Below are 69,820 nucleotides of genomic sequence, written 5' to 3' on the forward strand. Positions count from 1 at the left end.
CAGTAACATCTCTGTTCATCCCAGTCCTGAGATTTTAGCAGCCTCTACTTCCTCGTCCTTAACAATGATGGGAGGCTCTTTCAGGGTCAGGGAAATGAGACCTGTTATAATTACTGGATTTGGCATATCAAACACGCCACGAGGAGCTTGCCAGGCTCTGCCTGTTCGGGCAGGATACTCTCGGAAGCTTGCCGGGCTCTCCGAGAGGCACCGTCACTAAAAATATATTTCTCTCTAAGATCTGTTGCCCACTGTCTGAACTCCATCAAACATGGTGTGGTAAAAATCATGGAAAGTGGTAGGAAGTGTCTTATGATGTGTCGCGCGGTCCGGAAAGTGGCCTGGAGCGTGGCGTTGGTTGGGCAGCGGAGGTCGGCTGCCAGGGCTGGGTCCCTTGGGGCGGGGAGGGCTCTCACCCGCCCCCCTCTGGGGCGCCCCGAGTGGAGACAGCCTGGCGCGGAGTCCCTTGAGTAGCACTGAGATGAAGACGCAGAGGTGAAGGGCGGAGGATGATTGGACAGGGAGGGAACTAGCCTGGCACACGACCTGCTTGGGTCCCAGCACCAGGTCCATCCCCCGGCACCACAGGACTAAGCTCTGAGCACTTCCACGTGTGGCCTCCAAGCCCCAAACCAAAACTGCTGCTTGAGTCTCGTGTCGGTGAGCTGCCTCGCTCGGCCGACATGCGTCTCACCTGCGCCCAGACCGTGGACACGGGCGAACTGGCCTCCCGCCCTGGGTTCTCGCATCTGGAAAATGCGCCTGAGACTCACGGGGCTCCCTGGCTCAGGGGGTGTGTCTGGCTCTGGCTGACGTCCCTGTGGCTTTGGTGCCCCCGGAGGACCCGACCGAGGGAAGAGGAGCTCCTGGTGCCTTCGCCTCGCGGCTGGAATCTGCATGTCTGAGCCTTGGGCGGGGTGTGCTCTGGGACCCCGAGGAGACCCTCAGCACCTCCCCTGCAGAGCAGGCGCCCTTAGTCAGACACTGCAACAGGCGCTCAGGCCTCCTGTGGGGCTTCAGTGGAGACCCCGCTCCCACCTCAACCTGCCCGGGTGCAGGACTATCGTTCCCAATGTGCCCAGTGTCACTGGTGGCCGTGTTGGCTCCCTGAGCCCAGCTGAGGGCTCGGAGGAGACAGGGAGGCCTCAGACGACCCCTCCACCCCCGGGTTCCAGCAGTTCCACACAAGCATTTGCCCTTCAGACAAGCCGCCTGTTTGACTCCGGGAGGGTTCGGGTTCGTGGAGGTGACATGGAGACAGACTCACGGCCGGGAACAAGCGTGGGGCAGGTGGAACTGGGCTGTCCCTAGTGGGGCCGCCCCTTTCCGGGCATCTGGGCCACCTGGAGCCAGCTCAGGCCCTGCTCACACGCTCACACACACATGTACACACACTCACACTCACACACACATCGACACACACATTCACACTCACATTCACACACACTCACACACACTCACACAGACACACATTCACATTCACAGACACATTTACACACTCACACACTCATACATTCTCTCATACTGACATATACACACTGACACACACATTCACACACATTCACACACTTACACACACTGACACACACTCACATTCACACACTCACACATCATACACTGACACGAACTCACATTTACACACTCACACTCTCACACACATTCTCACATACTGACACATGTATACACACTCACACACTGATACACACTGACACACATTCATTCATACACACATTCACAATCACACACAATCATACACTCACACACATGCACATACACCCAGACATGCACACATTCACACTCATACGCTCACACGTTCATACAAATACACACGCATACACGAAGACACTCACATATTCATACACATTCATACACACACATTCACACACAAATACTCAACACACATTCACACACATAAATGCTCACAGACATGCATTCGTACACACTCAGTCACACACACAAACCCACACAATCACGCACGCATATATGTGTACACACATGTGTGCCCTCACAAGACACACAGTTACCCCCCGCCCCCATTCTTGGTTTTCTTTGTTCTTTGGACCCCACTGGGCTGCGCTCGGGTCATTCCCGATGGACCTGGTCAGCCTCTTGCCGGGGAAGGCCCTGTCCCTCCCCTCTTGTGCCTCTCCATCCTACAGTCAGCCCAGGAGGCGCTGACTGCTGTCCACTGCCGGTGACCCTGGGGGAGCGTCCCCAGAGGCCAGTGGGAAGCTGTGACGGCTTTGGGTCTGGTGGAGTCACAGTTGCTCTCCCGGGGCTGGCGTCAGCGAGAACCTGGCTGGCCTGAGCCCTCAGCGGGAAGGGGCTGGTGTGTGGACACCGCGCGCCCCCCCCCCCCCCCCCCCCCCCGCCAGGCCCGCTGCTCTCTGGGACTTGCTCTGGAACCCTCCTAGGCATGCGCTCTGATTCTCCGAGGAACAGACCCAGCAGAAGGCCGTGGGGCGTGGGTTCAGCCGTGCTGGACATTCAGTTTGGCCCGACCCTTTCACGGGTGTCTCGGCTGGCACTCGGGAGTGGAGGACAAAGTCGGTGCGGCCCACCGTGGGGTCTGCTCAGAGAGCGCCCATGCCTAACCAGCAGGCCCGGTGTCGAGGTGTCCCAAGCAGGCCTGATAAGATGAATGAGATTCATTGCAAGTCGCTCCTGTTAGCCCACATGATTGCGGCAGGTCTGGGAGCCGGAGATGAGTGTGTCACATCTTCAAGTCCGTATTTGCTTGAATAAATAATTTGGAAAATTCAATTTCAGGGTGTCTAGGGAAGAATGCAGAAGAAGTTGCAGAGTCTTGCTGGTGATGCTGCATTCGTGTGAAATCCTTGCTCTTGCCAACTGGGGATGGGGGACTTTGCTCACTCATTGGCTCCTGGTTTGGGGCAGGAGGGAAGGAGGACGGTGTCTGGCCTGGCACTCACGCCTGTCCGAGCGGCCGGGCCAGCTTCTCTCCCGAGCCAGCCCCTCTCCCGAGCCGCCTGCAGTTCCACCAGTGGAGTTTGTTCCTTTCCAATCTTCTTTGCTATGGAAAGGTGGGGAAAGAGATGCAGGTGCCCAAATATTTTCTGACCTTTACGAAATGTTATTGTTGGTGGCACTCGAACATTACGGATTGTTCTTTAAGACTCTGAATTTCTCGCCGAAGATTGATTCTCGTCATCGATTTCCAGTGTCGACAAGAGTTTTTTTTGCACGAGTTGTTCATGGGAAGTCAGGAAAAGGTAAGGTAAAGGTAAAGGCCCTCCCGTTGATCGTCGATTTGCTCGAGCGGGCCCAGTAACGTCTCCATTGGAGACTTTGTTGTTACTGTGTCTGGCATATCGAATACTCTCGGTAGCTTGTCGGGCTCTCGAGAGGGGCGGAGGAATCGAACTCGGGTCGGCCATGTTGGCCGCTTGTAAGGCGAACGCCCTACCCGCTATGCAGTCAGAACAAGGTTTATTTGGATATGCTCAATTTCCCTTCTGAAAAGGTCTTGGTACCCAGCAAAGCTGAAATACAGACGGAGGAATCAAGCGGGAAGTAAGTGGAGAGGACAGTGTTTCAGAACTGGAGAAAAGCAGACAAGGAGAACGTAATTCTGGCCGGGGCTTTGGGTGAGCAGCTGAGTGTGACCTCCTTAAGGTCAGGCCTTGGGGGGGGGGCGTGAGACAGCAGGAATGGGGATCCCGGGTGCTGCCCCTCTGGCTTGGCGACCTCAACGCTTCTTCCTCCACACTGCAGCTCCCGGGGGAGGGTTTCACTGGACTCGTTCACAAACGCAGCTACCTCTGGTGCTCGAGGCAGTGCAGGTGTTGGGGTCTGGGTGGGAGGCAGAGAAAAGGTGACGGTGCCTCTCAGTCCCCCGGGGACCCGAGGCCTCCCTGACACCGGCTCAGAGTGGAAGGAATTTCCTGGTCCCACGTTCCACAGTGGCTGCACACATCTCTTGTTCCAGCCGTTTGATGCGTTTTAGCCTAATAGGGAATAAGTCTTTAAACGTTGAAGATGATTAGTTCTGAATGGTTGTGGGTTTAATGGTCAAGAGCTAAGGTTCTGGAAGGATTCCACTTGTGCTGACTCCCATTCAACACTGTAGCACTCTGGGCATCCTCTGATCCAGGCATGGAGGGGGGTGGGGCCATCACCATCACTGGGTTATTATACCTGCATCGTGCAGATGTGATAATGAAATGATTTCTTCACATATAAAAGCAATTATGGCACGCAAAAATTGCTCCAATAAACCTTAATGGCGATTGTTCTCGTTAATGATCATCTCATCATTAATAGCTATTATTTCCTGTCAGTGGCTCGCTGGGCAATCTCCTTCACATGCGGATTCTGATCAAAATTACCCCCACGGCTACTCTTAGTCGACGAGCGTTTTGGAATTCCAAGTTAAGCAAAATCAAATCCTTACCTTTCCATGTTAATGCGTATGGAAGTGTGGAAGATTCATCTACGCGCGCTTGGTGCACACAGGGAGCAGAGGGGACCGGGGGGGGGGGAGGCGTGAGGCAGCGGGAACCAGGGGGACGCGGGGCAGTGGGGACGCGGGCACCTGCAGGAATGCGGAGCAGCAGGTGTGTGTTTCCTCCGTGGACGCAGGCGGATGGAGCCCACCCCTCGGGGCCCGCCGTCCCCATATCCTGGGCCTCCCCCTGCGCTCACACCCCAGCTCGGACGGGCGAGTGGGCGAGTCTGCTCTGCGCATGTTCCGGAACCCACAGCATCTCCGCACGGGAGACGATGAACAAAGAACAGCCCGGGCACTGCACAGCCTCCCGCTGCAGACACCATAAGTTAATTTACAGGAGTCAGCCACAGGCCACGGCGGCTGCGGGCAGCTGGAACAAAGGGAGCGGCTGGGGTCACCTCCTGTCCTGTCACCGAGGAGGTGGTGTGGGCAGGGCAGCCTCAGTCTTTGTTGTGCATGGAAAGCGCTTCCCCGAGGGACGGCTGGGAGGGACGTTGCCTGGAGTGCCCGCTGCCCAGACAGGAAGCCTGACATCCTGGCTCCCGGGAAGGGTCCTCTCAGCGTTTCCCCGGGGCTCACCTGGGCAGCAAAGCTCCCCAAAGCAGGAGGCTGAGACGCCAGTTTCGGTTTCTTCCCTGATGCAGGAAGCCAGAACCTGAAGGCCACGGCCCCGGTGGAGGGACAGAGAGGCCAGGCAAGGCCAGCTCCTTTGCCCGGTCCAGAGGCTGTGGCAGGACCTGCTGCCGTGATGGCCATCCGGGCACTGTAGGGGCAGCCTGTGTGGGCACCGTGGGTCACTGCAGCGGAGGGGGAGCTGGTTCTGAATGACGTGGGGTCAGCACAGGGAGAGCGACCCCGGGCTAGGCCACGTGGCCGCAGGGGTGCAGCCCGGCACCAGCCTTTCACAAACCCGGAAGCATGTCTTGGGCCTGGGCACCTTCTGCAACGTTCTGCGCAACTGCTGCCCAGGTACCAGCCATCTCGCTCGCTGGCCCCTGCTGCCCAGTGGAGGGGCCATCCCAGAGATGCTTGTGCCATGACGGGTGTGACTGTCACCGCGTGCAGGTGGCAGGGCCCTGAGTGACCTGTGCCCCAGAGGGGTTGGCAACAGGGAACACGCGTTTCCTGAGCTGTACTGTGGCATGTCAGCGAGGTCCCTGCTGCAGGTGCTGCCCCATGCACTGGACAGACACCAGGACACGCAGTCTTGCCCAGAGTCTGAGCTGGCAGGGCAGGGCGCGCAGGACGGAGCTGATGCCACAGAGCCTGTGTCTGCATAGTCAGACTCGGGATGCACACGGTCCCCCTGCTCCTGTCCCTGCTGTCCCCTGCTCCTGTCCCCTGCTCCTGTCCCTCACCGTCCCCTGCTCCTGTCCCACACTGTCCCCTACCCCCTGTCCCCTGTGGTCCCACTGTTCTGTGTCCCCCATGCCGCAGTGCCCAGGGGTCCACTAAGCTGTGTGTGGACCCCCCCACTCCAGTAAGTCTCCTCGAAGTCCAGGCTCCGGATTCAGGCACCTCAGGATTCCACGAGCTGTGGGCACTGGTCACTCCGTGTGGGGACCTGGGGGCCTGAGCTCCTAGGAGCTGCTGGACGTGGGGGCCACATTCCGGGCTCTTGGCACAGGGTGGGCCGGGCTGTGGGCTTTGTCCTGCTGCCATGGGAACGGGGTTTCAGCAGTGCCGTCCTGGAGTCCTGTTCCCTTTGTTGCAATTTCTCCCTAGAAACTTGACCTGAATGTGTCTGTGCAGAGCCACTGGCCGGAGGCCGCTTCTGTTACAACCTCAAAGGCCAGACGGGCACGCCTGAGTGCGCGGCTCCTCCCCGGCCCGCCGCCCGCTGCCCTGGCCACCCTCTGACCCGGCAGGCGGGTCTCAGCCCCATCTGCAGGAGCAGGTGCTTGGCTGGAGCCACGTGCCCAGAGGGAGAGAAGCTTCCGGACAGAAGAGCACTGGGCCAGGAGCAGAGCAGCGACAGCCCCGAGCCTGGTGGGGTGAAGTGTGGCTACCTAGCACGTGGGAGCATCAGTGCGGGCAGGATGGGGCGTGGCTGGCCCTGTCCACTTGAGAGCAGAGGCGAGCCTGCCCAGCTGGGAAGGGACATTCATGAGGCAGGACCGTGTTCCTCTTCGGCTCAGGCCCACCCAGCTGCAAAGGGCCCACGTGGGCATCCCCGGGGGATGGCCGGGCTCTCCTGGGGTGGAGCGCGACACGTCCTGCTCAGGGCCTGGACCCGCGTGCTTCTGGTCTCTCCACTCACGCTGATGCCCAAGGGACCCCCCTCTTCCTGACTCCCGCCCTTCCTCCCCAGGGGGACCCTCTCCTGCTGCCCTCATTGCCGGGGTCACACACAGGCCCCGGCTCGCTCGTCACTGCTCCATCCCGAGCTCTTCGCCCCCAGGTCTCTGGGAGATTGAAGCAGCATCCCGCAAGAGCGGTCAGAGGAGGGGCCCGCTGTCACCTTGCCTCCGTGTCCGTCTGCCCTCTGGGTGGTCTGGATGGGCATCCATGCAGCATCGTCCGGGGCGAAGTTTCCTGGGTCCAGACGTGAGGGGAGAGGTGGACACCACTGACCACAAGCTGGTCCTGCACAAGCTGGTCCTGCTGAGGCTGGTCAGCTCATAGGAGGGGCCGGGTGCTCCTTCTGAGCCCTCCTGGGCAGGGCGTGGGCCCGGCCTGTGCCATGGACAGGGGGCAGGAAGGTGGTGCTGCGGGCAGGGGTCGGCGCCTGCTTGGCTTCTGCAGTGGGACGGCAGCTCACTCAGTAGACAGGCTGGTGGGGGGAGGCGGGCCACGAGATCCGATCGTTCTCCTCCGTCTGCCCAGGCTCAGAGGCGAGAGGGGAGAAGCCAATGGTTTCCGTGGCGATTCGAGCACCTTCCTTCCTCTGATGGATCTCGGGGGCGCTTATTGCACCTCGAGCTCAGAATCCCGCAGCGAAGTTGCTGCATGGAATGTGGCCGCCGGCTCGCATCCGGCTGGTGATGCCTCGTCTGTGGGAATCCAGAATGTGAATCGCTGCAGACCCACTCGCTCGCGGGCTTCATTCTCCTTCTGTTTCACCAGCCCAGTGGGAAGCAGACGGTGACCCCAGGGAGCTGGTCATTGTGTGGGGAGCAGGTCCACTGTCGGCACCGCTCGTGAGCAGTGTCCAGGACCTGTTGTCAGGGGGTCTCAGGAAGGAAGGAAACATACGAGAGCCCAGGGCTCGCTGCATCTCTCTGCGGTCTGCGGGTGCCCATGGGCCGGTGGGAGCAGCCGGGACCCCGGCACTCCTGGGCTGTGCTCAGGGTTCGGTGCCCACCTGGTGCTCCTCCTGGGCAGACTCAGTTCCCCTCCCACTGGTGCCCACATCCTCTGGTGCAGAGACTGAACAGGAGGCGTTAGAAACCAGTTCGGGCCTGGGTGGGCCTTAGCAATGGCCTGGGGCGGGATTGATTGTGAAGGGGCTGCCTTGTGCAGAGATGGGGTTGGACACGTGCTGATACTGGGGGCCCTCCTGCAGGCTGGGGTTGTGGGGCAGACAGGCGGGGTCAGCGTCTTCCTCAGAAGGCAGGTGTCCGGGACAGGTGGGACAGGTGGGGTCAGGGGCCTCCCGTGAAGGCAGGTGTGTTGGATGGTCTGGGCCGCCCTGATGCCCTTTCATTCTGTGACTGGCCAGGAGGGAGCTCAGAGGTGTGTGAGGAGGAAACTTGGCTTGTGGCCGTGGCATCTGCGGCCTGTCCGGGCCCGTGTAGAGTCTCCCACTAACTGTCTCTCATGCTTCCCTCAGGCCCTCACACGGCCGCTCATACCAGAGTCCTGAGGCGCTGGCCAGTCTCTGAGCCCCGGCCCCAAGGAGCCATGGGGACCCCGTGGCAGGACCGAGGATGCGCCTGGTATCTCGGCGCCTTCCTGCTGAGCGTCTGCACGGCCATCGAGATCCCACTTTCAGGTAAGATGACGGGTCCCTTCCCTGGGGTGTGGGGTGCATTGCATCCACCCGCGGAGGGCGCACAGAGAGCCCACGCGCTCCCAGTCCTGGGCCCTGCCAGGGGGATGCATCCTCGGAGACCCCTGGGCGGGAGTCACAGCCCCTGCTCCTGCACCGTGGGGACAGTGGACGTGGGCAGGACCAGTCCCCTGGGTCCAGGTCAGAGGCTGCAGCGGCAGCTCAATTTCTCTCTTTTTTCTCTTTTCTCTTTTCTTTGTTTAAAATGGAATCACTGAGAATTTCAAGCTACAAAGATATTCATGGCTGAGTTTCAGCCGCACCCTGTTCCAGCACCCGTCCCTTCCCCAGTGCCCACTACCCTCACCAATGTCCCCAGTTTCCATTCCGCCACTCCCCAGCCTGCCTCTGTGGCCGGCACTGCCCCTCCCCCATCCTAGTGGTCCAACCCCTGCCCCAGTGCTGAGTTCTCCTGCTCTTCTTTTCTGTGGCCACTGGGCCTTTGCCATCCCCCCACGAGGTTTTATCCCCCACACAGGAGGCATGACTGAGTCTGTGCCTCTCCTTCTGGCTGATTTCACTCAGCACGATACTCTCCAGACCCATCCACGTTGCAGCAAATTGCATGACTTTATCTTGTCTGAAGGCTGTATAGTATTCCACTTTGTACATGTGCTGTAGTTCTTTTATCCAATATTTGTTCCTGGACACTCAGCTTGTTTCCACATGTTGGCAGTTGCATGTAGCGCTGCAGTGAGCATAGGAGTGCAATGTCGTTTCTGCTTCGTGCTTTTGGGAGTGTGGGGTATATTCCCGGAGTAGAATTGCTCAGTCATATGGGAGCACAGTTCCAACTTTTTTTGAGCAATGACCATGTGTCTTCCGAAAAGGCTGGGCCAGCCCGCATCTCCGAAAGCAGGAATGAGGGTCCCTTTCCCCACAATCTCGCCAGCATTGGTTGCCGCCGTTCTTTTTGACGAGTGTCAGTCTCTGTGGTGTGCAGGGCTGTCACACTCTTGTTTTGATTTGCATCTCCCTGAGCGTTAGTGAAATGGAGCATTTTAATATGCTTTTCGGCCATTTGTATTTCTTCTTTGGGGGAACTCCTGTTCATCTCTTCTTCCTATATTTTCATAGGGTTGGATATTTTTTTTTTTTGGTCTTGTGGATTTCTACTCGTGCTTTACACATCTTGAATATCAGATGAGTGGTGAGCAGATAATGTTTTCCGTCCTGTGGGCTGTCTTTTTATTCTGTTCATCGTTTCCTTTGAGGTGCAAAAGATTCTTAATTTAACGCAGTCCCATATGCTTATCTCTGCTTCCATCTGCTTGGTCAGTGGCATTTCGTCCTTAAGATGCCTCTGGCTTCATTGATACGGAGACTTCTTCCTACATTTTCCTCTATATGCCTCATGGATTACGGTCTGGTATCTGGGTTTTTAATACATTTTGATTTGGTTTTCACGTGGCATTCGAAAATGGTCTGAGTTCAGTTTCTTTTGCATGTGTCTGGCCAATTTCCCATCCCATTTGTTGAAGAGGCTTTCCTTGCTTCACTTCATATTTTTTCTCCTTTATCAAAGATTAACTAACCTTATACCTGAAGGTCTACCGCTAAGTTTCCTGTTCTATTCCATTGACCCAAGGCTCTGTCCTGGTTCTTCCTATTACCACACTGCTTTAATTACCACTTTATAGCACAGTTTGAAGTTGGGGAAGGCAACACCTCCTGTCTTCATTTTCCTAAGGATTGACTTAGCTATTCATGGGGGTTCATTGTTCCATATGAATTTTATGAGTTTTTGATCTATTTCTTTGAATGCTTTGGGAAGTATTGACATTTTGACAATGTTAATCCTCCCAATCCATGAGCGGGGATGTTTTTCTACTTTCTTGTGTTATCTTTTATTTCTTGAAGTAGTGTTTTGTAGTTTTCTTTGTACAGGTCTTTCACCTCGTTAGTTAAGCCAGTTCCTATGTTTTTGATTTTCTGAGGCACAACTGTGAATGGGATTGTTTTTTGGTATATTTGTCTTCTATTTTATTATTTGCATATAGAAAAACCATGGACTTTTGTGTATTAATTTTGTAGCTTGCCACTTTATAGTACAAATCAATTATTTCTAGGAAATTTTTAGGGTTTCTAAGTCTTTAGGATTTCTAAATATAGTATCATGTCATCTGCAAATAATGAGAGCTTGACCTCTTCCTTTCCTGTCTGGATGCCCTGCTATCTTTTTTTTTTTGCCTGATTGCTTTTGGCAAGTACTTCTAGTACTGTATTGAATAGAAGTAGTGAGATTGGGCAACCTTGTCTTGTGCCTGATCTTAAGGGGAAGGATTTTATTCCCCCCCCCCCCCCCCATTGACTGTAATGTTTGCTGTAGGCTTATGGTAAATAGCTTTGACAATATTGAGGAAACTTCCTTCAGTTCCCATTTTGTTGAGAGTTTTTATCATGAATAGATTCTGAATCTTGTCAAATGCTTTCTCTGCATCTATTGATATTATCATATGATTTTTATTTTTCCTTATATTGTTATGGTGAATTACATTGGTTGACGTGCATATGTTAAACCATCCTTGCATAGCTGGGATAAGTCCCAGTTGATCATGGTGTGTGTTTTGAAGGAAAAGAGCAGGCACATGTGTGGGACTCAAGCATTCGTGACCGAGAGCTGTTCCTTTGGCCGGCCCATGGCGACAGGTGGACGAAGGGTGGGAGGAATGGAGAAAGCAGGGCCTGGCTGGCCGGTAGCAAGTTTATTTCTCTCTCCTCCCCAGCATATTCCAATCTCTCCCTTATAGCACAATCATAGTCGTAGGTTGGTCGTAGCCCCAGTCATCACTGCTCCCTCGTCCTCATCATCGTAGTCTTCTTCGTTCTCGTCTAGTCCTTCTGTTTCTCGTAGTCCTTATCTAGTCCTCTCCTTTCCCTTACATCACAGTTATATAGAAACCGTGAAGGGTGGAGGACACATAGGTGGGGTTGAACACTGCCATCACAACAAACAGAGGTAAAGCCCCTCCTTCAGGGAAGTTCTAGGAGATTAACTCAAGGACAAGATCTCATCTAAGGGTTCAGCACTCCAGAATTCTAGGAGATCCACTCAACGGCAGGATTCCATTCAGGGTGTGTTGCTTTCTCCTTTCCTCTCCTAGTAATCCATTTTAGCACTGTCCTCCCATTGTTCATCGATTTGCTTGAGTGGGCCCAGTAATGTCTCCATTTTGAGACTTGTTATTACTTTGTTCGGCATATTGAACACGTCACAGGTAGCTTGCCAGGCTTTGCCGTGTGGGCAAGATACTCTCAGTAGCTTGCCAGGCTCTCCGAGAGGGGCGGAGGAATTGAACCTGGCTTGGCCAGGCTGGCTGCGTGCAAGGCAAATGCCCTACCACTGTGCTGTCGCTGCAGCCCAGTCCATTTTAACAATCATAGTAAATTTACTTCTTATAATATTTTTAGTCATTTTGTATGAACACAGAAAGAGATATACTAAACTTAAAGGATGAGTCTTCCTGGGGGCATCTCCCTAGATAACCAAGACCACAGTCCTAGTGGTCCACAGGCCAGGTCAGTCTTTCCTAACCCCAGCAGGACCCTTATCCAGTTACTTCTTTTTGGGCCATGACAGAGTTTGTTCCATGACCATGCTCTTAGCTTATTATACTTATGGGGCTTAAGGCTGAACCAAGATGATCTAGAATACCCTAATGGTGCCAGGGTAGCTTATGGCTTGCCCTGGGTCCATCCCGTCCCTTCATCGGGACCCTCCTTTTGGGGGTGTTAGGAAGTAAGGGCCACTGAGGCTTAAGTCAGGTAAATATGATGGATGCCCAAGAGTAAATATTATTTGGAATCAATTAACTTTATTTATTTATTTGGTGCCTCTGTCTGCTTCTGGTATCAGGGTAATGTTTGCTTCTTAGAAACTGTTTGGTAGTGTTTCTTCAATTTCCTGGAAGAGGCTAAATAGGATTGACTTCTTCAAAGGTTTAGAATTCACTAGTGAATCCACCGGGGTTTGGGCTTTTGCTTTTGGGAAGATTTGATTACCATTTCAATTTCCTCGATATTGTTAGGGTATTCTAGATCATCTTGGTTCAGCCTTGGAGGTTACAGAAATCCAAGAATGTCTCCATTTCTTCTGGGTTCTCTCGCTTAGTGGCATACAGATTTTTAAAGTAATCTCTGATGACACGTTGAATTTCTGTGGTATCTGTTGTGATGTTTCCTTTTTCCTTTCTGATTCAGTTAATTTGTGTTTTCTCTGTTTCTTTCCGAGTCTTGCTAATGGTTTATCAATCTTGTGTATTTTTTCAAAGGATCAGCTTTTGTGTCACTCATCTTTTAGATTGTTTTTTGGATTCCAATTCTTTTATTTATGCCCTAAGTTTTATTATTTCCTTCCTCTCGCTGCTGTGGCTCCTTTTGTCAGCCATTCTCCAGTTTCTCAGGCTTTGCTGGTAGGTTACCGATGTGCCCGTTCTTCCTTCCTGATGAATGCTCGCACAGCTATGACTTTCCTCTTCACACCACCTTTGCCGTGTCCCACAAAGTTCTGGTAGTTCGTGTCCTCATCCTCATTTGTTTCTAGGACTCTTTCGATTTCCTCTCTGACCCACTGGTTTTTCAATAGTGACCTGTTTAATTTCCAGCTGTTTGAGTTGTTTCTCCATTTCTGTTTCTGGTTAACTTCTATTTTCAGAGCATTATGGTCTGAGAAAATAGTTGATGTGCTTTCTATGCTCTCGACTTTATGGAGATATGTTTTATGGCCAAGCATGTTGCCTATCATGAAGAATATTCTGTGGACATGGGAGAAGAATGTGTGTTTTTCCTTTTTGGGGAGCTTAAAAGACATATATATGTATATGTCTTTTAAGGGCTAGAGCGATAGCACAGCGGTAGGGCGTTTGCCTTGCACGCAGCCAACATGGCTGACCCGAGTTCGATTCCTCCACCCCTCTCGGAGAGCCCGGCAAGCTACCGAGAGTATCTCGCCCGCACAGCAGAGCCTGGCAAGCTCCCCGTGACGTATTCGATATGCCAGACACAGTAACAACAAAGTCTCCAATGGAGAAGTTACTGGGCCCGCTCGAGCAAATCTATGATCAACGGGAGGGCCTTTACTTACTTTATATATATATATGTATATATATATATATATATATATGTATGTATATATATATATACTAAGTCCCTCTCTTCCATTTCTTCTTTAAAGTACAGTACTGCCTTACTGAATTTTAATCTCTTATTTTGATTTCTATTTATCTCTACAGAGTAGTGTTGAAATCTCAAACTATTGGATTGCTATCAGTGTCTTCCATCAAGTCTAAAAGGAGTTATTTTACATACTTTGCTGGTCCCTTGAATTATTTTGATGTACACCTCCCTTCTTCCTTAAGAAATGACTCTCTCTGTCTGTCTTAAAGTTTTCTAATCCTGAGGTTGATGTTGTCTGATACCAGTATGGCTACACCAGCCTTTTTGGTCTTTGTGTTGTTTGCTTGAAATATTGTCTTGTATTGAAATATTGTGGGGGTTGTTTGCTTGAAATATTGTCTTGTATTGAAATATTGTGGGGGTTGTTTGCTTGAAATATTGTCTTCTAAGTTTTGACTTTTATTCTGTTTGCCCTTACTGTTCAGATGTGTTTCTTGTAAGCAACAGACAGTTGGATTGAATTTTCTAATCCATCTTGCCACTCTGTGTCTCTTAATTAATGCATTTGGGCCACTGACATTGAGTGAGAGTATTATCAGGGAGTTTTTGTGCGTCTTTCTGTAGAAATTTGGTCTGCTTGTCAAATTTGTCTTGTCTTAGAGTAGCCCTTGTATTTCTTAATGTAGAAATGATTTTGAGGCTGTGAAGTTCCTGAAGTTGTTGTTTGTCTGTTAGGTTGTGTATCGTTCCTTCAAATCTGAATGAGTCTGGCTGGGTAAGTGATTCTTGGTAAGGCAGACATTTCAGTGAATTTTTTAACTATGGCCCCCACTGACTTCAGGCCCAGAGCATCTCTATGATAAATCTGCTTTAAATCTTATTGGTGTCCCTTTGTATGTAATTTTTTTTTTATCTTGCTGCTGTAAGTGCCCTATCTCTATCTCTGGCATTCATCATTCTGCTCAGGATGTGTCCTGGAGTACTTTTATCTGGATCTCTGCTAGCTGTAACCCACTGGGATCTTGGCTCTGGGTGTCTGCGCCTCCAGCACTGGAAACTTCTCAGCAGTGACGTTTCTGTTGTGTCTTCACGAGGGTTGCCTTTTTGTCCTCTGGGATGCCTGTGATTCTTATGCTGTTCCTCCTGAGTCCATCCCAGGTTTCTCTTATCCGTTATTCACTTATCTTATCTTCTTTCCATCGGCTGCTGTTCTTTGGAGGTTTTCTTGATTTCATCGTGGAGTTCACTGATTTGGCTCTCTGCCATTTTGTTGCTCTGCTTCTCAGGCCTTCCAGTGAGTTTTTGTTGTTGTTCCAGCTTCCAAATTCTTTAATTTGGTCATTTCTGCTTCTATTTTTCTAATTTCTGCTCTTATCTTCTTTTGTACATTGCTGGCTGTCTGTTTCATTGTTTCTGTGAGCTCCTTAAACATCCCCTTCACTTTCCCTCTAAAGTCCTTATCAGAGGCCATAGAGCTGGTTATTATTCGTCACTAAAAGATCCCTAGTGAAGCTTCAGCCATACCTTGACTAAGCGGCTAAGAAGGTTGGGGCTCTGTGCTGCTCTCCCTCGGGTTCTCCTGCACCCAGCCATGATCCCCTGTGAGTACCTGGGCTCTACAGTGCCAGACCTAGGGCCTGAGACGTTCCTCTCAGCTTCCCTGGGCGCAGGTGCTGCACCAAGTCCCAGCCCAGCTCAGGGGCTGCTCATGGAAGGGGACCCACACTTCCTCCCTTCCTGGGCGGCGGGCACCCGGGTTCCAGGTCAGACTCAGACACGCCCCTCCTGGTCAGCCCTCAGGGCAGTGCTGTGCCCCACTGAGGCTCGTGTCTGTGCCGCCCTCAGAGAGAGGCTGGCGGGATGCTGATGGCGAGTCCCAGAGCTTGGGACTCCGAGGGCTTCACCAACTCTGTAGGACTCCAGAGCAAAGGTGGAAAGTCAGGATGCCTGTGGATGCCAGGAGAAGTGGCGTCTCCCTGACTGGCCTTTGCTGAGGAATGGATTCAGGGAGTGGAACACATATTTCTATAGACACCCGGAGGACATTAGCTTCCACCCCTGAATAATCAGTCACTGCAGGGACTATATAGCCTTAGCAAACTTAGGAAGGAGTACTGTCATCAAGAACAGATGCCCACGAATCATTAGCTGGTGTCTTGGAGACTGGCACTTCCCTTTCCCTTGGCACTTGCCTCATGAGAATAGTTAACTAGTCAGACCTTGTAGGAAGCCCAAGAGCTGCCTACTGGACCAGGGGTGTGTTCTGTGACCCAGCACATGCCTGCGTGTGCACCGCCTTGGGTGCTACTCTCAGCACTACACAGTACCCCCAAGTGCTGCCAGGCCTGGCCTGGTGCCTCCCAGCACTGCCAAGTGCGACCCCTCTAAAAAAGTTCTGCCCTATATAGAACTAGAAGCCAGTGCATGTCGGGAAAGATATGAATGATTTTGCATGTTCTTTACATGCCTGTGAATTCCAGGAATAAGGACTGAATCATGCCAATGGCCCCAAGCTAGCAGGACTCCATCACCCGATGCATCAGACACACGGGCACACAGCTGACCGGCAGCATCGGAGATGGCACTGGCGTCCATGCCCGGCTGGTCTCGGCGTCTGGCTGTGGTTGAGGGACCCCGGGTCACTGGGCTGCATGCCAGAGGGGGCTTGGCGGTCACAGGCCTCACAGGGGTTGAGCCTCCTGCTCCCTTGTCCTTGGTCTGTGCTTCGGAGGCGGCTTCTATGGGTTGTCCTGGGAGCAGAGGCCTTTGTTCGGAGCCGAGCATGACTCGGGTCCCGACTCTCCATTCTTCAGTGGGTGGACAGGGGGCTCTACCCACTTGGTTTCATTTCTTCCTGCCACGGCCCCATTTCACTGTAGAGTTCCACTGCCTCGCTGGCAGAGTTTGGTGGGAAGCCGGGACCAAGCGAGCCCGTTCTTTCACAACTGGCAGGACAGGTTGTCAGATAAAATGTTAGTAACTGTGTGAAAATGTGAACTCACCAGAACGCACCAAGGCAGCTACTGAAACTCTTACTGGCATGTGCAATTAAGCCACAGCAGGGAACTTTTTACATTCCATGAGATCAAAATGCTTTGTCCATGGATTCTTATTCATCAATAATTCTCTTTTAACATCATCAATAATCACGGGGGAAAAACTGTTGGTTCACAGAGCCAGAAAGATTTTCCAGATATGGACCAGTTTTGTTGCATAATACAAAAATTCACACTTGTTGGGCTGGAGAGAAAGCACAGCGGGTAGGGCGTTTGCCTTGCATGCGGCCGACCCGGGTTCGATTCCCAGCATCCCATATGGTCCCCTGAGCACCGCCAGGAGTAACTCCTGAGTGCAGAGCCAGGAGTAACCCCTGTGCATCGCTGGGTGTGACCCAAAAAGCAAAAAAAAAAAAAAAAACCAAAAACCAAAAAATTCACACCTGTTAAACACCATCACGCATCTAACCAGAAGAGTCTTAAATGCTGAGCAGCTGTCAAGCCATGGTGCAGGAAAAGGCTTCACACCCAAGCTCCACTGGGTGTGCCCAGATGTGAGAAGGATCATAACACATCTCTTCTGTTAGAAGTTCCTGTCTGTGGAGGCTGGATTTTCTCTCTGTTCTTAAGATGACTTACTGTGGCTTTTTGAATGAAGGTGGCATGAAATTCCAGCAGGTCCTTCCAAGATCTGAGAGAGATTTTCCACTAGTGCAAAACAGTTCTACTGTTGTCATGGTGTTTGATAATAGGTGCTACTTATTTTTTTGCATGTGATAGGGTTATTTAGATGAATTTATAAAAAATATTTGAAACGTTTCTCCATCTTAGTGTTGATGCAGTAGCCGAGCCATTTTAAAGTCATTAAGGCACAAGAACAACAGCTCATTGGGCTCTCCTGTAATTTTATCTTATTTATTTTTATGTGGGCTGGAGCAATAGCACAGCAGTAGGGTGTTTGCCTTGCACACAGCTGACCCGACCAACCCAGGTTCGATTCCTCCACCCCTCTCGGAGAGCCCGGCAAGCTACCGAGAGTATCTCACCCGCACAGCAAAACCCAGCAAGCTCCCCGTGACGTATTCGATATGCCAAACAGAGTAACAACAAGTCTCACAATGGAGACATTACTGGGCCCGCTCGAGCAAATCGATGAACAATGGGAGGACAGGACAGTGACAGTGACAGTATTTTTATGTAAGCGTCTTGCTTTACAGGGTTGTTCATTCAATTGTTTCAGGCACTCACTGCTCTGACACCAATCCCACCACCAGTGTAACCTTCCTTACACCAATGTCCCTGATTTCCTACCCACCCCTAAACCTGCCCCCACAGCTGGTGCAAAAAAAAAAAAATCTAATTCATTTTGTTTGTTATGGAAAAAAAGGCAAATAAAATTATCAAAAAATGTATCAGTGAAAGAATTTGGGAACGTTGGTATCTCACCATGGTGTTGCTAAAGGCGTCTTTGGGACTTCCCGAGGGGGTTGGTGCTAGCTGAGCCTCTTGTGTTGTTGTTTTCACTAACTGTGTTGGGTCGGCTGGAGCGATAGCACAGCGGTAGGGCGTTCGCCTTACACGCGGCCAACATGGCCGACCCCAGTTCGATTCCTCCGTCCCTCTCGGAGAGCCCGGCAAGCTACCGAGAGTATTGGATATGCCAGACACAGTAACAACAAAGTCTCCAATGGAGACGTTACTGGGCCCGCTCGAGCAAATCGACGATCAACGGGAGGGCCTTTAGTTTTTTAGTTAACTGTGTTGGGTGGGCTTCTAAGCCACTTTCTCGTCAAATCAGTGGGCTCCCACTGTGGAACTCGGAGGTGTCGCTCAGCTGTGTACGCAGCCACATGCTCCAGAGCTGTGGAGCTCAATGGTTTGGTGACTTGGTGACTTGAGGCTCCCTGTGGAATGTGCCGCTGAGCTGTTCTATTCTGAGAACATCGGGCCTGGGTGCTGCTGGGCCTTCCTGCAAAGGGAGTCAGTCCTCCCATGCCGAGAAGTCCCCGGAGATCTCAGCCCAGAGACACGTCTCTCTGAATGCTGCCGCATTTGTTTTCTTCCCGAGATTAGCGGTGAAGCCTGGTCACTTCCATGCAGGGGGGTTCTGGGTGTGGGTGGGGGTCTCCTGTCCTCTTAGTGGTTGTGAAGGGATATTGAGATCCATGAGAACGTGTCCCCCCAAATCCCTGTGGGCACCCCATTATCTGGGAAGAGAAAATGACAATGAATCTTATGACCAACAAGATAGTAACGTAAAGGCCCTCCCGTTGATCATCGATTTGCTTGAGCGGGCCCAGTAACGTCTCCATTGGAGACTTTGTTGTTACTGTGTTTGGCATATCGAATACGTCACGGGGAGCTTGCCAGGCTCTGCCATGCGGGCGAGATACTCTCGGTAGCTTGCCGGGCTCTCCGAGAGGGGCGGAGGAATCGAACTCGGGTCGGCCATGTTGGCTGCGTGCAAGGCAAGTGCCCTACCACTGTGCTATCACTCCAGACCAACAAGATAACTACTAGAGAAATTATTATATTGCATTAGCAAGAAATGTTGTCAAAGCAATTGATTATACTGTTTTAAAAACTATGAGGAAAAGTACAAACTGTCCCATGAAGAACTAAGTAAAAATACGCATACATCAATGCAGATTGGATGCCAATAATTTAAAAAGGCATTTAAAATAGCCCTTGCAGGCATTTTTCTCTAAGACTCTTAGGGAATTTTGGTTGTGACATGGATGTACATGTGTGTGATGGGTCCTGCTTAGGCGTCTGGGGTGAGTGCAGCCAAGCTCGGCTGTAACCTGCCCTCTCTGTGTATCTTTAACTTTCAGGATGGAAATCGGGACTTTTACTTCTGTTACGGCTCAGTCCATGGACCATGATTCTAAATACTTGTTTTAATTTTCAGTTCAACAGGTTCCGACCATCACGAAACAGCCCAAAGAGCAAGTGGCTTTCCCCTTTGATGAATATTTTCAAATTGAATGTGAAGCTAAAGGAAACCCAGAACCGACGTGAGTGTCCCCTGCCCCAGCGTTTGCCAAGTGCATGCAGAGTCTAAGCTTGCGTCCCTCTAGTCAGTGAGTTCCTTGGGTGGAAGATTCCCTGGCGATCAAAGGGTTTCCAATCCACAGAGCGAGTCTGTGAAAAGGGCTGGTGTGACATGGGCTCTGCAGAGGGCGCTATCTCCACTGGGAAACCAGCATAGCGGGGCTGCCCCGTCTAGCTTCGGGGTCTGGAGACAGCCCACCAGGGAGAGCCGGAGCCCAGCTGTGCTGGAAGGACGTGGTCGACACCCTGCACACCCAGGAGCCTGCGACGTGCTCTGGGCTCTCGGAAACGCCTCCTTGTACTGTCTGGTCAATTGCTACCCTGCTGGCCAGAATCACACTAGTGACGGGAAACGCCAGCCTAGGTGCCGACACGCTCCCAAAGCACTGTCTGGTTCTCAGAAGGAATGTGGGGAGGGTGGCGGGTGGGGGTGGAAAAACTGTGTGGAGAATCCCAGATTTCAAAGCTCATTCCAAAATAGAGCACAGAGCCGCACCTGCTTACTGATCTCCTCGCTTATTTTATATTCATTAAGGAGATCATGTCTACTGGAAATGTCTATTTTTAATCGTATGGTGAATAACACTGAGGCCCAGTGAGTCGGTAATTTTTTAACAAGAATCCCTGCTGGGGTCAGAGATAGGGCTTGAGTGGCAGAGTGTCTGTCTACCACGAGAGGGGCCCTGGAAACGGTCCCTGCTCACGCCAGACCCCTGAACACCACCAGGGTTTCCCCAGCAGCGGGGAAGCGTGTAACCAGAACACTGTTGTTGAGTCATTATTACTGACTCAAGCATGATATCACTTCTATATTTATTCCAGTAGGACGCATTAATTGGCATATTTAAATATGACGGGTTTGATGGGATGGTTGAGATCTAGTCCATCCTTGTGAATATGGGAATAATTAGAATCAAGCTGATTGTGTTGGTGCAGAGGTCCTTATAGACAGACTCATAGCGATTATGGATGACAACATACCAGACATGTATGTAACATATCAGGCATGTATGTAATAGACACCACACACATGAGTATACAGAAGTCAGGTATTCAGCACCTACGTGATCTGCTACATAGATGTGTGTCCCCACACATATGTGAAGTGTGTGACAGTGACAACAGCAGCACCAAGTCCTGAAGGGCAGCAGCACCTCCCGGGGGTCTGTGCGCCCCCAGGATCACGATGTTTTCCGGGAAAACAGGGGCTGGCTGCCAGGGCAGACGCCACCCAGCAACCCTGTGACATTCAGAATAAAAGGCTCTGTGTGTGCCTCTGGGAACGAAAGTCCCCCAGGGCATGGAGCCTGGGGGGTGGAGGGGTCCCCCAGCACCCAGAGGACAGAGGGGGGCTGGGTGGGGGTCCCAGCACCCAGAGCATGTGGGGACCCGAGGGGGGGGTCCTGATGCTGTGTCCTTCACGAGGCCCCGTCCCTGGTGAAGGAAGGACGCAGGTATCTGAGGGTGAGAGCAGGGCCCAGTGCAGGCCCGGGGCCCACAGCTGTGTGTGCACGGGTGGGCGGGGTCTCACTGGGCAGGTCCCCGTCCATCTGGCACAGCTGATCGGGCTGCGGCTCCCACCTTCACCCATGCAGACTGTGTCTCTCCAACTGCTTTGACAGGAGACGGGAGGGTGGGCGGACACAGTGCCCCCAGCCGGCCCAGCCTCGCCATAGCTGCAGCCTGACCATCCCACCACCAGGGCTGTGGACGGGAGCCCAGGCCCCCCTAGACCCCGTCCAGGGGGCAGGGAGCACTGTGGGCTCTGGAAGGCCCCTGGCTTCATCCTCGTGTCCCCCAGCCCAGAAGGGCGAGGGCGTGCGGGGGTCCCCAGGGGGGACGCATCCCACCCTGTTCTGTCCGGTGGCCCAGCCCCTCCCGGCCTCCCAGGCTGGGGGCTGGGGCAGGCAGCGAGGAGCTTGCAGGGATTCTCCTGACTTCACGGGCTGTGTTTTATTCCCACTCAGTCGCCCGACTCGTATCTGTCTCTGTGCGTTTGTTCGTTTCCGACGAGAAGCACGGCCTGTCCGGTCAGCAGCTCACTGTCCCTCAGGTTCACGTGGACGCGGGACGGCCAGCCGTTTGACCTCTCGGACCCGCGGATAATTCTCTCCAACGGCTCCGGGACCTTCAGGATTCCCAACGAGGGCCACGTGGCGCAGTTCCAGGGGAGGTACCGCTGCTTCGCCTCCAACGCGCTGGGGGTCGCCATGTCCGAGGAGATAGAGTTCATCGTTCCAAGTAAGTGTCGCCCAGAGGCCCTTTACCCTCTCAAAGTGCACGGTCAAGGCAAAAAGAAAAAAAAAGCGAATTTAATCTGTCTATTCACGCCTCATCGCTTATTGCAGGGAAGATGCTTTTCCAGGTCTCGGTAAGAAGTGGATCGCCAAAGAGCCACCGAGTTTGGCTCTGCTGGTGTCAGCCACTAATAATCAGGACAGAAGGCAGCTGGGCCGTGTCCCTGGGTGAGGCCCGGTGGGAGGCCTCAGAGAGAGTTTCGGTCAGGCTGACTGCAGCAAGGAGTGACCCCCCAGCCCCCAGCCAGCTCCCGACCTCGTGCTTTCCTGGGGCCCACTGCTGGAGCTGTAGCATGACCGTCCCCGTGTCCAGAGACGGGCCCAGCATGTGGACAGGAGTGGCAGCCTGTTAGAAGTCAGTGAGTGATGGAGCACTGGCAGCCGAGGCCCAGGCCCGGGGCGCAGGGAGCGACACTCCGCGTCTTCTCTGCTGCCCTGTGGCCTCTGGGCTGTCCGTGCAGGTGTGAGGGAGAGGAAGGAGAGGAAGGATAGGAAGGTGAGGCTGGAAGAAAGCGCAGGGGCAGGCCTGGGCGCGTCACGCCTTCCTGAAGGCCAGGCCTCGGCGAGGAGCGCGAGTGGCCCATCCACAACAGAGCGTCAGGCCCGGAGGGCACCGGGCGGGACACCAGCAGGAACGGAACCCTGGGCCCAGCGCCCCAGAGGGCCCGTCTGCCTGTTATTAACACCAGTCAAAACAGATTTTATTTTTAAAAGGCTTCCCTGAGATTAACTCAGGAAGCATACGTAATATTAAAATGCACGAAGCAGAAGGAGCACCACTGGGGTAAAAGAGAAATCTATCAAAATAATGAGCGATATTAACATATCGCTTTCATTTGGGGGAGCTCCAGCAGAGGAGAGCATCAGTGAGTGTGGAAGGCTGGATGCGGCCAGTTACCCGCCCGCTAATGGGCATGTCTAGTGCGTGGAGGACTAGCCCGGAAAGCGCGTGTTCAATATTTGATGACAGGTACGCTATGGAGGAATCAGGATCAAAGGGCAATTGAGCTCAAAATCAATCACAGAAGGATAATCGGAAAGTGGCAGGTACCTTTCAAAAGTGATGATCTGCATGTTTGTTAAGTGATCTTAGAAAGAACAGGACGCACTTTTGGGAGGATAATCACAGAGGTTCTGCATTTGAGGCAGCTGTGGAGATGGCTCTCGTGCGGGAGAAAAAGGGCCCATCTGGCAGTGGCTCCAGGAAGCAAGTCGGGGTCTCGGCTGTCCAGGGCGGAGCTGGGAAGAGCCGGGCAGGGCCACTGGTTACTCAGGAGAGGAGTGGTGGGTGGGTTTCTACGTCACAGTCCTTATGAGACTCGCCACCGCTGGGTGGACACAGGTCAGGAAAGACGGGAGTCCGGAGCTGGGGGCAGCGGGATCGTGACCCAGATGGGCTGCCTCTCGGGAAGCCAGTCCTCAGCACCCAGGAGCTGTGGCCGAGATGCCTCTCCCTGGAGGACTCGCAGAGGACACAGCCTGGGGAGGGAAGGACCCCTCTCCTGCCTCCAGCTCAGGAGGCTCCCAGGATGCTCGGGCATGAGGGACTGAGCGCTGGGTTCAGCACTGTCCCTGCGGCTCCGAGAGCTGGGGACAGCCAGCATGGGGGGAGGGGGGAGGGGAGGCTCCTTCACGAGTGCCCAGGCGGGGCCACATAGCACATCAGGGAGGGGAAACCCACCTGAACTCACCAAGGGGGCTTGGCGTCTCCAGCAGGGTGGGGAAGCAGAACTAGCCCAGGGCTGAAGGTGCTGCCTCATATCCCCAAGTCCCTCCAGGGAGAGGGGCACAGTGCTGGGAGGAGCCCCCAGCCCCTGGGTGGGCTGCACCAGGCAGATGCCGGGCCCGCCAGCACCGGAGAAGCACCAGGACCCCCAGTGGTGGAGAATCACGGCACTGTACAGTGTATTCAAACTCTGCGTGCGAGTCAGTACATGGCCACGTGGTAGACATAACTACATTGTAGCTATCATATAGCTGGGCTCTAATACATACATGATCATGAAACAACTGGCCCACACTGTATCACAGAGCTGTAATTGTGAAACTGTATAAACACGTGCAACATTTTGTATCATGCCAGTCAGGAGATGGAATGCTCCATTTTAAATCATAAAATCAGTCTCTGTATGTATTCAAGAAAACATTTATAAGATTAGTGGAAGTTAAGACCAGAAATCTGAGAGATGGTGGGGGGGGGGGGTGGCAGGAGGCCCGAGTCAGAGTGGATGCAGGCGTCCGGCTGCCCCTCCTGATTTCTCACCGTTGCTATAGCAACAGAGAGTCGAGGCCTTCCGGGGTGTCTCTGCAGGGACCGGCCGGAGACGCCGTCCCTCGGATGAGGGCAGGAGCTGCACTCGGCAGCTGCTGTGTTTCTGGAGTGTTAATTAAATTAAATTAAAGGCCCTCCCGTTGATCGTCGATTTGCTCGAGCGGGCCCAGTAACGTCTCCATTGGAGACTTTGTTGTTACTGTGTCTGGCATATCGAATACTCTCGGTAGCTTGCCGGGCTCTCTGAGAGGGGCGGAGGAATCGAACTCGGGTCGGCCATGTTGGCTGCGTGCAAGGCAAACGCCCTACCGCTGTGCTATCGCTCTAGCCAACAGTGATTCAATAAAGGTAAAGGTAAAGGCCCTCCCGTTGCTCGTCGATTTGCTCGAGCGGGCCCAGTAACGTCTCCATTGGAGACTTTGTTGTTACTGTGTCTGGCATATCGAATACTCTCGGTAGCTTGCCGGGCTCTCCAAGAGGGGCGGAGGAATCGAACTCGGGTCGGCCATGTTGGCCGCTTGTAAGGCGAACGCCTTACCCGCTGTGCTATCGCTCCAGCCCTTATTTCTGGAGTGTAGAGGAAACAAAACAGATCCCGTTGCCTGGCCCTCAGACCTCCTCACGGCGCGGCCTCTGGTCGTGGCTGTGGAACCAGCGTCAGTGCTCGGAAGGCAGCACCCTGGCCCCCAGCCTCGGCTGAGCCTGTGGGTTGGCACTCGCGGGTCCCGTGTCCCCCTCTCATGCCCTCACTGCCACTCGGCTCACCTGAGCCTTTCTGCCGTGAAGTCCCAACGTCCTTCCCACAGACACTTCCCGGACAAGGTTCTGTCCACCGGGCCCTGTTTCCAACAGGGGGGCCACGTCCCTGAGCACATTCTCCTAATGAGGGTCCCGGGAAGTGCTGTGAGCTGTGGGACACCCTGGGTGAGAGACAGGAGGACCAAGGTGACCAGTGCTTCAGGGAGAAGCAGCTGTGCCCCCCCCCCCCCGCCAGCCAGTCAAGGTCTGGGGGAGGGGAGAGGGTGGGCACAGGGGAGGGGGAGGGTAGGGGTGGATGGGTGTGAGCCCAGGGGGAGGGGGAAGTGAAGGGGAGGGAGAGGGGGAGGGGAGAAGGGAGAGGGAGGGGGAGCCCAGGGCGAGGTGAGGAAGGGCAGGTGGGTGTGGGTGCGGGGGGGTGTGGGGGGCCGAGGGCCGGGCCCTGCTGGGCGTCCTGCCCACCTGTGAGCACCCCCCACCAAGGCCTGCAGAGCCGGTGCGGACCCGGCCGCTGCTTCTCAAGTGATGTTGCCGACTCAGCCTTCCCCGTCTGCGTGAGGCCCCGGCTGCCATCAGTGACCCCACCGTGTGCCCCCGAGCTGGGCCCCCTGCGCCCCGGCTGCACGCTGTCACCCTCAGTGCCTGCTGCCGCCCCTTGTGCTTCCCTGACCTCTCTGGGTCTCTGAGGTTGTGACGCCCCCTCGAGGCCTCACGTTCCTGTGTGTCCGGCTGCCCCTGTGTCTTCATGATTCTGGGTGGGGGTGTGGGAACTCGCAGTCCCGCCCCTTCCGTGTGTGTTGCTCAGGCCACCTGCCCTTTTCCAGCCTCTGCACCCCCTGGGCTGTTCCTGAGCCCACCAGCCCATCTCTGTCCCGGCTTCCTGCTCTGTGCTGTGAGGCTCATGCGTCCCTTCTGTTCTCTCTCGCTGAGTGCGGCTTCGTCCTGAAAGCCACGCTCTCGCCTCTCTCTGGTCTTTATCTCTGAGCAGAGGGAGGAGGAGCGAGTCATGGGCCCTGGGGAAGGCCAGGCTGCTTGCGGTGGGCTGAGGACGCGTCGCTCTGTGGACACGGCCCCTGACGCTTCCCCTTTGTGGCTCAGCCCACAGCGGCGATGCCAGGGGCTCAGGGGAGTGGGGGGCAAGGGAGGAAGTCGGGAAGGGTGCTCCTATCTCTGGGACCCACCTTGACACCGCACCAGGGGTTGGACTCCTCCACAGGCCCACACACTCTCGGGGGCAGGAGAGGGAAGCCAGCCCTGCACCCTACCAGGCCGTGGGGGTCCGTCGCCCTTTCCTCCCAGGAAAGGATTTCGGCAGGAGATGAACGTGGAGTACTTCTTCTCTAGAGATGATGAGGAAGGGGGAGGGACTCCCAGGGGAGAGAGGCGGGTCCCAGGCGGGAGGTGCCCGCCTGCCTGCGAAGCTGCTTTCGTCGGCTTGCTCCCTCACTGACCGCCTGGGCCTTTCTCCGCAGACAAGAGTCCCTGGCCAGTGCGTAGCCACGGGCAAGCTGGAGCTTCTGGTGGGCCCACTTCCTGTCCTTACCACAAGCCTTTGCTCCTACTGGAGCTTCTCTGGGGTTGGGGGATGGGGGGGTCTTCTCTGGGCACGTAGTAGGGCCAGCTTGAGTTGATCAGGCTTAACTCCTGTGTCCACAGGGTGTCCAGGTATGGTTTTAGTGGTTTAGGGCTCTTGACAGAGGCGCTTCTTCAAACCCCTTCTTGGTTTATTACATCCCCAGGAGCTCGTTGCTGGACCCCCGTCTACCTGCCTTCCTGGGTCCCTCCCACGCTCTGCTTACGTGTGGGCTCCTGTAGCCCCTCAGGACGGCTTCTGCACTCAGACACTCCCAGTCCCAACTTAGGGCCAGGACGTGGGGGCCAGAGCAGGTCCCAGAGGCGTGCAACTTTCTCGTCCAGGCTCTGGTCCACTCCCCGCCGAGGGTGTGGTTCTAGGCTGTAGTTTTGCCGCTGCCCCTCGGAGAGAGGGCTGGACCAGGCGTCCCTGTCTCTGCACGCACCCGGGCGCCTGGACCCAGAGGGCCTGGTTTCCGCTGCCCGTAAGTGGATTAACGGGCACTCGACAGGAAATGGGAGTTAATTAAGGCTCTTTACAGCCGAGCTGGTCGGGCGCAGCCGCCGGCATTCACGGCTCTGATGGGCTGTCAGCAGCCGGCCAGGCGCATTCAGGCAGGAGCCCTGCAGGCCTTCCAGTAAACAGACAGAGTCGAGCACAGCGGACTCCAGCTGCTATGGGAGGCCACGCAGTTGGGAGGCCACACGGTTGGAGGCCCAGATTCCTGAGCGCGACTTTGTCTTTCTTCCAGGCCTGTTCTGGAAACTTCAGTCTGATATTAGCATACAGTTACACAGCTTGTTCCGGGAAGCTGGCGGCTGTGGGCAGGCCTGCGCCCCTTCGTCCACTCCCCGTCGGAACTCGGGCACCTCGGGGTCATCACTCGGAGGCTGTGGGCCAGCACACAGTTGAGGGGCCAGAGTTCGCCCGCAGGTGTCCACCGTGGCAGGCATGGCCCCTTGTTCTGGCCCCATATGACTGTAAGGCACAACCCACAGAGAGGCGGGGACTTTCCCACTCTTATAAGATGCCCAGGTAGGGACACCAGGCCCTGGAGCAGTGTGAGTGGCCAACTCCCCGCCTCTTGCCCTCATGGGCCTCCTGCGGTGCCTCCTGCCACTCCACAGCTGAAGCCCAGGTGGGCGAGGACCGCCCTGCCCCCACCAGCTCATGCTGGTGGCCTTCCTGCCCTTCTGACTCTGCACTGGTGAGCTCAGGCACCTGGACCCGGGACAGAGAGGGTAGGCAGGGCACAGCTCGAGACTCACAGCTGCTGGCTCGGAGCCTGGACAGCCCTGTTTACCCTCGAGGAACATCTGGTCAGCGGCTCACGTTGTCTCCAGTCTGGAGTTCACTGTTTCCACGCCCGACTCTGACCTGGAGTGATCCAGGGACCAGTCTGGGGCATTCACAGGGCCCTTCTCTGAGTTGCCTTCCAGAAATGGAAAAGGCTGTTTGTGATTCCCCTCAGGGAGAGTCTCAGCTACCTGGGCTAGCAGGGCTCCTGCACCTCTCAGACAAGCGCCCGAGAAGAGGCTGGGCCTGCGGTGTTGCCACATGGGGCCACTGATCACTTCCTGCCGTGGAGAGTCAGAGTGTTGGATACTCGCTGGGTCCCTCGTGGCCTGGCTCAGAGCCCCCAGGGAGACTTGGAACAGCCACAGGCTTATGGCCTGGACACTCACTGCCTGTCCTCAGGGTCAGTTCTTTCCTGCGTCCAGAGGAACTGACCTGGGGGTGAACCTCTACGAAGATGTGTGGTGTGTGAGTTAGGGCTTGGTTGGCCTGGAAATTCCATTTTGCTCTCTTATCTTTTTTGTTATTCGAGAGCCACATCTGGTGGGCCCAGGGCTTACTCTGCTCTGTGCTCAGGGTCACTCCGGTTGGTGCCGGGTGCTGGGAGTAGAACTGGGTCAACCATATGCAAGGCAGGTGCATCACAGCTGTACTAACTCTCCAGTTAGTGTACATAAATACTATATACTATATATTATAGTATATATATATACTATATAATTATATATTATTCAAGTGTAATCGTCCGATTCAGTTTGTTAGGCATTCAAATGTATCAATGCTCATGGCCAAGTTTGTGTTGACAAGGACACCGACACCACCGATGCCTCTTTTGTCGCATGTTCTGAGGAACAGTTCTTCTCCAGTGTCGAAAATGGCGTGATGTGATTGATGCCTTCTTGTCTCAGTCAGACCGATGATGTTGTACTTGATCTTTCACACTTGTACCATCAGGTCCTTGTTGGATGCATCCGACGCCAGCGTACGTTCATTGAAAGTACAGACAGTCATTTTTGTCCTTCATTTGGGCAGCTTAATTCGGCCTTGAGATTTTATCAGCTTCTCCTTCCTCATCCTTAAGGCTGCCGTATTGGTGGCTCTTTCAGGGTCAGGGGAATGAGACCCATTGTATTTACTGGTTTTGCCATGTCAAATACGCCATGAATAGCTTGCCAGGCTCTGCCGTGTGGGTGGGATATTCTCAGTAGCTTGCCAGGCTCTCCGAGAGGGATAGAGGCTTTTAGGGCAGCCTCTAATCGCCCTTATAGGTGTTCCCATGGTTCAAATCATATTTGAACCCTATCAAATATGGTGTGTTAATCTTGGAAGATGGGTATTAAGTGTCTTATGACGTGTCGGCAGTTTCTATCTTCATTGTCTACACACCAATATTCAATTATGATGAAGGAGAAATTGAGAAGTTCTACATGGAGCTGGAGAGTTCTATAAAGAAGACCATACCTTCTACAAGATCATTGTCGGTGATTTTAATGCCAAGATAGGACTGAGAAGAGCAGCCGAAGAACTCCACATTGGGACCCATGGCCTAGAATGGAACAAACAGGGTGAGAGATTGTCTGAGTTCATCATGTTGACCAAGACCATCCATGGTAACTCACAGTTCCAGAAGGCCGAATCTAAACGTTGGACATGGGAGTCTCCCATCAGATGGTTCCACAATGAAATTGACCACATCATATTCAATCGATGGTTTTGCCTGACTGATGTCGCTATTGTCCCAAAATTCCAAATGGGATCGAACCACCGTCTCCTTCATGCAAAATTCTACTTCACAGAGCAGGAAGAAAGGGCTGCAAAGTTTAAGACGAGAACTCCCAGAACAACCACCAACTGGGAGCTCTTTGGCACTATTGCGGGAACATGGAAAGATGCCCACATTGACAACATTGACGAGGAATATGATCAGCAACTCCATGATTGTGTGAGGAACACCGAGAGAAAGATAGCCACAAAAAAAAAAAAAACGCCTGTCTTCAAAAAGTCTTGAGCTCTTTCGCCAACGTGGCTTGGCACAAGCCTCAGGCAATTGTAAGCGAACGTCCAAGCTCACAAAGCAGTGCAGAGATGCGATCAAGGAAGACCTCAAAGAGAGAAGTGCAGCAGTGCTGGCAGATGCAGCAGAAGCCAGAAAAAGCATTCGCAACGCCCGCCTGTCCTTCTACAAGCCCAAGATGACTGCCCTCCAATGTCCTGATGGACCTATCACATTTTCCAGAAGGGCAATGGAGAAGATTATCCATGACTTCTACTCAGATCTCTTCGATAGCCACGTCCACCTGCCCACATACCAAATTCTGCAGGATGGATATGTCATTCCCAATGTTCTCCCTTCCGAAATCTGACACGCCATTTTGTCAGTAAAGAACTGAACAGCACCCGGACCAGACAAGGTCAGACCCGAACACCTGAAGAAACTGCCGCCAGTTCTCATCAATACACTGGCTCAGCTCTTCACACGCTACTGTCTGAATGCAAGGTTCTGTCCCAGTGAAAAACTAGCAGGACTGTACTACTGTACAAGAAGGGAGACATCCACGACATTGGCAACTATTGCCCGATCTGCCTATTGTCTGTCATCTACAAGCTGTTCACTAGAGTCATCCTGAATAGGATTGGCAGAACACTAGATGAAGGACAACCATGCGAGCAAGCCGGGTTCCGCAAAGGATTCAGCACCATCGACCATATCCACACGATAACCAAGATCATTGAGGTTTCTCGGGAGTTCAAGATGCCGCTCTGTCTAACGTTCATTGATTTAAAGACGGCCTGAAGCGGTCATCAAAGCTCCAGCCAAACAGGGCGTTCAAACTCAATACATCAGGATCCTCCATGAGTTGTATTACAGTTTCACTACCAGGATCTCACCATTCTACAAGGAAGTGATCATCCATGTCAAGAGAGGGGTTCGGCATTGAAACCATTTCAGTGAAACTCTTCAGTGCCACCCTCGAGAACGTCAAGCGACGACTGGAATGGGAAGGAATGGGCTTTTTCGTCCCCCAAGCTGAGCTGGTCTTCTCCCCACCCAGGTCAGTTTATCTGCCGCTTCTCGAACCCAGGACTTGGATTTCACCCTGCAAGCCCCCCAGATGTCCTCTTGGACCTTGGAAGACAAAGCACCTCTGAGCTTCTCTGCCTCTTCCTTTTCGACCCCCAAGCTGAGCTCGTCTTCTCCCCCTCCTAGTCTTTACTCCCCCCACAAACACCAGGTACCCATGGGGGTGTGGCCTATTTAGAAGTGGGCGTGGCTTCTGTAAAGTGGGCGTGGTTTAATTTTAGGCGGGCCAATGCTCACGCGGCCGCAGGTAGTTTACTCATACCAAGAAATCTAGTCCCTACATTTACACACCAACATGAAGAAACAACACAAATCCCCACCACAGGGAGAGGATGATGAAAAGAGTCCAGACGCCTCAGTAGGTGCTCTTCACCTAAGGGACCTCTCTGACAAAGAATTCAGATATGAAGTGATAAAGATGTTCAATGAACTCAATGAAACAGTCAGACAGATATCCAGTAAATTGAAAGAAGACGTGAAAGAAACAATGGATCGCACAATCGGGAAGGAATGGGAGTGAAGATAGATGGTCGGCAACTACACCACCTCCGCTTTGCTCATGACATTGTTCTAATAACACCAAACATTAGCCAAGCGGCACAAATGCTGGCCGACTTCGACCGTGAGTGTGGAAAGGTAAGACTACAGCTGAATCTTACGAAGACAATGTTTATGAGAAACAGCCTCATTCCTGACGCCCCATTCACTCTCAATGGAACGACCATCTCTGAATGCAACAGTTATGTGTACCTAGGTCGAGAGGTCAACATGACGAATAACCTGGCACCTGAGCTGCGCAGGAGGAAGAGAGCAGCTTGGAACGCCTTTAAGAGCGTCGAAGAAATAGCTAAGAGGACAAAGAACCTCCAGCTCCGGGCACATCTCTTTGATTCCACTGTTCTTCCTGCATTAACATACGTCTCAGAGACCCGGACCCTACAAAAACAGGATGAGAACGCTATTCGGGTCTCCCAAAGAGGAATTGAAAGAGCTATGCTTGGAGTGTCACATTTCACTCAAATAAGAGAAAGAATCAGGAGTTCAGACCTCTGTCAACGCTCAAGAATCAGGGACTCTGTCTCGTTTGCCAAGGTGTCAAAAATAAGTAGGGCTGGACACGTAATGAGATTTGGAGATGACCGCTGGACTAGAGCCATTACCGACTGGACTCCACTGTATGTCAAAAGAACACGTGGTGCCCACCTATGAGATGGTCAGACTTCTTCTTCAAGACCTGAATGATCAGTTTGAGGCTCTCGTGTTCCTAGAATGAGCAGACGCCATTGGGCTACACTAGCACATGACAGGGATGCATGGAGATGTTACTGGCTCCCACTCAAGCGAAACGATGGGTAACGAGATGTCAAGTGATCAAGTGATCAAGTGATTATATATTATACACACACACACACACACATATATATATATATATATATATATATATATATATAATGATCATCAATACTTTGCCAGCTGGTTGGGTGGCATGTCTGTGCCAGAGGTCACTACGTGACTGGACTTCATGGTCCTGATGCCCGCAGGTGCCGTGCTATCTGAAGCAGCTGTGTTTCCTGAGGGGCCCTTGGCCAGCCATGATGGGGTTCAATTCTCTGCTTGTGGGACACCCCCAAGGACCGAACCGGGGTCTTCCTTCCAAGACCCCCAGGCCTCCGCAGGGTGGTCTAAGCCAAAGCCCCTGACCGTGTAGAGGGGGAAGCTCCAAGGTGCGTTCTAGAACCCGGGCACGGCCTCTCTGCTTTCTCCCCCGCCCCTTTCTCTGCTGCCCCTACACCAAGCAGGAATCGATTAGAAAACCCCCCAGTGACACATGCCGTCCCCACTGGCGTCCACACCAGCTGAGCGCTGGTCACCAAGCTCAGGGCCTGGTGTCAGAGCTCTGGGTGTGACAGCTATGCTTTGTCCGGGTGGCGCCCCACGGGTGAGATTCTGCACAGAGCACACGGCCCTGGAGGCTGCAGGGTGGGACTAAGTGGCTCAGCCGACCCCAGCTGGAATCTCGAGGCTGGATGGTGTCCCGGGTACGTGGCCATGGAGGGACCTGCCCACCTGAGGCCGCAGACGGGAGAGCCGGGAGCGGGACCCTCGTCCTTCCTGGGGGAGCGGCTCTCACCCCCACCCGCGAGGCCCTGGGCTTCCTGTGGCTGAGCGACCACACCCACAGGCTGTTGCTCCTCTGTGCGCGGGTGCAGGGTCCCAGGATCTCGTGTTCATCCTGCCCCTGGCTTGGTCCACTCAGCCCGGCACCCTGCAGGTCCCCCGACACTGCCCCTGGCTTTATTGCTCCGGAGCCTGTGCAGTGCATTGGGCGTGCAGATACACCACTACTTCTTACCATCTCCACTGTGGCCGGACACCCGGGGTCTCTCCCATCCCGGCTGCTGTGGCCACCTGCGTTTGCCGTTTCTGTTTGGTCTGAGCGGGGTTGATGTCCTGAACGGGAGAGTCGCCAGTTGCATTCCAGGGCTCTGCGGTCAGGCTGGACAGATGGATGCCCAGAAGGATGGGGCCGTGTTGGGGAGGTTCAGAGCCATGGCAGACGGGGCAGCTGGTGGGCTGGAGCCTCTGCAGAGACCAGCTCTGGACTGTGGCTCAGCCGCCAGCATGCTCAGCCTGGGGCAGGCAACTTCCCAGCTCTGCAGACGGACCCTGGTTCTGGTTTCCTCTCAGGAGAGCTCAGACCGAGGTTTGCAGTGGGGTAGAACTTAGCCCGAATGCTTTGATCTTCCCAAGAGGGCACTCCGGCTTGAGTCATGGCAGTGAATCGGTTTTAAAATGATGTCGCGCCCTGATCTCTTGTGCCAGATGTTCCGAAGTTCCCCAAGGAGCAGCTGGAGCCCCTGGAGGTGGAGGAGGGAGACCCCATCGTCCTCCGGTGCAGCCCCCCCAGCGGGCTGCCCCCGCTCCACATCTACTGGATGAACATGGGTGAGCAGCGCTGGTTCTGCGTGCAGCTGGGAAGCAGGATGCCGACTCGGGCAGTGAGTGCTCTGCCCTGGCCGGACCCGCACGCGGCTGGCCCCTTGGGCGGACGCTGCTCGAAGTAAGAGGCCCCTGTGGGCTCGTGCAGGCTGTGGAGAGACGCTTCCCGTCTCCAACCCTTGGGCACACGTCCCGTGGCTGTCAGGGTGGCGCATGTTGGCAGCCACAGTCTCGTGACTCTCAGTCTTGTCCTCCATCTTCAGCGACTGGCCCAGAAATTCTCCCGCACCCTTGGGCTGGTTTCCGAGACGGCTTAAGACAGACGAGATTCCCGCTTCCTCTGAGGGTCTCTTGTGTCCCGGGGGGCGGGTCTGCACAGTGCTCAGAGGACGGGCCAGGCCCCCAGGGCTGTGTCTGGCTCCTGGACTGGAAAGCCCCAGTGGGAGAGGCTGGCCCGGGGTCGCAGCTCGCCTGCTGTCTGCACGGGGGCCGGGCGGGGGAAGGGGGGGTCACGGGCAGGGCCCGTGCAGGTCCTCCCTGCTGAGTGGGGGACCGGGGCCCACGCGGGGCGGGAGGCCGGGGACACAGGCCTCTCGCTGCCTCCCCTTGCAGAGCTGGAGCACATCCAGCAGGACGAGAGGGTCTACATGAGCCAGAAGGGGGACCTGTACTTCGCCCACGTGGAGGACCAGGACAGCCGCAGTGACTATTGCTGCTTTGCCGCCTTCCCCCGGCTCCGGACCATAGTGCAGAAGATGCCCATGAAGCTCACGGTCAACAGCTGTGAGTGGGCCGGGGGCCGGGGATCTCTCGGGCGGGACAAGTCGCCTGCTCAGGGGTCTTCCTTCCCCGGAGGCAGGGCTGTTGCTTCCCGCCCCGGCTGTCACGCTTGGGTCGGCCCCAGCAGGGCCCTGGGCTCCTCCCTGATCGCGGGGCAGTCGGTGGCCAGCGGCGGGCCTGAGGGGCGGAGGCCAGGCACAAAGAGCAGCGGTTTGGACAGCGGCTGCCGCTGCCTCTCTGAGTGGGACGAAGACGTGACGGGTTCCCCTCCGGACTTGGCTCTGCGGAGGCCAGGCCAGGCCCCCGGGTACCCCGTGAGCATAGCCGCTGCCCGGTGCTGGGCACCCCGTGAGCGTAGCTGCTGTACCTGCGGCCCCCGCCCTGCCTCCCCGCCTCCGTGCCTGATGCCTCACCTTCACACCGTCACATCTCCATTGTGTTGTGAGTCTCTCTCCATTTCTTTGTTTCAGTAAAGCATGCTAATGAGTCCGGTTCATCCACAGAAACGGGCTCCCCGGGTAAGTGCTCGGGTGGTGTGTGTGTGTGTGTGTGTGTGTGTGTGTGTGTGTGTGTGTGTGTCCATCTTCACCCTCACAAACTCATTATCATCTCAAATCCGAGCTGGGCCCTCAGTGCCTCTGTGAGTTTATGGAAAGATAACTTTTCAGGCCAAGAAAGTCCCTTTTTTGGTGGAGGATTCTACTGACCTTAAATACACACAAAGCTAACGATATAGGTACTGGAAGCGTAGAAATACAACCTTGTTCACATAGAATGCATCTGCCACTGACACTTATGAGCACATTCGCACAAACAACATAAAACTGCACACATTGGGGCTGGAGCGATAGCACAGCGGGTAGGGCATTTTCCCTGCGCGCGGCTGACCTGAGTTCAATCTCCAGCACCCCATATGGTCCCCTGAGCACCACCAGGAGTGATTCCTGAGTGCAGAGCCAGGAGTAACCCCTGAGCATCTCCGGGTGTGACCCAAAAAAGCAAAAGCAAAAGCAAAACAAAACAGAACAAAACACAAACTACACACATTCAGTAGACCTACAAGAGTCCCCCAAATGTCACTCACGTGTCGTGGACATTTGAGTTCACTGCTGAAGAGGAGAGGAAGAACCGGGAGTGGCCAGGAGGCCTCACTGGCCAGTCATGCTCTGCAGCAGAGACCCCGACTTCAGCTTGTCCCCGGGAGGAGCCCCCAGCCCACATGGCCTGGAAACCACAGTCCATTCAGAAGCCAGGGAAGAAGGGAGGAAGAGGGTGCTGAGAGGGGGGAGGGGGGAGAGCTGGGACGGCCAGCAGAAGGGGTACGGTGGTGTGCCCCTTCCCGGCCCCCAGGGTGCCCACCTGCCAGTGCCCGGGTGTTGGGGGACAGTGGAGCGGGCAGCGTTTTCCAAGCATACTTGCCCATGAGACCTTCTTACCTGGGGGCAATACATGGCCCCTGTGCTGTGGGAGAGGCCTGGGTGGGGCCAAGCCACTGTGGCTGTCTGTGCGCTCAGAACCACAGGACTTGAGGTCCAGTCTGTCTAAGTCTGGGCCAGCGCCGGTGCTTGGCTCTGTCCCATCCCAGGCTCCTGGGACCCCAGTGGGCGGGCACGGTGGCAGTTCTTCCACCAGCTTCTGCGTGTTGTGACATTGCCGCCAGCCTCATGTGGAGTTATTCCTCAGCCACTGAGCGCGGGGCCTCGGGGTGAGGGGTTCGGAGACGCTGCTGGCTGGGTTCCCTGTTCCTCCCCAACTGCACGGTGCCAGCTGTCCACTCCCTAGGGCTGCCCATGGCGGGGACGGCTGCAGGCAGCCGGGTGAGGCGTCTGAGCAAGAGGGTGCACATTGCACGCGAGGTCCCCAGGGACAGATGCGGGCAGGTGGGAATGCTTGGGATATGGTGAGCTGAGGGCTCTGATGGGTGCCTGCAGGAGGAGAGTGTGAGGTGTGGGGGGCTGAGGGCCCGGTAGTTTCCCGAGGGAGCACTGTGGCCTGGGAACACCCTGACGGAGCTTTCCTGCCATCCCCAGCCAACTCCATCAAGCAGCGGAAGCCCCGGATGCTGCTGCCCCCGGCCGAGAGTGGCGACTCCTCCCCAGTCACCGTCCTCAAGGGGGAGGCCCTGGTGCTGGAGTGCTTCGCCGAAGGCCTGTGAGTCTGGGGCGGCCGGCGGGGCGGGGGCCCCACACCGTGTAGATGGTTCCTCTAGAGTCCAACGCCCCATCTGCCCTGCATGACTCCAGGTGGCCAGTCAGAGGTCCGGGAGCCGGTGGCCGCGCTGGCTGGTCAGGTGACTCAAAGCTTGCGCCCGCTCTGCACCCAGGGGCCCTGCAGCTGCCCTTCGTCCCCTTGGGCACAGAGGGACGCCCACCCCAGCCCACAGTGTCCCCCCGGGCGGGTTCTGATGGTTTGCTCGGAGACGGGACATTTCAGGGACTTCAGGGCTAAGGATTCAATAGGGTACGGTGGGTCAAGGAATTCAGAGGTGTCTGGGTAGAGGGCAATACACTGTCCCCACTCCTGCAGGGGCCACCCTATTCTGTGACCAGTCATGGAGCCGGCCCCACACTGCCCCACGCTGCCTTGTCCCGGTTTCCAGAGGTGTGACCCCGGGCTCCTGTAGCCACATCACGTGGTGCCGGAGGGTGGGCCCTGTGCACCAGATCTGACGTCTACTCTGAGGGGCGGCTGGGGGGGCAGGAAGGAAGGGGGGGCACACCACGGATTCCCGATTCTGCTGTTCTGTCTCCACCCAGTGGGGCCCCAGGAATTTGCGTACAGAGTAGAACTATGGTTGGCCTGTGTGCCTTGGCAAGGCTCTCACTGGTGTGCCCTTAGTTGACATGGCTTTGGCTGGTGTGGCCCTGGCTGGTGTGGCCCAAGCTGGCGTGGCCTTGGCTGGCATGGCCTTGGCTGGCGTGGTATTGGCTGGTGTGGCCCTAGCTGATTGGCTGGCATGGCCCTAGCTGATGTGGCCTTGGCTGGCGTGGCCTTGGCTGGCGTGGCCCTGGCTAATGTCGCCTTGGCTGATGTGGCCCTGGCTGGTGTGGCCTTGGCTGGCGTGGCCCTAGCTGGCGTGGCCTTGGCTGGTGTGGCCTTGACCGATGTGACCTTGGCTGTTGTGGCCTTGACTGCAGTGGCCTTAGCTGGTGTGGCCTTGGCCAGCATGGACCTGGCTGATGTGGCCTTGGCTGACGTGGCCTTGTATGGCATGTTATTGGCTGGCGTGGCCCTAGCTGATATGGCCCTGGCTGGCGTGGCCTCAGCAGGATCTTGATCTCTGAGCACTGGCTGCTCAGAGACCAAGTAACAGCCTGAGGTTGGGAAAGTGTGTTCATGCATGAGAGCACATCTCTCTCCCCTCAAACTTCATGACTCCAATGGTGTGAGTAAATGTTCCTCAAGTGAACACAAGTGGGAGAGGAGAGGGGCCCCTGAGCGCCAAGTGGCAATGAGGTGGCAGCGGAGACGCCCTCGGAGAAACTCTGCTCGCTGGAGCTTCTCGCCGTTTCCTGTTCTCTCCAGGACGGGAGCCGAGACTCAGCTAGTTTGCAAGGGCTTGCACAAATCTCAAGCAGAAAGCGCGAGGCTGGCACCTCGGAGTGGGACTTGGGGCACTCCTGCCCGGAGGCGTGGGGCACCAGCAGCCCTTCAGCACCCTGGCAGATGGCGTGAGGATGCGGCCTCTCAGGGGGCTGGGCGGACAGCTGCACCCCTGCCCCGGCCTGGACAGGGTCCATGGCCTGGTGGGAGAAGGCGCGGGCCAGAGCCCCTCCCTCAGCGCAGTGCCCAGGGCAGAGTGGACGTGGAAGGCCTGAGACACACAGGCCAGGCCAAGGCACTGGCCCCTCGTCCTGAGCTGCTGAGTGAGCGTGGGAGGGAGGAGGAGAGGGTCCAGGCCCTGGCAGTCTGTGGCCAGAGGAGACTCAGGCCTGCAGAATGGAAGTGGGCAGGTGGGCACTGCTGTCCAGGGCACTCAAGGATGCCCTGGGGCTCTGGGGTCTCTTGGGGAGACCGAGGCTCCTTACTAATGGCCTGAGACTGGCCATGACATGGTCAGCAGGACTCCCCTCTGCCCCATGGCATGGTCCAACCGGGGCCAGGGCTGGTCGTTCTGCAAGACCCCTGGAGCTGGTCACCGAGGTTTGGACTGTGGGGTGGGCTTCTCTCTACAGTCAGAGGGAAGAGGCAGTAGTGCTTGGCAGGGTCCCACAGTCAGAGGAAAGAGGCAGCTCTGCCTGTCTTGGTCTTGGCCTTTTCTTTCGTTCCGTCTGTGGACTCAGCTTCTTAAGCCAGGAGATGTGGACCCTCCCCCAGCCCCGGTGCATTGTGGGTGCTTGGAGTCCACATGCCCTGACCAGGCTGTTCCGGCAACCCGCAGTCTGCAGGCACTGGACACCAGCGGCCTTGCCTGCAGGCGGGATGCCCGTTTCCCTCTGCTGCTCTCAGGGGGGGGTGCGCAGGGAAGAGCTAAAGCTTCTGGTCACTGCAAACCACCTCCGGGGCCTGCTGGGCGTGGCCGCTGCTGTCTCGGGGCCCAGCACCCCAGTCCAGTCCGGCGGCTCCCAGCTCTGCCGCTGAACAGCGTGGAGGACCCGGGCTGGCCGTGCCATTGGGTGTGGCTGCAGACCCTCCCCAGGCGGCAGAGGGGCTCACCTCCTGTTGCTTCCCAGGCCGACCCCGAAGGTGGAGTGGAGTAAACTGGGCGGCGACTTACCGAAGGGAAGAGAAACGAAGGAGAACTACGGCAAGATGCTGAAGATCGAGAACGCCTCGTACCAGGACAAGGGGAACTACCGCTGCACGGCCACCAACGCCCTGGGCTCTGCCACGCACGACTTCCACGTCACCGTGGAAGGTACCCGGGGGTGGGCAGGCACCTTGCGCTCGGTTACAGAGTGTGGGGCCGACGCCGTAGAGCCGGTGCAGTGACCGACCTCTCAGAGCTGGTGCAGTGACTGACCCGCAGAGCTAGTGCAGGCCTGGCCGAGACCCCCTCCGCTGCCCACAGGCCTGGCTCTGCGCCCTGCAATCAGGCACGTCATGGGTGGGGCCCCCTGACAGGAGTGCGGGTCATGGTCACCTCTGGCACGTGGCACCAGGACAGCTGCCCGGTGCCCTAGACAGACACAGGGACCTGGTCCTGAGGGCTGCTAAAACGTCTCCAGTCCAGCTGCACTGGCCATGTGGGTGCCCAGAAGGAAGGGGCTCGTGCAAATGGACAGTGACCTCATATCAGTCAGCACACGGCCCTGACTGGGACGATGCTGGCTTCTCCACCAGGTGCCCGCTTCCTCGGCGGGGTTCAGTGGTGAGGATTAGAGGACTGTCCACTGGGGCAGCATGGTTGGATTGGCCCTGGTCCCTGCCCTGTGCCTGGGCCGTGCTGTGGCCGTCACAAGGTGCCCCGGGCTGGCTCAAGTGGCAAAAGCCGAGCTCCATGGGGCTGGACTGAGAACTGCCAACCCCTGCCTCTGGGCAGCCCTCTCTGACCAGGTCCTCCCACACCAGCCTCCATCCCACCAGGCCTCAGCCCGGAGGAGGGTCATTGCCTCGGGCTCTCCCTGCAATGGGCGGCAGAAAGTGGCTGGAAATGGGCAGGGCCGGAGGCGGCAACCAAGCTCCCTCTGCACCTGTACATCACTTCTTTTTAATTTGTTTTTTATTTTGGGGCCACACCCAGGGATGCTGAGGGGTGACTCCTGGCTCTGCTTCAGGAATCACTCCCAGTGGTGCTGGGGGACCCTGTGAGGTGCCGGGGCTCAAACTGACAAGGCAAGTGCCTTCCCCGGTGCTTTCCTTCCAACGGGGATGTCCTGTCCAGCCCTGAGCCCTCGGACAGGCCTGCTCCAGGCACACTCGGCAGCTGGGCCTTCGCCTGCCTGGAAGCAGTTGAAGGGGCACTTGGGGTGCGCATGGATCCAGTTTCTCCAACACAGATGTTTGATTTTACTGATTATCTATAGAGACAAAATGATAACAGTTAAAGTCACTTAAACGTGCAGCCCCACCCGGGGCCCAGACCTTTGGGCCTAGGGACCTGCTTGATCCTGGTGGTGGTGGGCGCCTGGGCACCTGCTGGGACTGGCAGGAAGGGCCACAGCCTGAGCGCCTCAGCTCCTACCCCTCCTGATGAACAGAGAAAACCCCTTCCACGTCCCCTCTACCCCGTCACCGTGACGACAGGCCTGGTCACGCTACACGTGTGCATGTGTGACTGTGTATGTACGTGTGTGCATGCGTGTGTGTGCATGCATGTGTGTGTGCATGTGTGTGCATGTGGTGTGTACGCATGTGTATGTGTGTGTGCGTGTATGTGTGTTTGTGATGTGTGTGGTTGTGATGTGTGTATACGTCTGTGTGTGTGCATATATGTGTGTGCATGTGTATGTGTGTGCTTGCACATGCGTGTTTGTGTGTGTATTTGTGTGTGGTTGTGATGTGTGTGCGTGTGTGTGTGCGTGTGTGTGTGATTTTCCTTTTGACTAAGGAGGGAAGTCCAGAGCATCCCTGGGGGCCCCAGGTGCCTGCAGGTGGTGCTGGGGTCCTGTTGCTGGGCCAGCACAGCCCAGCCTCAGACGCTCCTGACAATTCCGTGTGTGTGTGTGTGTGTGTGTGTGTGTGTGTGTGTGTGTGTGCTGACACCCCCCATGGCGTGTTTGCGCTCAGGGAAGGGCGGCTCTTCTGGGTGGAAGCACCACAGATTCCTGCCCTCAGTCCCCACAGGCCAGGAAGGCTGCAGCTGTGGCCAGCTCCGCAGCGCCCCCTGCTGACAGACCCTGTGGGCAAAGGCCAGAAAAGCAGAGTCAGATGAGAAACACCGCAGGGCAGCCCTTACGGGGGGTGGTCGTGAACGTTTCACCGAAAACAAAGGCAACAAAGGCCTCCAGGGGTGGAGAGATGCTCGGGCTCAGGCCCTGCTGCACCCTGGGCCCGGGGGTCACTGGTCACCGCCTGGCGTGACTCAGGCCCTGGAAGCTGCTTCAGGACCCTCGTCCCCAGGACCCTGCCTGTCGTGGGGTGGGAGGAGCCCCGGCCAGGAGCCTGGTGGGGAGGGGCCCAGGCCCCTGCACCTGGCTCTGACTGGCCCCTCCCCACAGAGCCCCCGCGCTGGACCCGGAGGCCGCAGAGCGCTGTGTACAGCAGCGGCAGCAGTGGGATCCTGGTGTGCGAGGCAGAGGGAGAGCCGCAGCCCACCATCACCTGGAGGGTCAACGGCGCCCCCCTGGACAGTGAGTGCGGGGCCAGACCGGCCCCATGCCTGGGCGGGCAGAGGTGGGGGCGCCGGCCTGCGGGGCCCAGCCCGGGCCCACTTGAAGCTGCCTCTCCAGAGCTGTCTCCAGAGCTGCTGCCCGGGGCCACCAAGGCTGCATCTGGGATGCTCAGGGGCCGTGGGGGGCAGGGGGGGTAGGGACTCGGGGCCTTTTGCCAGTGTTCCACCCTTGCACACGTCCCGCCTTTGCACACGTCCCATCCATGCACACATCCCCAGGGCAGCCTCTGTCTGAGCTGCAGGCGGCGAGGGTGCTGGTGGGCAGTGCCGCGTCCTGGACAGGCAGTGGGGGCCAGCGCCCAGTCTGGGCTTGTACCTGCACACAGCCCCCTCGGTGCCCTGGGTCACTGCCCCCAAGACGCCTGGCTCAGTGAACAGGCAGAGCGTGAGCCCAGCGTGAGGTTCTGGCTCTGCCCTGGACCCTGACCTGATTTCCCAGAGCTATGGGCTCCTGGGGGTCTCAGCACGGGGCTCCCAACCCACCCCTGGGCTCTGGACCCCACCTCGAAACTCCCCCTCAGGAAATGGAGCCTGGGGGCAGGGTTCCAGGCAGCTAGAGTGGACGGACCCCCGAGCTCCAGGAAAACAGGGTCACACGCGGGACCCCTCTCTACCCTGGTCACCTACTGGGACCCCCCGCTATCCAGGTCACAGTCTGGGACCCCCAGTTCTGTGGAAATGCTGAGCCCCTTAATCTCCCGTAGAAAATCCCTTTGCCAGCGACGTTGTGTCATCGGGGGAGATCAGCTTCACGGACCTGCAGCCCAACCACACGGCCGTGTACCAGTGTGAGGCCACCAATGCCCACGGCACGCTCCTGGCCAGCGCCAACGTGGATGTCCTAGGTGAGTCCGGGGCCGGGCTGGGCTCTCGGGAGGGGGCCTTTGGCCTTGCAGACTCACAGCCACCATGTCCGTCCACGGCGGTCAGGACTTCCCTGACTCACTGTGCTCCCGGTCAGGAGCTCTGGGGGTGGACGCAGAGGTCAGTGTCTCCCAGAGTGCAGACGTCTGGGCTACCATATCTGAGAGGACAGACTGTGGTCACCAGGGCCAGGCGTGTAGTACAGTGACTATCAGACTGAGGGGCAGACTATTGATCATCAGACCCGAGGGGGCAGCCTGTTGACTATCAGGCCTGAGCGGGCAGACTATCAGGCCCGAGGCTATAGACTATTGACTATTGACTGTCAGACTCAAGGGGGCAGACTATTGACTATTGACTATCAGGCCTGAGGTGCAGACTCAGATGAGTGTGTCCCAGAGTGTGGGCCCCTCAACGCCTTCTGCGGGAGTCCTGAGCTGCCTGTGCTTCCCTGCAGATGTCCGCCCGCTGATCGAGACGGAGGATGAGGAGAGCTACTCCGCGGTGCTGGGGGCCAGCACGCTCCTGCACTGCCGGCACTTCGCCTCGCCCACGGCCACTGTGACCTGGTAAGCGGCAGCTCCCTGGATGCTCAGTGGCAACCGTGGGTGGTGGCTTCTCTCCCCTCCCTCCCCACACCCGGGCCCCGATGGACTCAGACAGCAAGAGCTGCACCTGCCCGTCCACTCCCGGGCCCATGGAGCGGTCTCAGGCTTTCCTGGGGGAACGTGGGGTCCAGCCTGGTTCTGGGGCCAGTGGGTCAGTGGGTCAGTGGCCGGGCCATCAGGGGCAGCTGCTGCCCCAGCCCGGGCCGGCCCTGGCTCTCCGGTGCCGTTCCTGCTGCTTGGGTACCATCTGCGCCTCACTCCGGACCACACCTTCCTGCTCCCCCACCTGGAGGGCGTGGCAGGGTGGCGGGGACCGGGTGGGGGTCCCAGGAACACCCTGAGACTCTGAGCTCAGGTCCCCGTCGTTCTGAGGTCCGTGTGGTTCTGAGGTCCGTGTGGTTCTGAGGTCCGTGTGGTTCTGAGGTCCGTGTGGTTCTGAGGTCTGTGTAGTTCTGAGGTTCATGTGGTTCTGAGGTCTGGGTGGTTCTGAGGCCCTGTGGTTCCTGAGACCCTGTGATTTTGAGGTCCATGTGGTTCTGGGGCCTCATGGTTCTGAGGCCTCGTGGTTCTAAGGTCTGTGTGGTTCTGAGGCCCTGTGGTTCTGAGGTCTGGGTGGTTCTGACGCCCTGTGGTTCTGAGGCCCTGTGGTTCTGAAGACTCACTCTGAGGCCCTCTCCCTGGCCGGCTGCCCCTCCCAGAGCCCCTGTGGGTGGCCCTGGGTTATTCCCTGAGTCGACCTCTGTCTGTGCAGGAGAGCAGCGCGTTGGCCCGGGAGCGAGCCTTGGACAGCCTCTGGCTGTGGAGGGTCGGGCCCTTGGCTGTCCAGCACTGCAGAGCACAGGGCGTCACGTGCTTTGCTGTTCTCCGAGTGTCCGGCTGGGGCCCGGAAGCCACCATCAGAGCTGGGCAAGGCCTGCGCTCCGCGTGAGCACTGTCCCTCAGGCTGACAGCTCTGCCCCGGCCCCACGGTGCACCTCTGGGGTCTCGCCGCTAAACCGCCCGTTCTCCATCGGAGCTTCCGGGCACCTTCGGGCTCTCCCAGGCAGCCGCTGGCCCCGCTCCCATGTGCCACCTGTTCTGGCTCCCGCCTGCCGGGCCCCGGCTCCGCTCGCTGCAGCTCTGGAGGGCAGGGCCATGCCGCCTAGGACACAGGGCAGGCCGGCTCCGTGGCGGCCGCGCTGGACTCGCCCTCACACCTGCCCGTGCTGTCCGCAGGCAGACGGCAGACGAGGCCGTGCCACTGGGGGGCCCGCGGTTCCAGGTACTGGGCAACGGCAGCCTGCTCATCGGGAGTGTCCGCGAGGAGGACGCCGGCTCCTACTCCTGCTGGGTGGAGAACGCACAGGGCAAGGCGGCAGTCACGGCCAGCCTGGACGTCAGGAGTGAGTGCCCGTCCTGATGGCCTCCCCGCCCGCTGCGTCCAGCTCCCACCGTGTCCAGCCCCACCGTGTCCAAGGCCCCACTGTGTCCAGCCCCCGCTGCGTCCAACCCCCGCTGTGTCCAAGGCCCCGCTGTGTCCAGCCCCTGCCGTGTCCAAGGCCCCACTGTGTCCAGCTCCCACTTTGTCCAGCCCTTGCTGTGTCCAGCCCCCGCTGTGAGCTCCAAGCGGGCAGGCAGCTGGCTGTGACCCCTGCCCCCAGCAGTCTCCCCTCCTGGCTCTGAGTGACCCCCATGGCCCAGTTCTCGGCTGCCCCCGACTCAGCCCCCCGAGAGGGCCCGGGAGGGTCTGTCCTTGGTCCAGCGGCCACCGTCAGGGCAGCTCCAGACGCCATCTCTGGCTCCCTCTCCCCAGCCCCTCCTCCGGCCCCTCACCTCTGTCTTTCTGTGACCACAGATGCCACGAGGCTGCAGGTGACCCCACGAGACCCTCGAGTGCCCCGGGCACAGGCGCTGACCCTGCACTGTGCCAGCCAGTGTGACGCCCATCTCAGGGGCTCGCTGAGGCTGTCCTGGACCCACGATGGGGAGGCCATCAGTGACAACAGCACCGGGGACGGCAGGTGGGCCGGGGGTGGGCCGGGGGATGAGGGGGAGTGGGGGCTCCTGGAGGGGTTCCCGTGTGGGTGGGGGTTCCCTTGGGTGGGGTTGGGCCTTGGGAGGGCCCAGGCGGATGGGCCCTATGGGGACACCTAGACGGTCCCACCCTGCACTCACCTTGGTCCACAGCTTCTCCTGCCGCCTGCTGGCCTCGCTAGCTGGGACCCGGGGCAGCAGGGAGGGGCGTCCACTGACACTGGACTCTGGCGACTCTCAGAGCTGTGGTGGCTCCTGGCCACTGAGTCACAGGGGCCCAGAGTCAGGACCACGTTCAGGGTCAGGGGTCGGGGGCGTCAGGTTGAAGGTCAGGGTCGGGTGGCCCAGGGAAGGTGCAGGTGGGCCATGTCTGCGCAGAGGGAGGGTCCAGCGCCCCTGAGTGGCAGCAAGGTGGGGTCCCCATTGCTCCGGAAACTGCACTCTGCCCCGCTTTTCTCCCTCCCTCCGACACGCAGTCGCAAAGTTCTGCGAGCATCTTACATTGAGTGGACGTTGTCCTACAAGGTTGCCTGAATAGTGTGGCTCGTTCGGCTACGAAACCATAGAATAAAGTAGTGGCCAAAGAACCGGACTTGAGAGGAGAAAGCCTGTGTTTAGAGCAAGTGCCAGCAGGTCGCCAGAAGGAGCCAGAGGTCCCCACCCAGCACAGGGGAGGGAAGTGGAAGGGGAAGGGGAAGGGGAAGGGGCCCCCACTCGTGCCAGGGCTGTGTAGGTGCTGCACGCATGTGAGTGTCTGTGTGGGTGCGAGTGATTGTGTATCAGTGTGTGTATGTGTGTATATTGCTGAGACTCAGTCTGTGGCCCATGAAGTTGTATGACGTATGTATGAATTGCTGCATGTGCATACGTGTGAGTACATGAAGTGTGAGTCCCGTGAGCATTTGCAATGACATTCTTGTATATGGAGTCCTATGTGCCAACTTGGTTGCATGACGTGTGAGAAGTGCTCTGTGCACAGCTGTGATTCCGTTATGTGTGGGTGAAGTGTTGTGTGTGTGTTGTCATCAGTCTGCGTGTGTGATTGTGTGTCATGTGGGGTCAGCATGTGTGCACGTGTGTGTTCATGTTGTGGACAATTTGAGCTGAGCATGAAATGATATGTGTGCAGGTTGTCACTGTGTGAGGGTCATGTGACACGCTTGATGGGATGTGTACCTGTGTGTAGTATCAGGGAGTATTCGTGTGACGTGTATGAAGTGCTATGTGAGAGTGATCACGTGACATGTGTGTAAACACACAAAAAAGGACGGGCAAGGGGACGGCAGCGGCCTATCTCTCCCGCTGCCCGCGTTCGGTAGTCTCAGGCCGTTTCCCCACTCCACGGAGGTCGATGGTGATGGTCAGGCGAAGGAAGGAAACGGGGGCCAGGCTGGTTGGTCTTAGCAGCAGTTTATTACATGGAAGAGATGTATGTCATGGAGGCCCCAGGATCTCTCAAGCACGTGTGCCTTTGTTCTCTCAGCTTCTGTCCTCAGCCCCATCTTCCCAGGTTCTCTAATGCACGTGTCGCCCAGAGAGCCCTGAAATCTCCCTTATATCGATTATGGTACCTCTAAAGGGTGCAATACAGTGATGTCATCAAAAGGAGTTACAGAAAGAACATTGAGGGTTTCTCAAACCATACATTGTTTCTTTACATCCAGGCCAGTAATCCTGGCCTCACCTTTTACAAGCTACAAGCACTTGGATTAGCACATCAAAGCCCAGTCTGCTAGAGTTTGGAGCCTACATCTCAAAGATCAGCCTGCCTGGAGCCAGGCATCTACATCCCCAAGATCAGGCCTGGTTTAGCACCTGGGATCTGCATCCCTAAGACCAGCTAGGTTCCTGTGAGATAAGGGAAACTACCTCAATATACTGAAATCATTTACTGAAGGCAGTTTGAAGGGGAGAAAGGTTCAGTCTCATCCAAGCTAGTCAGGACACCCAGGAAAACTGCTTCTACGACAGATCAACCCACCCTAGAACAGATTTCCCTGGATGTGTTTCTCCTCTCCTTGTCCGACCAACATATAAGCATACATAATATAAATCATTTCGTATGGACACAGTAAGAAATACTTTAAGTTTATAGAATTGCTCTCCCAGGGCCATCTCAATCTCAGACTGCAGTGCTCAGGCCAGATCTCTTTCCTATTCCTAGCAGCAGGGTCCTAGTCTCGTCAATACTTTTGGATCATGACAGCATTTGCCTATGATCAAACTCTTAACCTATAGTTAAGAATCGTGGCACCTTGGCCTGGCCCATCACAATGCCAGGGTAGCACATAACTTACTGGCTTGCCCTGGTTCCATCCAGTCCCACGTCGGGACCCTGCCCTTGGGGTGCTAGGAAGTGAGGGCAACTGAGGCTTAAGTTGAGAAAGCAGATGCCCAGGAGTGAATAATATTCAAAGCCAATCAATTCCTAAGTTACAAAGCATAATATTAATTAATTGTCTTCCTGTATCTATACAAAAAGGACATTGCATTAAACTGTTCAAAAGAAATAAGGAGAGGAGAAAGACAATATTAACTTGCAGTACAGCTTCAGTGTCTAAGAAGGAGGAGACCTTACAAATTGGTTGGGGAAGAGAGCACAAAGAAGTAGTTACAAACAAATGTAGTAATGGTAATGACTCGGGAGCACTGTGATGGGTGCAACCTGATAAACCTAAGCTCCTTGTACTCCAACAACATGCATGCTGTGCTCTGCATGTGTGAGTGCACATGTGTAGTCACGTGACACGTGTTAAATGCTGTGGCCGTGCGTTGTGTCAGTATCTTCGGGGGAGGGCACGCCTGTGTTCTTCTCGCTGTCCCTCAGCTCCTGCGGCCTGTCCCTGTCTCTGTCATTGTCCTGTGCTGCCTCTGTGTCACTCGGGTCCCCTGTGCCTCCCTGTCCCAGGGTGCTCGTGGCCGGGGCCAACCTGACCATCACCAACGTCACGCTGGCAGACGAGGGCACCTACTCGTGCTGGGTGCACACGGCCCTGGACAGCGCCTCGGACAGCACGCGGGTCACGGTCCTCGGTGGGTGTGTGGGGGGGGGGGGGCGCTTGGGCACGGGGCGGGAGAGATGGACAGACCCCAGGGGAGGGCCTACCCGCTCGACCCCTGACCTCTCCCTGTCCCGGCAGACGTGCCCGACCCCCCGGGGCACCTGCACCTGTCAGAGCGGCAGAACAGGAGTGTCCGGCTGAGCTGGCGGGCAGGGGACGCCCACAACAGCCCCATCCAAGGTGAGGCCAGAGTCACTCGGGCGCAGGCTGTGCCGGTGGGCTCTGTGCACCGTGCGTGGGCCTCCCTGGGCTGTGGGGTCCCAGCCTATGGGTCCCAGCCTATAGGGCAGGAGTTCCAGGCCTTACAGGGTGGGGGATCCCAGGGGACTTACAGGGTGGGGGTCCCAGCCTTATGGGTGGGGGTCCTGGGCCTTGCACCGGGTCCATCCCTGGCTGTGGCCCTCCTTTCCTGCAGAGTACATCATAGAGTTTGAAGGGGACCGAGAAGAGCCCGGCCGCTGGGCGGAGCTGACCCGGGTCCCTGGAGGGGACACCTCGGCACTGCTGCCCTTGGCGCCCTACGTGCGGTACCAGTTCAGGGTGACGGCCGTGAATGCAGTGGGCCGCAGCGGGCCCAGCCGCCCGTCGGAGCACCACCAGACACCCCCTGCAGGTAGGGGGCTCGGCAGGGGTGACCCAGGAGGGACCCCTCCCTCCCCAGGGCCCGAGGTGGCCTGTGGATCTGCCAGAGACACACCTTGGGGTGACGAGGAGCCCACAAGGGTCCCGGGACGTGGGGACACTGATGCTGGTCAGGGCCCCCCTGAGGGTCCCGGGGGTCCTTTCGGGGTCTGGCAGGCTCCATCTCCAACAGATAACGATCGTGCTCAGGTCTGTGATCACGGGAGGGTCCTGGGTGAGCTTCTGTAGACGGAAGACTCGAGGTTTTGACTTTCTGGAATAGAAATCTGGGCCCTGCCCCAGGGGTGCTCAGGGAGACCCCCCGCCCAGGGCACCCAGTGTCAGTCCTGGGCAGCGCGTCCCCACTGCAGCTCACGCCCCAGCCCAGCCTCTCCTGGCCCCTGAAGTACAGCGCGGTTCAGTATATGCAGGTTTAGACCCTTTTCCCACTCGACGCCACTGACCGCATTGGTTGTACTTGGTGCAGCTTTTGTTCCTCCGTGTCTCCGTCCCCGGGACACTTGTCTGGCAGTGCAGGACACCCATGAGCCCGACCCGGTCAGTGCACAGGCCACGTGCCGCCCTCCGGGGTGGGGAGTTGTGGGTCAGCGAGTCGGATTCACGTGCCCGTGTGGGGGTTGGTCTTATCCCGAGGGCTAGGCAGGACAGGACACCCTGGCAGGGTCCAGTGTCCCCGCAGAGGACAGCATGGACAGGCCCTTCCTAGCGTGGATGATGGGAAATGAGGCGGCTCTAAACTCAGGGCATTTCCACGGGGCAGCTGCTGGGTGGGTCACGGGGAAGGGGTGACACCCACTTCCCGTGCCTCGTTAAACAGATTCTTTATCTCTGGGGGCTCCCAGGCAGCGCTGGGGGCTGGGGCCACTGCAGGGCACCCCCTGCCAAGGAGACAGGGCGGCACGAGGCTCTGGGGTGAGGGTCTCCAGGTCAGCACCCGCAGGCCCGGGTCCAAGCCGGATGCCCACGTGCACAGCCCACGCCCACGTATTGCATGGCCTCTCGGGCCCTGCAGAGGCCCAGAAGCCACCTTGTGTGTGTGTGGGGGGGGGAGAACGAGTGTCCACATGAGTGTCCAGCACTGTGTGTGTGGCACTGTGTGACACACAGCTATCCTCGGTGTCTGTCAGACTGAGAGCCTGGGAACCTGCGGTCAGTCACCACAGGACCCAGCTGGGCAGAACAGACTCTCCCTGCGGCCACTGGACCTGGTGTGAGGCCGGGGGTGCTGAGGCCACGGTGCCAGCAGGACGGCCCTAACACTGTCCCTCTCCAGCTCCTGACAGGAACCCAAAGAACGTCCATGTGCAGGCGTCACAGCCCAAGGAGCTGGTCATCCGGTGGGAGGTACGTGCTGGCCGCGCCCATGGCTCCCGGGAGGACGAGCTGGTCTCCAGGCACGCGGCTGTGGGCCTCAGCCCACATGCTGCGGCCAGTCCCTCCATGGCCGGGCTGCGTGGGCTGTCATGGCCCAGAGTGTGGGGACCCAGCAGGTTGACCCAGAGCCGCCGGCTCAGACCAGCCCTGTGACACCCCTGCAGCGCCCTCCGGAAGCTGCGTCCCTGTCTCCTTCCACATGGAGGCTTTCTCCAGCTGCCCCGCGCAGGTCTGGTCAGCATTCAGAGTCCAGCCCTAGGCGCCGCCCGCGTGGCCTTGTGTCCTTGCTACAGCCCCTGTGCCCGTGTCTCCTCTCTGGTGGCCACCCGGCCCAGCGGGTCTCAGCGGCTCCGTGCCCACCCAGCGGGTCGGCCCTCATGCTTTGTGCTGTGTCAGGGCTGCCGACAGGCCCGCCCTTCACCTATCTCCCGGGGACTCACTGCCTCCCCTGTGGGCGCCTCCCCCAACACTTGTGACGTGCGTCCCACAAGCTACTCACTGAAATGCATGTGCCACTTTCCTGAGCTCAAACCGCAGCTGCAAATCACACAACGGTTTCTACGGCCAAGAAACTGGTCCCCGAAACCCTCCTGTTGGGTCCCACTGCAGGACAGGGGTGATGCGGGAGGACGGGGGTGATGCGGGCAGGACAGGGCTGGAAGAGTCACAGGTTTCATCCTGGCCTTCTCTGGGGGACAGGGACCCACTGGGTGCTGGGGGCTTCTCGTGCAGCCCCCTGTGTAGGGTCCGGGAACCCCGCCCCATGCTTTCCCTCCTTGGGGAGCAGCTGCTTCCCAGCTGACACCCCAATGGGCGTGCATTTCACACCCTCTCGGAAGATGTGACCCCCAGACCATGCACCCGGGCCCCTGGGGGCCACACAGTGACTGACCCAGGCCTGTGTGAGGTCAAGGTCAGCGTCCTCAGGTCACTGTCGCCTTTCCAGCCCCTGAAGCCCCTGGAGCAGAACGGCCCAGGGCTGGAGTACAGAGTGGCCTGGCGGCCCCAGGGCGCGCCCGTGGAGTGGGAGGAGGAGACGGTCACCAACCACTCGCTGCGCGTGATGACCTCGGCCGTCTACGCGCCCTACGAGGTCCAGGTCCAGGCCGTGAACCAGCTGGGCGCTGGCCCAGAGCCGCAGGCCGTGACGCTCTACTCGGGGGAAGACTGTGAGTGACGGGCTCAGCGGCCAGGGTGGGCCCGGGTCAGCTCATCCCCGGGGCCCCGGGCTCGGTCTGGCTAACTGACCGCCAGCAGGGTGGGATTGTGCTTCCCCCTGGGTGCAGCCGTCCGCCGCAGAGACGGGATTGGGCCGGGTCCCCCAGATCATGTACCACTGGGCATCCATGGCAGATTTCCCTGGGCACATGCCGGCCAGCTGGCCTGGGGTTGGTTTGGGTGGTCCATGGCTGGAGGTGCTCTGGGCTCCTCCTGACGTCCAGGTGTGAGTCCTGGAGGCTCGGCCCCCATGTGGGATGCAGAGGGCTGGATGCACGGCTCAGTCCTGCCTGGCTCAGTCCCGGGTGGAGGGAGAAGCACGTGGTCAGCTGAACAGGACTGGAGCTGGACAGCCCTCAGGTCACCCCCGGCCCTGAAAACCGTCCTTTGGAAGGACCCCCGGGAGGTGCTGGGCTGATGGCACTCCCCTCACCCATCCCTGCGTGGGTGTGGAGCCCCCTCTGGGCTGACCCGTGTCCCTGGCCTCCTGAGCAGCTGGTGCCGGTGGCTGAGGGTCGTGGGCCTGTCCCGGCCTGAGCTCAGGGAGGCCCTTGGGAGCCCAACTCGGGCAGCGCCTCACCAGTGTCCACTTGGCAGATCCCGACGCGGCGCCCGTTATCCACAGCGTGGACGTGGTCAACAGCACGTTGGCGAGAGTGTCCTGGTCCCCGGTGCCCAAGGACCGCGTGCACGGACAGCTGGAGGGCTACCAGGTGAGCCCCCCTCCCGCGGGCGGCCCCCGGCCCAGGCCCCCGGTGCTGACCGTCCCGGCCCCGCACAGGTCAGCTGGTGGAGGACCAGGAGCCTGCTGGATGGCCGCACGCCCCCCCGGGCAGCGGGCACCCTGAGGTTCCCAGGAGCTCGGACCCACGGCATGGTGCCCGCCCTGGAGCCCTTCAGCGAGTTCCGGCTGACCGTCCTGGCCTACAACGCCAAGGGCCCGGGCCCCGAGAGCGAGCCCTACGTGTTCCAGACCCCCGAGGGAGGTGAGCGGGCACCCGGTGGGGGACGCAGCCCCGGCACGGCCAGACACGCCCCCTGCTGGCCGCCCAGGGCACACGGGGGTGGGGGGCCCACATGGATCCCTAGGGTGGGGCGGTTTGTTCTAGAACTCAGCAGCGTGTGAGCGTTTTGGGCTTCTCTGGGTGTCGCAGTGCCCGAGAAGCCGGCCTTCCTCAAGGTGCTCAAGGTGGACCAAGGCTCCGTCGCGCTCTCCTGGGGGCTCCCCAAGAAGCTGAATGGGAACCTGACGCGCTACGAGCTCCAGTACCAGATAAGTACGTGCGGGGGTCGCGGGGGCACGGGGGCAGGGCTAGGCGTGGGCACGGCCACTCCCCGGGGGCGGCGGCTCCATGGGCAGGTGTCAGCGGTGGCTCCCGCAGCAAGCACAGCCTGGGCACCTGCGTGCCCCCCTCGGCCCTTCCCACTGTCCTCCTGCGGGTGGGCCCGCTCTCCCCAAGAGAGGCAGGACAAGGCCTGAAGGGGACGGCCCAGTGAGGCCCCCAACGGAGGACATGGGCCCAGCCCAGCTCCCGCTGCTGCTGCCCATCCCTGCCTCAGCCTGGCGGGGAGGGGCCGCTCGCGCTCAGAGCTCTGCTCCTCAGAGCAGCGTCACGGGCCTGGCCTGGCCAGAGCCGCCGTGCCCCCGAGTGCCGTGCCTGACCTCTGCTTTCTCCCCAGTCAACGGCTCCTCGGAGGTGGGGGAACTGCGGGGGCTCAACCTCACGGCCCGGCCCGCGCCCCACTGGCGACTCTCGGGCCTCCAGGCGGCCACCAAGTACAAGTTCTACCTGCGGGCATGCACGGCTCGGGGCTGCGGGGCCCCCGCCACGGAGGAGAGCGCCACGCTGGCCGAGGGCGGTGAGTACCGGGCGGGCACGGGGGCCGCCGTGCTGGTCAGTCTGTCCCGCGGTGGGGCTGGGGTTCCTCCCCACGCGCCCACACACGGCGTGCGTCTCCCTCCTGCCCTCCCCACGCACGCACCAATCCCGCCTCGGGGTCTTGGTTGGGGCCGGCCTCCGCCATCAGACACCTGGGTCCCGCCGGGCTCCTCCAGGCTGACTGACTCCTGCCCGAGCCCGTGTGTTCCTCCTGCCGGAACCACGCCCAACAGGGGCAGGGACACGCAGGCTAACGGTCTGCCCACAGGGTGCAGCTCATTCCCTGGGGGAAGGTGAGGCTGTGAAATGAAGGACCCCACCAGGGGTGCCCACCCGGGTCACCACCATCATAGCTGGGTGCGGGAAACCCCGTGTGTCTGCGATCACGCCTGCAGGCGAGGACAGAGAGTCCCGGCTGGCTCACCCGGCTGGGCGTCTTGCGGTCTGGCTTGCCGGGAGATGCCTGTCCTGCCGTGTCTCAGGACGGGCCGCTGAGTCTGAGTGGCTTACGCCGGCTCTGTCTCTAAGTGTCCTGGCTGACGGCAGCCGTCCTCCCATGGCTCTTGTGCCTAGTTGGGTGGGGTGGGGTGGGGGGCCTGGGGTTGTGCCGCTGTATCGGGAGGACCTTGGAGAACAGAAGCGGTGTCACAGCCGCACTGCCGGGGGCAGCTCTCGGGGACTCTGCCCGGAGCTGAGGTCAGCTGGTGTTCGCTCAGAGAAGGGGCTGCACCCGCCTCGTGTGCCCTGCCCTGTCCCCCAGTTCCCAGGTGACCCCCACTCTGACCCACGGGGGTTGCCTGGTGCCGTTCCCTTGGCGTGTCGCTCCCAGTCGTCAGAGCCACTCACTTTGCTCATTTTTTTCAGAAGCTTCGCTACTCGCAATGTTCTCTTAATATTCTGCTCTCGAGGTCAAACGTCACTGTGTCCTGGCTGGCAGGGCTCTGCCTTGGAGGCTGTTCTGCTCGCTTAGAGGAGCTGCCCTCGTTCCTAACACATGCCACTGCCAAGAACCCCTTCCACTTGCAGGATAAATCGTTAACATTTCCTGCTCTTCACTGTGTTAATGTATAGCAGAACCGTGCATCAAATGCAAAAATATTTTAGATCTTCTGTGGAAGATTAGAGACTGTGTATGCTTTTGGGCTGGAGCGATAGCATGGAGGTAGGGCGTTTGCCTTGCACACAGCCAGCATTGCCACCCAAGTTCGATTCCTCCACCCCTCTCATAGAGCCCAGCAAGCTACCGAGAGTATCTTGCCCGCACGGCAAAGCCTGGCAAGCTACCCGTGACATATTTGATATGCCAAACACAGTAACAAGTCTCACAATGTGACTGGGTCTGCTCGAGCAAATCGATGAACAACAGGAGGACAGTGACAGTGTATGCTTTAATTACGGTGGCTCCTTTTTGTCCGCTCCCATTGGCATTTGTGTTTCTGCGTGACGCATCAGCTCCCGGGGGCACCCACAGTCCTAGCGGACGGGTCTGTCGGCTGTCCTGGCCAGCTGCTCCTTTGCAGCTCCACTTCCGGCCATCTCTGGTGTTTCGTCCGTGGCCACGTCACCGTGTTGCCCTGTCAGTGTGGGTGGCGCTGCCCCAGGTCCCGGGAGCAGTGTGGCACAAAGGCGAGGGCCCATGTCCAGCTCCTGTGTGTCCCACAAGTCTCCGCTCGGTTTCGTAGCAGAGGGACGTGGGCAGCTTAACTGGCGACAAGCCCGTAAGCAGGACATGAGCAGAGCCTCTCCGGAGCTTTAGGGAAGGAAAAAAAAATCTTGTGGTGTTGTTTTTTCATCTCCTGATGATTCGAGAACGAATTTCCAAAGAAGTCCCCCTCGCAGTGATTCTGTTGTTCATCTTAACTTAACACTCCTTTTTAACCTTGCGTGCCCTGCTTTGCCTGACTGTGATATCTGTGATTAACTCTGTGCCTTTCTTAGGTAAAAGTATCGGGAAGAGCTCAGAAGGAGTAAATATTACTCAAAAGAGTCACCCAGGAGAGGTATTTGAGCTGGGAGCCGAACACATAGTTCGCCTGTTGCCTAAGAACTGGGTTGATAACAATAGCATTTTTGAAGATGTAATTGAGTCCAGAGGGAGAGGTGAGCAACGGAGTGAGCTGGGGGCTGTGTGCATGGCACGCATCTGTGTCCCGTAGGCTCCTTAGCGCTGCATGCTTCTCCGTGAGAGACACCCAGGAGCACACCCGCCTCCGTGGGAGACTTAATACTGCAAACTCCTCCACAAAAGACAACCAGGAGTGCGTCTCCTCTGTAGACAAATCCTGCACAATCCCCCATGAAATCGTCCAGGAGTACACCTCCTTCTGCAGGACTATTTAATACTGCATTCTTCCCACACAGAAGATACCCGGGGGTATTCCGCCCTCTGTGGGTGATCTAACTTCTCGTGCTTCCTCCACGAGAGATACCCAGGGGTCCATCTCTTACCTAAGCAGAATTCTTAATGCTGCATGCTTCCTGCGCAGAAAATACTCAGGAGTACATCTCCTTCTGCAGACTGTTTAATACTGCATCTCCCTCATGAAAGATACCCAGGAGTCCATCGAGCTCCTTCTGTAGTCTGTTGAATACTGTGTACTCCTCCACAAACGGTACCCAGGAGAACATCTTCAGTAGGCTATTTAATGCTGCATGCTTCCTACACAGAAGGTACCCAGGAGCACATCTCCTTCTCTAGATCGTTTAATACTGCGTACTCCTCTATGAACGGTACCCCGGAGTACATACTGCTCCTTCTGTAGACTGTTGAATACTGTGTACTCCCCCACAAATGGTACCCAGGAGTACATCTTCAGTAGGCGATTGAATGCTGCATGCTTCCAACATGAACAGTATGTAGACGGTGTGCGCTGCACTGCAATGTACCAGCCCCGTTACAGCAAATAAACCTTTTAAAATTCATAAAAAATGTTTTGGAACCCACAACATTCCACGTAGCCATCAGAGTTGCCCCTTAAAAGTATATGAGCATGATTCATTAAAATAAATATGTATAAATAAATAATAAAGTAAAAAAAATGTATGTGCTTATTGCCATGTATCAATAACAAAAACTAAAAAGAAAACCCCCTCCCCATGCCCGAGCCCAGGGCCGCTGCTGCCTCTGCCTGCGCCCCCCTCCTCCTCCTCCTCCGCCTCCTCCTTCTCCTCCTCCTCCTCCCCCACCGGCCGAGCCAGGCAGCCCTTGTGACCTCCTTCTCTCCCCAGAGTACGCCGGCCTGTACGAGGACATCTCCACGCAGGGCTGGTTCATCGGGCTCATGTGCGCCGTGGCCCTGCTCACGCTCACCCTCCTGACCGTGTGCTTCGTGAAGAGGAACCGAGGCGGGAAGTACTCGGGTACAGTGCTCCCTGAGCCACGGCCTCCAAGGCGCAGGGGTGCTGGGTGGTGGGGAGCGTCCACTCGGGCCCAGGGTCCTCAGCACGTGTGCCTCATGAGAGGAGGGGCTGTTGGGCAAGTCGCCAGACGCTCACCTGCTGGCCTGTGCTGAGGCCACCATGCGTCCAAGGTGGGCCCAGAGCAGGAAGGACGTGGACAGCGCGTGACCAGGGACCCGCTAGGTGGGCCTAGAAGGGGCTACAGGTCTCGCCCCTGCCACCAGGCGCCCCTCCCCATCCCTGGCCACTAGGCCCCTGCGGCTGCCACACTCGGGTGGAGAGGTGGTGTCAGAGTGACGGTGGCCTTCCTGGACACAGGACCTGGGAACAGTTTCCGGTCAGGCTCGCCAGATGCCAGAGCCCTCGCGCCCCCTGCTGGAGGCCAGAAAGAAGCTGCTGGGTTGGAAGCTCTGCAGGGAGTAAGACCAGGCCAGGGGACAGGGTGGGGCCAGGCAAGTGACCATGGGCGGAGGGAACGAACACTCGGCATGGGGAAACCTGGAGGGCAGCCTAGAGGTGGCCCAGGAGCGAGAGACGACGCTCAGCAGACCAAGACAGAATGAAGACAGTAAGAACTCGGGTTCCGGGTTCCCCAGGAGTGATGACGGGTGTTCCAGGAGGTGAAGGGAGGGACAGCGAGAGCCACACAAGGACTCATGGCCAAGAGCGTCCCAGCACCAGGGAGGGGCCTGGATGGACGAGTCCATGAACCCACAGACACCACGAGGCTCAGGGCGACACACACATACATGTGTACATGCACACACACACATGCACTCACATGCACACGCACAAACACACGCACATGCACACACATGCACACACATGTACACACATGCATACACACACACAAAGTCTGGGGAAAAGCCCAAAGTGGAGGAGGCTGGCAGGAACACGCAGGCCAGGAGAAGGCGGGATGTTGCGGTTAAACTTCCCTGAGGGGAAAACCGCCAGCCAGGAACTCCTGAAGGCGCCTCTTCCAGCCGTGAGGGAGAAATAAAGGTTCCCGACACTGAAGGAATGCCCCACTACCTCTGAGTAAGGAAGGAAGGAAGGAGGAAGGATAGCAGGAAGAACTGGGGGATGGAAAGGAAGGAAAGACGAAGGGAAAGAAGGGAAGGTGGATGGAAAAAGCATCACGATCACGACCATCCTGTTGTTCGTCGATTGCCTCGAGCAGGCCCCAGTGATGTCTTCTTCGTCCTAACCCTGAAACTTTTTAAAAAAGTGCCATATTCAAGGCTCTCTCAGGGCTAGGAGAATGAGACCCATCGTTGCTACTGGTATTTGGCATATTGGGTACGCCACGGGGAGTTTGCCAGACTCTGCCGTGGGGGCAGGCTACATTCGGTAGCTTGCCAGGTTGTCCAAAGTAGGAATGAGATAATAAGATGTCGTGTGGCTGAAGAAAGCAAAAAAATTAAGGAGGGAAAAAGAGAAAAAACAGAGGACAAGCCTGAGGCGGCAGGTGCAGTGCTGGACCAGGATGACGAGCTGGGACAGGAAACAGGGACCAAGCCCAGGCCAGTGGCCTCAGAGAGGGAGCTGAGGGCCGTATCCATGCTGCAGTGGCCAGCAGCCTCGCCGGGGTCTACAACCTTCCCATGGGGCCCATCACGGGAGGGTGGCTGAGACCTCTCCTTGCTGCACTGGACTCACGAGTGTGTCCTGACGCCCCTCTCCGCTCTGCCCCCAGTGAAGGAGAAGGAGGATCAGCACCCAGACCCCGAGGCCCAGTCGGCCAAGGACGAGACCTTCGGGGAGTACAGGTGGGCTGTGAGGGGGGCCCGGCAGAAGCCGCAGACCTCAAGGGGGCAGGGCTGGGGAGGGCTGGGGGGGCTGGGCAGGGCTAGGGAGGGGCGGGGGACAGGACTGGGGAGGGCTGGGCCCGCAGGGGCAGCACCAGGACTCCTGTGTCCAGGGGTCTGCGTGCGCCGGCCCTTCTGGAGCTCTGTGGGCCCATAGGGTGTGTCTCATGGAAGATCTTTTGGGGTGACCAGCGCGGTGGGGCAGCACATGGTCAGCCGGGTCCCAGCGGCCCCATGAAGGTGGCTCCCTGCGCTGGTCACAGGCTTGGCTGCTTGTGTCCTTGGGAGGGCTACCTTGGGGACTGAGGTGACCCTGGACAGCTGCAGTAGAGTTAGTCAGTCCTGTGGAGTTAGGGAGTGTGTGTGTGGGGGGGGGGGGTGGCCGTCCTGCTGTCCAGGAGGGTCTGCAAAGTTCTGGGCCTCGTGGTACCAAGGCACCTTGCCCCGTGCGCCTCCCCCCATGTCCAGCAGGGGGCGCATGGGGCCTCTGGGTCTGACCACAGAGCCAGGAGACGATGGTTACTCCTGTCTTAAGGGCAGTGGCAGTTTCATTTTCTTCCAGAATCTTCCTTCCATTCCCAGCCGGATAGGGTCAGGGACAGTGGGAGAGAGACAGGGAGGGAGGGGCTGGCCTGGCTGATGCCTGGATGCTCCCGTCGGGCCCCAGGGCACAGGGGAGGGCGAGACGGTCAGGGACGTGGCGTGGACACTTACCCCCGAGGGCCACGTGCACGTCCCTGGCCCGAGGGGCTGCAGGGACGGGTTGGTCGCTGCACTGAGCCCGTGTCCGTCGCCCCGCAGTGACAGCGACGAGAAGCCCCTGAAGGGGAGCACACGCTCGCTGCCCCGGGCCCTGCGCGCAGCCGAGAGCGGGGACAGCTTGGCCGAGTATGGGGACGGCGCCCAGGGCCTGTTCCAGGAGGACGGCTCCTTCATCGGCGCCTACGCCGGCGCCAAGGACAAGGGCTCGGTGGACAGCACGGCCAGCTCCTCGGCCACCTTCCCCCTCCGGGCCTGAGCCGTCCCAGGCACCGGCCTCGGCTCCAGCGCTAGAACTTTCCAGAAGGAACAACCCAGCCGCCTCCGAGCCTCGAGGACTCAGGGCCTGGAGAGCAGACATGGGCTAGTGCCAGGTCTGAGCCCGGACACACCCTTGGCCGGGCACCCGCGGGGCCGCGGTGCCATCCCCGCTGCCCCTGCACAGTCCTGGGCACTGGGTGCCCGTGCGCTGGACCTCGGGAGGGGAGGCCGGCAGGGGTCAGCGCCAGGAGGACGTGTGTGGCTCGGCCAGCCAGGGCCGCCCCCCTGGCCGCGTGGAGTTTGCTGCTGTGGGTCTGCACAGAGATGTTCTTGATCCCGGCAACCGGCCCGAGCGCTCCTCTCCCTCGGGACACTGACTGACGTCGTCCCGGTTCTTCCGCGGCCTGGCTGGTGCTCGGGGAGCGGGGGAGGCTGGCCTGGGTGGCCCGGCCCTGCTGCGCCCATCCCGAGTCCCGGGCCAGCTGCTGGCGTGGGGCGGCCGCTGTGGCCGTGGCCGGGCGGGTGTGGGCAGGCATGCTGTACAGTAGGTTCGGTCGTTTCTTCGTGGCGGGGCACAGGCCCGGGGCCCCTCGTCTTTGTACAAAGTGTTTGGATCTCGTCCTTGCTCTGCCTCCTGCAGCCTTGGGGGGGGGGGGGGCGCCCTCGGCTGCGGGCGGGAATGTTCTCATCGTGTCAAATCCGTGTGTGTCCTTGCAATGGAAGCAGTTGGTGTAGAGTCGGCATGTGGGGCCTCGGAGACAGAGCTGGCCCGGGGGCCGTGGCGGAGGTGGGTCAGCAGGCTTGTGCCTGCACTTGGGACCCCGCGGACGGCCTCTCTGCCAGGGGGCCGCACAGCTGCCTGCACCCCCAGGTGGCCAGGAGCCCTGGGCCAGATGCAGGCCTCGGGGCGTATGGACCGATGGGGCTCCTGAGGAGAGACCCCCGGGCACCAGAGGAAGGTCTGCCCCGCAGGGCACCCACCCTGCCGAGCACCTGAGGGAGAAGGGCTGTCCCTCCCTGAGGTCCCCCAGGTACTGTCCACCCAGGAGGAGCCCTGGGTCAGGGAGGAACTGCCCGTGGCTGCAGGGAGCCCAGCCCTGCCTCGGCCGTCCCAGTGCAGCGGGACCAAGAGGGGGTCCCCTCATGGGTCAGCTGGGTGGGCTCCCTGTCCAGTGCAGCCCAGGCTGGCCAGGCCTGCCCCCGAGGTCCCCTGTCCATCACGACCTCCCCATGCCCCCAGGGCTTCTTTTCCTGTCCTCAGCTGTGGCCTTGGGTCGTGATAGGTCAGGACAGTTCCTGACTGTCCCCATTGCTGGCCCTGGGGTAGCCCTAGAGGGCATCCAAGCAGGGCCCCCAAGTCCCCCCAGTTCCAGAACCCCCACGCCTCAGGGCTGGGCCGAGCTCCTGAGCGGCCCACCCATCCTCACAGGGTCTTCACCGTATGAAGGAAAGTAGAAAACAGTCCGAGAGAAGCTGCCTTTAACTCATCAACAAATCTGCAGTCGAACGATGCCGCCAAATTCCCCACGCGCCAACTCGACCTTTCCCTGTGAGCACATGAATCTATTTTTGTAGAGAAAACAGACCTACAGGACGTAGGGCTGCCCTCCAGGGCAGTGGGGTTTGCACATGCCGTCAGAAATGACCAGAGGGAAGAAAACGAGCAGGGTCTTTGCTATACTCAAGTGTTTTTCACAGATTTTGCATGTGTATTTATAAGACAATGTGGATTCGGTGATTTAGCCCATTGGTACAAAGGCATCTGGTATTTTAGACGTGCCCGTGTTTATAAAAATGTAAAGCACAATGAAATTATGCTGGAAGTCTCAAATGATATTTTTTCCCCTATTTTGTATTCGTGGACGAGAGGAGCTAAAGAGAGGACAATAACGAGAAACGTTGGTGCGTGTTTTTCTAAGCATTTAAAGCATAATTGCCAATTGAAGCCCTAAATATGTTTACATGCATTAAGACATGATTCTTGTAGCAATTTTAAGCTGATGACAAGGGGGTGGGGTTTGTACTTGTGGTTGTGGGTCTCCCGGTGTTCTTGTGGTGGATTGATAGGTTGAACCAAAGCTTCCTTTGTGTTGTCCTAAATGGTTTGATTACATCATCAAAAGAGATAGGTGGTGTGGAAAAGCTCTGTTTACTTGATTCCTTATTTGTTTTTTTTGCTTAGATTAATCTTCATAGTAGGAATCTATTAAACTGTATTTGTCCTGTAGGTGGTGTTTGTATTATGCTTATGAATATGTATGGTTTAAAATATTTTCATTGTACATGAAATTCAACTTTCCAAATAAAGTTTGGCTTCATGTGCCTTCTGTGTTTTGCCGATCCCGGGGTACGGGAGGGAAGACTTGCGTCTCACCTGCGAGTGAAGGTGAGTGTGGGCGGCTGCTGGGGCTGACTGTGTGCCCAGATGCCTTTCAGCACCAGCCACTCTGAGAAGTTCAACGTGGCCATTAATTCTCCGCTGTGGTAAATACTGATGTAAGGAAGATTGTCCCGTTTCTGTGCAGAGCAACAAAAATGGTCAGTGGGCAGCACCTTCGCAAAAGGCCACCAGAGATCTGAGCAATCTCTCTGATGCAGCAGCCCTCAGAGATTGTGATAGAAAAAATGTCTCATGTTCGAAGAGCATCACACTGACACCCTCACACCAACACCTCACACTGACAACCTTTCACCCACATCCTCACATGGACACCCTCACAGGTCACTCACACGCACACCCTCACATTATCAACCTCATACTGATCCCCTAAATACCAACACCCTCACAGAGAAATCCTCACGCCCCCTCACATGGTCACCCTCATGCTGACACCTTCACATGGCCACCTTCACACCAACACCCTAGCGCTGATGTTCTCACACCAACACCCTCACACTGACCCCCTCATGCTGATGCCCTCACACTAGCACACTGATACCCTAACATGATCCCCTAACATCCCTTCTCTTATGCTGACAGCCTTAGCCAATCCACATCCTCATGTGCTCAGCCTGAGACTGACACCCTCACACTGTCACCCTCACACTGATGCCCTCACTCTGATGTCCTCACGTTGTCACCCTCACACCGACACCCTCACACCAACACCTTCACACTGTCACCCTCACATTGACACCCTCACATTGACACCTTCACACCAACACCTTCACACTGACACCTTCACACTGTTACCCCCACACCATCATCCTCACACTGACACCCTCACACCAACACCCTCACTTTCACACTGTCACCCTCACACTGACATCCTCATATTGACATTCTCACACTGACATCCTCACATTGAAACCCTCACATTGTCATCCGTACACTGTTACCCTCACACCATCACCCTCACACCCACACCCTCACACCCATACCCTCACACCCACACCCTCACATTGTCACCCTCACACAGACACCCTCACACCGACACCCTCACTTTGTCACCCTCATACCAACACCCTCACACCGACACCCTCACAATGCCACTTTCACACCGACACCCTCACACTGACACCCTCACACTGACACCTTCACACTCGCACCCTCACACCAACATCCTCATATTGACATTCTTGCACTGACACCCTCACATCGAAACCCTCACACCGTTACCCTCACACCATCACCCTCACACCGACACCCTTACACTGACACCCTCACATCGACGCCCTCACACCAACACCCTCACACTGTCCCCCTCATACTGACCCCCTCACACTGACACCCTCACATTGACACCTTCACACTGTCACCCTCACACCAACACCCTCACACTGTCACCCTCACATTGACACCTTCACACTGTCACCCTCATACCGGCACCCTCACACCGGCACCTTCAGGCTCACACTCACACTCACACCCTCACCCTCAGGTACTCTCCCACAGCCCTGCTCACAGACTGACGCATGCAGGGGCCGGAGTCCAGCCTGGGTTGGAGGGTCTCCCTGCAGAGTGTGTCTGAAGGCCAGGGGGTTGGCATCATCCTCACGCTGTCTCCCCTGAACCCCCACCTTGTCTTGGAAGTGCTAAGAAAAGTGGATTTAGCATAATAATGACGGATTGATCATGGTTAGAAACTTCTGGGTGTGAAGTTGTGTGCTGAGAACACGGCAAGGCTCCAGACCCTCAGGCGTGTGACACAGCTGAAGGCAGGGATTAGCGGATCCAAACACGTGCGCTTCTGATTTGGGGGCCACAGGCAGCAGTGGTCAGGACACAACCAGCATGCTGGGAGGATTCGGTGGTACCAGGGATCAAACCTGGGCTCATGCATGCAGAGGGCAAAGGGCAAAGACAGTAAAGTGCTCTTGCCCTTGGAGGTGCCCCCCACCCTGAACCAGTCATTTACATTTGGGGGCTTGGGGGAGTAACTCCTGTCTCTACACTCAGGAATCACTCCTGGTGGTGCTTGTAGACCCGCAGTCTAAAGGCAAGTCCCCAACCGACCGGTTGCTCTATTGCTGTGGCTCCCCGAACTGTCTTTTCTAAATGAGTCACCGTCACGCCAGCACCCACACTTTCATTTGGGAAGCAAAAAGGGAAAAGAGATCGTGATCAGAACGGGCCTCAGGACAGTGCCGCACAGAACTCCCCACGGAACTGAAGCTAGAGGCAGCCTCAGGATGGAACATCACTGACCAAGACGTGGAAGCAAAGATTAACAAATGGGACTGCATTAAGCCAAGAAGATTCTACCCCTCAAAGGAAATGGCCAGGAATAAGCACTCACAGGATGGGGAAAATTATTTACCCAACACGCGTCTGTTAAGGGGTGAATGTCCAAGATATATGACTTTCTGGTAGAATTTTGACAATGAAAAAAATAACGCCAACAGAAAAGGAGAAGAGGTGAACAGAAAGTTTCTCAAAGAAGAAATACACATGGCCAAAAGTACCTGAAAAAAACTCTCTGCATCACTGATCAAGGGAATGCAAATCAAAATAACCTGGAGATATCATCTCATATCTCGTGCCACAGAGACTGGCACACATCCAAAAGAACAAGAACAACCAGTGCTGGTGTGGATGCGGGGAGAAAGGGCTCATTCATGTATGGGAACTGACTGGTCCAGCCTTTTTGGAAAACAATATGGAGGACATTCATCAAAAAGCTAGAAATTGAGCTTCCATATGACCAGCAATTGCACTCCTGGGAATATACCCTAGAGGCCCAGTGATCACTTGATCACTTGACTTCCCATTACTCATCAATTTGCTCTAGCGGGTGCCAGTAACGTCTCCATTCGTCCCTGTCGCATGCTAGTGTAGCCCAATGGCGTCTGTTCATTCTAGGAACACAAAGAGCCTCAAACCGATCGTTCAGGGTCTTGACGAAGAAGTCTGACCATCTCACATGTAGGCGGTCACACAGTCTTTTGACGTCCTGTGGAATCCAGTCGGTAATGGCTCTAGTCCAGCGGTCATCTCCAAATCGCATTACTTGTCCAGGCCATCTGATTTTCGATGCCTTGGCAAATGAGACAGTGTCCCTGTTTCTTGATCATCGACGGAGGTCGGAACTCCGGATTCTTTCTCTCATTTGAGTGAAATGTGATACTCCAAGCATAGTTCTTTTGATTCCTCTTTGGGAGACCTGAATAGCGTTCTCATGCTGTTTGCGTAGGGCCCAGGTCTCTGAGGCATATGTTAATGCAGGAAGAACAGTGGAATTGAAGAGATGTGCCCAGAGTCGGAGGTTCTTCATCCTCTTAACTATTTCTTCGATGCTCTTGAAGGTGTTCCAAGCCGCTCTCTTCCTCCTGCGCAACTCAGGCGCCAGGTCATTTGTCATGTTGACTTCTCGACCTAGGTACACATAACTGTTGCATTTGGAGATGGTCGTTCCATTGAGAGCGAATGGGGCGTCAGGAACGAGGCTGTTTCTCATAAACATTGTCTTCGTAAGATTCAGCTGTAGTCCTACCTTTCCACACTCACGGTCAAAGTCGGCCAGCATTTGTGCCGCTTGGCTGATGTTTGGTGTTATTAAAACAATGTCATCAGCAAAGCGGAGGTGGTGTAGTTGCCGACCATCTATCTTCACTCCCATTCCTTCCCATTCCAGTCGTTGCATGATGTTCTCGAGGGTGGCACTGAAGAGTTTCGGTGAAATGGTATCACCCTGCCGAACCCCTCTCTTGACATCAACGATCACTTCTTTGTAGAATGGTGAGATCCTGGTAGTGAATCCGCAATACAGCTCACGGAGGATCCTGATGTATTGGGCTTGTATGCCCTGATTGGCTAGGGCTTCAATGACCGCTTCGGTCTCAACAGAATCAAAGGCCTTCTTTAAATCAATGAACGTTAAGCAGAGCGGCATCTTGAACTCCCGAGAAACCTCAATGAGCTTGGTTATCATGTGGATATGGTCGATGGTGCTGAATCCTTTGCGGAACCCGGCTTGCTCGCATGGTTGTCCTTCCTCTAGTGTTCTGCCAATCCTACTCAGGATGACGAGTGAACAACTTGTAGATGACAGACAATAGGCAGATTGGGCGATAGTTGCCAATGTTGTGGATGTCTCCCTTCTTGTACAGTAGTACAGTCCTGCTGGTTTTTCACTGGGACTGAACCTTGCATTCAGACGGTAGCGTGTGAAGAGCCGAGCCAGTGTATTGAGTACTGATGGCAGGTTCAAAGGAGCCATCTGCACTGTATGTTCATTGCAGCGCTATCACCATAGCCAGAACCTGGAAACAACCCGGGTGCCTGAGAACAGATGGATAAAGAAACCATGGCACATCTACACAATGGAATACTATGCAACCACCAGGAAAAATGGAGTCATGAAATTTGCTTATACGTGGATGGACATGAAGAATATTATGCGGAATGAAATGAGTCAGAAAGGGACAGATATAGGATGACCGCATTCATCTGTGGAATATTAAAAAAAGTACATAAGAATAGTACCCGAAGATAATAGAATCAAGGGCCAGGAGGACTGGCCCCATGGTAGGAAGCTTGTCATAAAGGGGAGGGAGGGACAGAGAAGGGACCCCCATGACTATGGTAACCGGGAATGATCACTTGGGACAAGAGCTGGGACCAGATGAGAGCAAAGTGCTTTTTAGTAACAATGCTTCAAACCAGTGCCCACAAGGAAACCAAGGAGGGAGAGAGAGAGAGACAGGCAGACAGATAGACAGAGACAGTGACAGAGGAAGAGAGAGAGAGAGAGAGAGAGAGAGAGAGAGAGAGAGAGAGAGAGAGAGAAGGAAAGTGCTACAAAGCCAGGAGGGGGTATTGGAGGGAAACTGGGAACTGGTGAAGAGTCGGATGGAGGATCACGGTGTGACTGGAACCCGACCATGAACAGCTTTGTAACGGGGATCTCACTGGGACTCAGTAAGTAAAACAGCGCCTCCGAGTGGCAATTGGCATCTGTTTCCTCACCGCAGGGCGGAATCTGTGATCACTTCCCTTTCCTCTTGCTGTTCTCACTAACTTGCCCCAGACCCAGCACCGGGAGATCTCAAGACTCGGACATAACCAGACGAGCAGTGTGGGGCACCTTGCCGGCGGGTGGGGGCTGCCACAGACCTGCGCCCGCAGCCGCCTCCGGGCTCGTCTCCCAGACACGGAATCAAGACGGGAGGCTGAACCCCCAGAGGCAGAGAGGACAGGGAGCTCCCCTGCAGCCCATCAGCGGCGCCTTACCATGGAGAAAGCTGCCCCCCGCCCCCACCCTGTGGTCTGAGGATGCATCACTTCCTTGCCTCAGCCTCAGCATCGTCCTCACGAGCCGCTTGGGTTCCTCGGCCCTGGGGCGCTGCTCCGGAGCGCATGTCCACTGTAGCACCCCCGCCCGCCGCCTCGGAGGCCTGGTGTCCACACCTGCTGGCCTCGGCCCTGCGCGGACCCTCCCCTCTGCTGCCTCGCGGGTGGCTCAGCCCCCACAGCATTGAACGCTTGCCCCACGCACCGTGAGGAGCAGCAAGTCGCTGCCCGGAAGGTGGCTCTGACCCTCACCCCATGGCAGCTCCCGCCCTGGTCAGGGACCGGGTCCCGGCAGTCACTCGGGTGTCAGAGCCACTGGATTCTTGGCTCACAGGAGCTGCCCTTGCTTGTGGCTTCATGCATGTGACTGGCCCCCCCTGGCCTCCCCAGGCCCAGGAGGGACCCACCAAATCAGACCCTGCCTGTTGCACGGTGGACGCGCTGCCCCCTTCACGGCTGGGATGCCCAGGTCCCCCCTGACCTCCCCCTGTCTTGTCACTAGGGCAGGTGCCAGCTGGGACCAGCTCAGAGGGGCCCAGAGTCGACTGAGCCCGCAGCTCACCAAGGTGGGGCAGCTTCCTCCCACCTGGCCCTGTGCCCAGTCGCTGCAGGAGAACCCAGGGGGGAGGTCTGTGCCCCACGGGGTCACGCAGGACTGGACAGAGCACGTCTGGGCCCCGGGAGAGTGGCCAGTGACGCACGCCCGAGATCCCCACCAGCCCCAAGGCCAGATCCTGCCCTGGCCCAGGAGCTCCCTCTGCCGAAGTCCAGCTGAGAACAGCTTTGCCCAGCCCAAACCCTAGACCCCAGGCCAGCCCTGCCCAGCTCAGCCCAGCCCAAACCCTAGACCCCATCCCAGCCCAGCCCAAACCCTAGACCCCAGCCCAGCCCAGCTCAGCCAGCTTAGCCCAGCCCAAACCCTAGACCCCAGGCCAGCCCTGCCCAGCTCAGCCCAGCCCAAACCCTAGACCCCAGCCCAGCCCTGCCCAGCTTAGCCCAGCCCAAACCCTAGACCCCAGCCCAGCCCTGCCCAGCCCAGCCCAGCCCAGTTCAGCCCAAACCCTAGACCCCAGCCCAGCCCATCCCTGCCCAGCCCTGCTCAGTTCCAGAACAACTCCCCCCACCCGCCTCCCCCCAGGTCCCTGGAGAACTGCTTGAGCATGGGGGGCGGGGAGGTGGGGAGGGGCTAGGTGAACTTGGAGCCTGACTGACCTTGTGCTCAGTGATCACCCACACCCAAGGCTGGTGCACGAGCCCTCAGGGAAACATGTCCTTTCTGGCTGACCCCAGGGCGGGTCCGTGCAGCTCTTTCCACCCTCCCCCCCTCTGGTCACCCGCTGCTTCTGGGACCCAGGCCAGGGGCTGGGTGGTTGGACAGGCACTGGCCTCTCCTGGGCAGGGTGGTGAGTGCAGGAACCCGCAGGGCAGAGCTGGCCCTGGGCCCTGAGTGTGGGGTCCACCCACAGCGCCTTCCCTGCAGGGCTCTTGGGGGCAGCAGGAGGGGCCGTCATGCTTCTGCGGGGGCTCTGCCTAGCTCCGGGCCTGTCGCAACGGGTTCCAAACAGATTTGCTGGTTACTGGGTGAGCTCAGGCCAGGGAAGGGCAAACACTCATTAACTGCGTGTGAAAATCCATCAGCTTGGGGTTCACTTTGGAAAACAACGGAGACACTTTCAATACATTAGCATGATAAAGTGCTTCTTCACCGGAGTCTGACCAGGTGGGGGACGTGCTCCCTCTGCCGGGCCAGGCCGCCTCCAGCTTCGCTCGGGGAAGAGCCTGCTTCTGTTCTGTGAAACATTTGTGCCGCTCGGTGATTAATCCAGAATCTCTATGATCAGGGTATAAACGCTGGTGGGCAAACTGGAGTCACTAGCTCGTAAACAGGAGCACCAGACAGCCGGGATGACAATGGCATTCGGCACAGCGACGTACGTCTCACCCACTGGACTGTGCTTATTACAAAAGCTAAATCTCCACATGGAGCATGGCGCTCGACGGTGCTCAGAGATGAATTTTAAACGTAGCAACGGACGCGCCTTCCGTGACTTTGAATGGTGGAAGTGCATTTGTGGAAGTGTGATCGTGGTTCTAATTGGGGCTAATTGCGGGTGTAATTCAGAGGCGCGGCCACTAGGTGGGGGTGTTGCCGCGGGTGAAGAGGCCCCAGCCTTGGTTCCCAGACTCAAACGTGCATTATGCATGCGTGACTTGAGGACTTATTTACACTCCTTTTTTTCTCCACTTCTAAACTGTGGCCTCATTATAATCATTATTAGCGTTCATTAATTCAGCGTGTGTGCA

General features: G+C 57.1%; 1 protein-coding gene across 3 annotated transcripts; it reads left to right on the forward strand.

Annotated features, from left to right (window-relative positions):
• Positions 1-8,309: 8,309 nt before the first annotated feature.
• Positions 8,310-59,783, forward strand: CHL1 (cell adhesion molecule L1 like). Of its 3 annotated transcripts, XM_056129033.1 has the most exons (26): positions 8,310-8,405; positions 19,485-19,590; positions 21,681-21,868; positions 33,727-33,849; positions 34,456-34,626; positions 35,094-35,141; positions 36,654-36,774; positions 39,297-39,481; positions 41,724-41,855; positions 42,601-42,741; positions 43,218-43,329; positions 44,584-44,750; positions 45,203-45,368; positions 48,290-48,414; positions 48,522-48,623; positions 48,859-49,056; positions 50,359-50,429; positions 51,406-51,628; positions 52,275-52,390; positions 52,459-52,663; positions 52,832-52,954; positions 53,358-53,537; positions 55,496-55,657; positions 56,786-56,917; positions 58,653-58,725; positions 59,566-59,783. In XM_056129033.1, exons 1-26 carry the CDS (start codon positions 8,315-8,317, stop codon positions 59,780-59,782), a joined length of 3,678 nt encoding a protein of 1,225 aa, XP_055985008.1. In that variant the 5' UTR covers positions 8,310-8,314; the 3' UTR covers position 59,783. The 3 variants fall into 3 exon arrangements, with proteins under 3 accessions (XP_055985008.1, XP_055985010.1, XP_055985009.1); XM_056129035.1 differs by lacking the exon at positions 55,496-55,657; XM_056129034.1 differs by lacking the exon at positions 35,094-35,141.
• The last annotated feature ends 10,037 nt before the right edge of the window (positions 59,784-69,820 follow it).

Source organism: Sorex fumeus, unplaced genomic scaffold, assembly GCF_029834395.1.
Source record: "Sorex fumeus unplaced genomic scaffold, SorFum_2.1 ptg000072l, whole genome shotgun sequence".
Classification (NCBI taxonomy): domain Eukaryota; kingdom Metazoa; phylum Chordata; class Mammalia; order Eulipotyphla; family Soricidae; genus Sorex; species Sorex fumeus.

Coding starts and splice junctions, on each gene's coding strand:
- CHL1 (XM_056129033.1), top strand. CDS start 8,315: ATGGGGACCCCGTGGCAGGACCGAGGATGCGCCTGGTATCTCGGCGCC. Junction 8,406..19,484: donor CATCGAGATCCCACTTTCAG/GTAAGATGACGG, acceptor TTTAATTTTCAG/TTCAACAGGTTCCGACCATC. Junction 19,591..21,680: donor AAAGGAAACCCAGAACCGAC/GTGAGTGTCCCC, acceptor ACTGTCCCTCAG/GTTCACGTGGACGCGGGACG.